This window comes from Cajanus cajan, chromosome 6 (assembly GCF_000230855.2).
Source record: "Cajanus cajan strain Asha chromosome 6, NIPB_CcT2T_4, whole genome shotgun sequence".
NCBI classification, from domain to species: Eukaryota; Viridiplantae; Streptophyta; class Magnoliopsida; order Fabales; family Fabaceae; genus Cajanus; species Cajanus cajan.
The window spans coordinates 55,201,361-55,273,449 of NC_138522.1; the positions used below are offsets into that span (position 1 = coordinate 55,201,361).

At 32.8% G+C, this 72,089-nt stretch overlaps 7 protein-coding genes across 7 annotated transcripts in view; 2 read left to right on the forward strand and 5 right to left on the reverse strand.

The window, feature by feature from the left end:
* Positions 1-12,606: 12,606 nt before the first annotated feature.
* Positions 12,607-13,173, reverse strand: LOC109813960 (uncharacterized protein At1g08160). Its single transcript, XM_083076318.1, has one exon. It carries the CDS (start codon positions 13,171-13,173, stop codon positions 12,607-12,609), a length of 567 nt encoding a protein of 188 aa, XP_082932444.1.
* Positions 13,174-17,702: 4,529 nt separating this feature from the next.
* On the reverse strand, positions 17,703-19,153 carry LOC109813956 (uncharacterized). The gene has a single exon (XM_020378260.3). It carries the CDS (start codon positions 18,963-18,965, stop codon positions 18,096-18,098), a length of 870 nt encoding a protein of 289 aa, XP_020233849.1. The 5' UTR covers positions 18,966-19,153; the 3' UTR covers positions 17,703-18,095.
* Positions 19,154-36,315: 17,162 nt separating this feature from the next.
* Positions 36,316-38,160, reverse strand: LOC109813966 (uncharacterized). The gene has a single exon (XM_020378274.2). The coding sequence runs from the start codon at positions 38,158-38,160 to the stop codon at positions 36,316-36,318; it is 1,845 nt and encodes a 614-aa protein (XP_020233863.2).
* Positions 38,161-39,358: 1,198 nt separating this feature from the next.
* On the reverse strand, positions 39,359-40,541 carry CTF7 (protein). The gene is made up of 3 exons (XM_020378273.3): positions 40,494-40,541; positions 40,082-40,407; positions 39,359-39,479 (listed from the first exon to the last, which is right to left on the reverse strand). Exons 1-3 carry the CDS (start codon positions 40,539-40,541, stop codon positions 39,359-39,361), a joined length of 495 nt encoding a protein of 164 aa, XP_020233862.3.
* A 183-nt stretch (positions 40,542-40,724) lies between these two features.
* LOC109813967 (mediator of RNA polymerase II transcription subunit) lies at positions 40,725-45,351 on the forward strand. Its single transcript, XM_083077673.1, has 7 exons — positions 40,725-41,583; positions 41,691-41,856; positions 42,431-42,878; positions 44,329-44,388; positions 44,484-44,552; positions 44,660-44,703; positions 44,783-45,351. Exons 1-7 carry the CDS (start codon positions 40,983-40,985, stop codon positions 44,955-44,957), a joined length of 1,563 nt encoding a protein of 520 aa, XP_082933799.1. The 5' UTR covers positions 40,725-40,982; the 3' UTR covers positions 44,958-45,351.
* A 7,555-nt stretch (positions 45,352-52,906) lies between these two features.
* LOC109813962 (receptor protein kinase TMK1) lies at positions 52,907-56,571 on the reverse strand. Its single transcript, XM_020378269.2, has 2 exons — positions 54,085-56,571; positions 52,907-53,679 (listed from the first exon to the last, which is right to left on the reverse strand). The coding sequence occupies exons 1-2, from the start codon at positions 56,417-56,419 to the stop codon at positions 53,171-53,173; spliced, it is 2,844 nt and encodes a 947-aa protein (XP_020233858.2). The 5' UTR covers positions 56,420-56,571; the 3' UTR covers positions 52,907-53,170.
* Positions 56,572-70,239: 13,668 nt separating this feature from the next.
* DGD1 (UDP-Glycosyltransferase superfamily protein) overlaps positions 70,240-72,089 on the forward strand; it is a 6,566-nt gene continuing 4,716 nt past the window's right edge. Inside the window, exons 1-2 of the mRNA XM_020378270.3 lie at positions 70,240-70,905; positions 71,384-71,416. Coding sequence (XP_020233859.1) covers positions 70,327-70,905; positions 71,384-71,416 — 612 coding nt within the window. The 5' untranslated portion in view covers positions 70,240-70,326. The remainder of the gene's footprint in view (positions 70,906-71,383; positions 71,417-72,089) is intronic.

Here is a 72,089-nt window from a genome sequence, read left to right on the forward strand (position 1 = left end):
GTAAAATACATAATTATGAAGAACAACAAATCTATTAGAACAATACAATAAAAAAAAACAATTACTTTTAGAATATTATAAAATATTAGTAGAAAAAAAAATAAAAAAAAATATATAGTAAGATTAGTTATTACCCTAAAAGCAAATTTTAAACTTGTATACAAGATCAAATATGTTAGAGTCTTACAAATAATATTTAGAACAATAGAGTTTAAAAGAAAATCTAAAAAAAATAGATAATATTATTTTTATAAGACTCATTTTGTCACCTCTTTATATAGTGCAAAAAAAAATCTATCTATTGACAAATAATTATTTCCGCACATTATATAAGTATAAATTGCATGTTAAGAAAATAAAACTCTAATTTATTTGCAATCAGCTCTACCGAAAGACGCTTTAGCATAGTATTTTAAAAAGTAAAAACTCATTATGTATTCATATATTTTTATTTTACCTTATATATATATATATATATATATATATATATATATATATATATATTCTTTCTTTTCTTATAAAAGAAAATTGTCGGTGGACAGTACAGTAGCACCTCTGGTTACAATTTTTCAATTTTGCATTATAATTTTGAAGGTCAAAGTTAAAGTTGGTAACTATACTCCAAAAAAAAACCAAGTATTTTTTTATCGGACATGTTATTTTTTGTGCATTTCACAATCACTGCATTTTTTAGATCTATTTGGCTTAATGTCAGAGAATAAGAATTGCCCATTCTTCAGGCAACTTTACAATATCCTATAGTTGCCATCATATATTATTATCTCTAACAACGCTTTACTTTGTCTTCTTTCATTAATGAATAGTGCTTCTTTCTTAAAAAATAACTATATCTGTGGGGTAGGTACACATATTGACAAGGGAAAGTTTTTTTGTTCAAACGAAATGCAGCAGCAGCACATGTCTAGGGAAATTTCAATTCAACTATAATCTAATTTAATTTTTCCAATTTAATTTTTCCAGGTTGATAATTTTATCAATCAATCTAAGAATTAGACAATATAATTAGTTAGTCTAATATATAAATATTATTAGTCAATCTTATCTTTTATCTCTTGTTCTTATAATGTATTTATCTAAATTTTTATTATTAACAGAATTTTTCTGAATATATTTTTTATAACTTTTACGTTTATTCTTATAAATTAATAAAAGATCATACATAAAAAATTCTTTATTGTTTTTTATAGACAGACGAGAAAAGGGAAAGAAACGTAAGAATAAAAATATGAAAATAATTATATTTAATATTTTTAAAATATAAAAAATTGAAAAATATACCCCAATTTAAATATATGTATACTAGTAGATATTAAAATCTATCTACATACCACTAAATGCTTAAAGGTATATTTAAAAATCAATTGAGTTTAACTCAATTGGGTTAAAAAAAAATTATATTCATAAGCTTTTGATTTTTTTCATTGAAAATTTGAAACACGATTTTTATTTTTTTGTCGAATATAATTCTAAACTGGAATTCAAAGATAAATTAAATGGTGAAAAATTATTTAGGTTTAAGTTGTTGTGACATATATATATTTTGTAATATATATATATATATATATATATATATATATATATATATATAATACTCTCTCCGTTTTTTATTCATAGTCGTTTTGTCAGAATTTGTCATTTTTTTTATTGTCATTTTATTAAAATCAATGACTTATTAATTTTTTTTTCTTCTTTTTATCCTTGATAATTAATGTATGTTTACTGAATAATGTATCTATTTATTTCTAATATCTACCTATTTTTTCTCTAATCACTTATGTAAAGTTAATGTTACATTTAAAAAAATAACATATTTCCAATGAAATACTATAAAAAAATAGAGTAAAATAGGAAAGTAAGTAATAAATATTTTTGAAAACTAAAATTTCAATCATTTTCTTAAGTCCCGTGCAAAACCTTAAACGATTATGAATAAAAAACGGAGAGTATAATATAATATAATATAATATAATATAATATAATATAATATAATAGCTGTACCAAAAAATATTAAAAATAATAGATATTAAAAGGTATGCGTTCATGCACTTGCACTGACATTGAGGATGTATTCTGAACTTTGACTTAAAAACGTCCCAACAAGATCTTTTTGGGACTTCTAAAATTCCTGAACTTAAGTGCCGGTTAACTAGTACATTTACTTTTTTTACTTTCTAAATTTGCAGACGAGAACGTTTAGTAATTGAGCGATACATTTCGAATAAAATGATCGAATCATCCTCTTCCGAATAAATAATAAAATGAAATTTGTCAAAAAATTTAAAATATAGTATTTATTATCCGTATAATGTTTAGATAAAATTTTCATGTACTAATCAATTTATTTAAAAGAAATACGTAATCACTTAAGCGCAGAAGAGGACTAAAATGCAAAACGACAAGGGCCACATATGCAAGAGAAGGTTTTCCTTATCTTGTGATTTTTGGGACATATTCTGACTTTGTTTAAACTTATTAGTTTGGTCGGCATATGATGTGAAAAAAGACATAAAACGGATAGAGAAGTCCAAACTTAAAGAAATGGATAATGAAAGAAATGAGGTGGTGGTTTTGTACATGGGAAGGCTCGTAAATCATTCATTTTCCTTCTTTTTTTCTTTTTAAATTCCTCTAAAGGCCAACTACTTTTATTTAGACAAATTATGGTGAGTAAGCAATCCCGTGAGAGCATCTTTACCCCCCTAAACAAGATACATACGTACACCACTCTAAATTTTTATCAAATATATTCAAACTATGTGGACCTAAACAAAATTATTAACTAAATAGAACTTCATCTTATTATATTATTCTCCCTCCTCACTATATTGAATATTCATATAAATTATGAAACAAAATTTCCTTTTAGTAACCATATTATTATCAAAGAAAACCCCTCGCTAAGCCAATTCCATTATGTTTTTTTCATATTCATTAAGATATTATATACAAATATAAAATTCACTAATTAAGACTAATTAATGATACGTAAGTCTTTTAAATTTAGGATTAGCTCTTCCATACTATGAAGTAAAGTAAAAAAAGTTATAATAATTGATTCTAAAATTGAATTTTAATTGAAAATTACTTAGAATATATAAAAGTATTTGTAATTGTCGTACAACTTGTGATATGATTAAAAATTATTATTTTAAAAAATAATTACTTCAAGTATTACATTTAAATGATTTTTAATTGGTAATCAGTGTAAAAACTATAGAATATCAAAATTAAATTATTACAAATAACGATTTAAATTTAACATATTATAATATGCATACATTTAACTATAATCTCAACTATTAATTTCATTTCAATTTTTCAAAAAAAAAACTATTAATTTCATTCAATCAAATGCAACTTAAGTTTTCTTTTTTATGATAAGCATAGTTTCTCTTGCATGACCATCAATCTTTTTTCTTTTTTATTTTTCCTTAACATACACTCTATAAAGATATCAGTACAATGACAATATACTAATTCAATATATATCAGTTATTTTGTGATTAATACCAACATTACTTGTTGCTCCTTGTTTTTTTTTATTTAAAAAAAATAAGAGAATAATACAATTTAAACATTTAAATATTTTTCATAAAAAAATATAATTAACCCACAAAAGTAATAATCTATTGATCCAACACCATGACTTTCCCAAGTCAATCTAATAATAGCCTATTGATCTATCCAATTATAAAAATTACGATCATTATATTATTGTGCATTTTTTCTCCACTGGTCCACTCCACATCATCAACATCTCATGTGAGGTGCGAAAACATTTTGCATGTAATTTGCATGTATAGTGGCAGTAGTTCATGGATATGCCTAAAAAGTGATGCAAGATTTAATTTGCAAATCTAGAACTCGAGATACTCAAACCCTCAGCTAAAGTAAACAAAACCAATCGGCACCATCGGTCGTCCATGTGCAGAATTTCACTCTAAGCAAAGTACCAAACTATCATGTGTAGTCTCGGATAACCAAATGAGTATTACTAACATATATATTTTTTTTAACATGATTTATTATTAGTTATTTTTTAAAATTACAAAATCAGAAGAAAAAAAATCATTAAATAAATATAGGACATACCAAAATTTAAGTTAATAATAAAAAAATATTTAAAAGAATGTGTTATATAGTGTACTAATTATTATATAGCATTTCTCTTAGCGTTAAACATTCCTGTCGGGCCACACGATTTAGTCAGGCTTTTCCCCTATCCCAGCCCTTCAAATAAGGCCCAATCTCATGATTATCTGAAGCTTGTGAGCCCCATGAGCAAAATTTTTCTATGTTCAGCCTAGTTGATCAAACAAACAAAATATCTGTAATCTTAGGCTACTTTCACCTGAAATACAAAATTAGGAAAAAAGCGGTATCCTTTACCCATGATTCCGTGAACATTGAGGTTATTATACTGAACATTTATGCTGTTTGGAGAGGGAGTAATCTCTGACCTACGCAAGCGCATTCATTCAAGCTTTTCCAGCCCATTACCAGATGGTTGATGCATCTGAAAAAAAATATATATCTGAGGAAATTTCAAGCAGATCGAAATGCACAGTTTATATCATCTGAACATTTATGAGAAATTAAGTTAAGTTGAATTCTTTTATTGAGTTAAATATTTTAATCTAATCCAACCTACAACATGTTAACAAGTTAGGTTGAGTTGATCCACCATCTCATTTAAAAATTATAATTCAATTTATTTTTATTTGTCTTAAATTTTCTTCAAATTTATGATCAAATATAATTAAAAAAGAAGAAGAAAATGTCATGATACTGATATCAAATTAAATGATCTAATGTTCAATGAGACATATTTAATAAGTTCATCACCAACGGTACAATTACAAATAAATTTTAATAAAAAAATAAATCATAAATAAAATATCATAAATTAATGTCAATAAACTAATAAAAGTCATAAGAAAAAATAGGTTAATTTGATGAGTTAGTCAAACTCAACTTGTTATTCAGCTTATTAGATTGACAAATTGTGTGAATTAAGCTATATAGATAAGTTGAATTCATTTTGACACATATAAATATAATTTATAAAAGAAAAATTATGCTTTGACTTTGTCCTTTAGATTTTGGTTTTGTCGCATATTTTTGAATCTAGTTATTTGACATTTTATCCAACACTCAAATCCTTTAAAAGATATTTCATCTTTTTTTATTTATTTATAAAACTTAATTTTATAATTCATCATGATATTAAAGAATTTATTTAATTAAGTCCAAAACATTAAATTTGTTTTAAATTTATTTCTTCAAAACTACCCCTAGTTAATATTAATGAAATACTTTTTTTTAAGGGAATTAATGAAATACTTAATTCACCAAATTTTTATTAAATTAAGATACTCCCTATAACCATAGTTTTTTATGTTTAAGATTTTTGTATATTTAATAAATATTTAGTCCTAGTATATTAAGTCTAAAATATTCACATTTAATATCTTTAACAAAAACAATTATAAAGAAGAAATAACAATTGTTAAATAGAAATATATGTAAAAAAATCAATTAATTTCCTCTTAATTTGGTCCTTTTATAATAAATAATTTATAATATAAAATACATTATCCCTTGTTTCTATATATAAAAAAAAAGAGTGGAGATAATACTACTTAGATTGTGTAAAATATAAAAAGAAAAAGAAAAAAGAAAACCTAATTAAAACATTAAAAAAAAAATTCATGGACTGAGTGGACTAAAAGAATTCATTGTATAATTTATTGTAAAATTACAATTTCTTAAAAATAATATACAATGGTTGTTGACGGACTAAAAAAATTTGGAGAAAGATTGAATGATAATCCGATCAATCAAAATCTATCCTATTTTGCATGAAAAAATTAACCTTAAACATTTAACAGATCCGAGTTATGTTTTGATTTATGACGGATGGACGCGTGTTAAGTGTATGATATGTTGGGAACAGCTGCCACCAGCTGCCAATGCCACTTTCGGTGGCTTTTAATTTAAAATTAAAAGCGGGTCCCACATGATAATAAAATAATATTAAAAGTTTAGGAGAAATTACGAAAATGCCATTGGGACTTTCCTATAAATAGGGAAGCTGAAAATCATAATTTTCATCCCAAATCTTCTTCTCTTCTCTCTTCCTCTCTTATACACCTTGAGATCTGTTCTCGGTAGTAGTAGTCTCCTAAGTCAAAAGGAGTAAGTTATAGAGAGAGAAGTGTTGTAATTTTCTCCCTTTCAGTAAATAATATTTTTACTGTGGTTATTTTCTCCCTTGTCTTTTTTTACTCATCTCTTGTTTTAGCTGTGAGTAACTATTAAGCCTACTCTGGACCTAACAGTGGTATCAGAGCCACTAGGTTGTTTATTATTCCGCTGTGGTGTACATTGGTATAGTGTCGGAGAAAATTTCTTAGTATGCTCTGTGGCTGCAGTATTGTCTGATCAGTCACATCAGAAAAGAATTATTCTTGTTACTGGATTTTATCATTGTTCCAGTAGGCGGTACTATTCTAGTGGAAGTTACTTAAGTCGGTTTAATAGAAGAAATTATGGCAGCAAAGTTTGAGATAGAGAAGTTCAACGGGAACAATTTTTCCCTGTGGAAATTGAAGATAAGAGCAATTTTGAGAAAAGACAACTGTCTTAAAGCAATTGAAGGCAGGCCATCAGATATTACTGATGAAAAGTGGAGAGAAATGGATGACAATGCTGTTGCCAATTTGCACTTAGCAATGGCTGATTCAGTTTTGTCGAGCATAGCAGAGAAGACAACTGCAAAGGAGATTTGGGACACGCTCGTAAAATTATACGAGGTCAAGTCACTTCACACCAGAATATTCTTAAAGAGGAAACTCTACACTCTTCGAATGAGTGAGTCCACAGCAGTGACGGACCACATCAACAATCTGAATACGCTATTTGCTCAGCTTTCAACAGCTGATTTCAACATAGTGGAAAATGAACGTGCGGAGCTTCTACTTCAGAGTTTACCAGATTCATATGATCAACTCATCATCAACATAACAAACAATAATGTTGTTGGTCGTCTATCCTTTGAGGATGTTGCCGGAGCTATTCTTGAAGAAGAGTCCAGGCGAAAGAATAAGGAAGACAGACTGGAAAGTTCAAAGCAAGCAGAAGCTTTGACGATGATGAGAGGAAGATCAATGGAACGTGGCTCCAGTGGGAGTCAAAATCATGGTAGATCTAAATCTCGAGGAAGGAAGAACCTCAAATGCTATAATTGTGGCATGAGAGGGCACATGAAGAAAGATTGTTGGCACAAGAAGAGTGGAGGAGGGAAGAATTCTGAAGCGTCAACCTCTCAAGGTTGTGTTGCTAGTACCCAAGAAGATGGAGAAATCTTGTACAGTGAAGCAATAAGTTCCAGAGGCGAAAAACAACTCCATGAATGTTGGATATTGGATTCAGGTGCAACCTGGCACATGACTCCAAATAGAGATTGGTTTTGCACTTATGAATCAATCTCAGGAGGATCCGTATTTATGGGAAATGATCATGCTTTGAAAATTGCTGGAGTTGGTACTATCAAATTAAAAATGTATGATGGTACTGTTCGTACAATTCAAGGGGTACGACATGTGAAGGGCTTGAAAAAGAATCTATTGTCCATTGGGCAACTAGATGATCTCAAGTGCAAGATCCACGTTGAAGGTGGAATCTTGAAGGTAGTTAAAGGCAATTTGGTGGTGATGAAAGCTGAGAAGATCACATCAAATCTATACTTGCTTTTGGGAGAAACGTTGCAAGAAGCAGATGCATCAGTTGCAGCAATAAGTCAAGAAGAGGCAACGATGATGTGGCATCGTAGACTAGGACATATGTCAGAGCGAGGCCTGAAAATTCTTGCGGAACGTAATCTCTTGTCAGGGCTTAAAATGGTAACCTTACCATTTTGTGAGCACTGTGTGACAAGCAAGCAACATAGATTACAATTTGCCAAAGTAACTACAAGGAGCAAACACATACTTGACTTGATCCATTCTGATGTCTGGGAATCACCAGAAATTTCCATGGGAGGAGCAAAATATTTTGTATCATTTATTGATGATTATTCCCGGAGATTGTGGGTGTACCCAATCAAGAAGAAGTCAGATGTGTTCCCAGTATTCAAGGAATTTAAAGCACAGGTGGAACTTGATACTGGAAAAAGGATTAAGTGCTTGAGGACAGATAATGGAGGAGAATATATAGATGGTGATTTTCTGGCATTCTGCAAGCAAGAGGGTATCAAGAGGCAATTTACAGTTGCTCATACACCTCAGCAGAATGGGGTAGCAGAGCGGATGAATCGAACTCTCCTAGAAAGGACAAGAGCTATGTTGAGAACTGCAGGATTAGCCAAGTCTTTCTGGGCAGAAGCAGTAAGAACTGCTTGTTATTTGATCAATCGCTCACCATCAACAGCAATTGGTTTAAAGACACCAATGGAGATGTGGAGTGGAAAACCATCTAATTATTCTTCATTACATGTGTTTGGATGTCCTGTGTACGTGATGTACAACTCCCAAGAAAGAACAAAGCTGGACCCAAAATCCAGGAAATGTATATTCTTGGGTTATGCTGACAATGTTAAGGGGTATCGCTTGTGGGATCCCACTGCCCGCAAGGTTGTTGTTAGCAGGGATGTAGTGTTTGCAGAAACTGAACTGCAAAAGGAGCAGGAAAATGACAGCACTATCAAAGACACCAGTATAGTGGAGATAGGAGGAAAATCTAAAGAAGATGACACCTCTGAAGCAGAACAAGAGCACGATGAACAAGAACCAAATGAGGACAATGATGGAGATGTTCGACGAACAACACGTCAGACGAAGAAACCATCTTGGCATTCAGACTATGTTATGGCAAGTCATGATGCGTACTGTCTCTTAACTGAAGAAGGAGAACCATCAACCTTTCAAGAGGCGTTGAGGAGTTCTGATGTTTCTCAGTGGATGGCAGCAATGCATGAAGAAATAGAGGCCTTACATAGAAATAAAACATGGGAACTTGTTGATCTTCCAAAAGGTCGAAAAGCCATTGGTTGCAAATGGGTCTATAAGATCAAACGTGATGGCAATGATCAAGTGGAGAGATATCGTGCAAGATTGGTGGTTAAGGGATATGCTCAGAAAGAGGGCATTGATTTTAACGAGATATTCTCGCCAGTTGTTCGATTAACCACAATCAGAGTTGTTCTGGCTATGTGTGCTGCATTTAATTTACATCTTGAGCAACTTGATGTAAAGACTGCTTTTCTTCATGGGGAACTCCAAGAAGAAATATATATGCTCCAACCAGAAGGCTTTAAAGAACAAGGAAAAGAAAACTTGGTTTGTAGGTTGACCAAATCTCTGTACGGTTTAAAACAGGCGCCAAGATGCTGGTACAAGAGATTTGATTCCTTCATAATTAGCCTTGGTTACAACAGACTGAGTTCAGACCATTGTACGTACTACAATAGGTTTGATGACAATGATTTCATCATCTTGCTGTTGTATGTGGATGACATGTTGGTGGTAGGCCCCAACAAAGATCAGATCCAAGAATTAAAGGCACAATTGGCTAGGGAGTTTGATATGAAGGACTTGGGACCAGCAAACAAGATTTTAGGGATGCAAATTCACCGAGATAAAAAGGATAGGAAGATTTGGCTTTCTCAGAAGAATTATTTATTGAAAGTCTTGCGGCGCTTCAACATGCAAGACTGTAAGCCAATTTCTACCCCACTTCCTGTCAATTACAAATTATCCTCAAGTATGAGTCCTAGCAATGAAGCAGAGAGGATGGAAATGTCTCGAGTGCCGTATGCATCAGCGGTGGGAAGCCTTATGTATGCCATGATTTGTACGAGACCAGACATTGCACAAGCAGTGGGAGCGGTCAGTAGGTTTATGGCAGATCCTGGTAGAGAGCATTGGAGTATTGTAAAGAGGATCCTTAGATATATCAAAGGAACCTCAGATGTTGCATTATGTTTTGAAGGATCGGAGTTTTTTGTCAAAGGCTATGTTGATTCAGATTTTGCAGGAGATCTGGATAAAAGAAAATCTACTACTGGTTATGTGTTTACACTTGCTGGAGGAGCAGTGAGCTGGTTGTCTAAGTTACAGACTGTTGTAGCTCTATCTACTACAGAAGCTGAATACATGGCAGCTACGCAAGCATGCAAGGAAGCAATCTGGATTCAAAGGTTACTGGAAGAACTCGGGCACAAGCAGGAGAAAATTACTGTGTATTGTGACAGTCAGAGTGCCTTGCACATTGCAAGGAATCCAGCCTTTCATTCCAGGACAAAGCACATAGGAATTCAATATCACTTTGTTCGTGAAGTAGTAGAAGAAGGAAAAGTGGATATGCAGAAGATCCATACAAAAGACAACATAGCAGACGTAATGACAAAGCCTGTCAACACTGACAAGTTTACATGGTGTCGATCCTTATTTGGCCTATTGAAGACATAAGCAACATGAAGTATCAATGGTGTGAAGATATGATTAACTTAATCATAATCTTCAAGTGGGAGAAATGTTGGGAACAGCTGCCACCAGCTGCCAATGCCACTTTCGGTGGCTTTTAATTTAAAATTAAAAGCGGGTCCCACATGATAATAAAATAATATTAAAAGTTTAGGAGAAATTACGAAAATGCCATTGGGACTTTCCTATAAATAGGGAAGCTGAAAATCATAATTTTCATCCCAAATCTTCTTCTCTTCTCTCTTCCTCTCTTATACACCTTGAGATCTGTTCTCGGTAGTAGTAGTCTCCTAAGTCAAAAGGAGTAAGTTATAGAGAGAGAAGTGTTGTAATTTTCTCCCTTTCAGTAAATAATATTTTTACTGTGGTTATTTTCTCCCTTGTCTTTTTTTACTCATCTCTTGTTTTAGCTGTGAGTAACTATTAAGCCTACTCTGGACCTAACATGATATATGTTATTTTATTGTTTGGTTTCGAAAAATAAGAATGAAATATAATGATTTTGATCCATATACTTTATTTTATCATTTCATCTATTATTTTTCTTCTGATTTAGACTGCACTTAGCAGAGTCAAAGTCTCTAAATTACGAAATAATTATTTTATCTTTATTAATTTGGTTTTAAAGATAGGATAAGCCTTTTCATATTGCGTGACACCTCCTATTTCTTTTTGTGTGTTTATTTATTTTTTTTATTTTCTATTCTCACGTTAATAGGCACCAACCTTCAAAATAATCTCGTTTAGTATCTTATTGTTCCGTCAATTTTCTTCATTTGTTTCTCCCGTGTTTGTTACACATTAATAATTACCGACTTATTTCTGTGTGTTTATTTTTATTTTTTGGTTTTTTTTCCTCTCACATTAACAGGCACCACCCTTCTCAATATTCTAGTATTCCATTGTTCGGTCAATTTTTTTTCATTTGTTTCCTTTTGTACGTGTTTGTTGCACATTAATAAGTATCGACCTATTAATACTTAAGTATCTTGTTTGTTCAATCAATTATTTTTTTGTGTGCTCATTTTCTTCCTTGTGTGTTTTAGTTTCTTCATTGCATGTTTTTTTATGGCTCATTAATAGGCAACGATCTTTTCGTGTGTAAATACTATGTTTGTGTTTCTAACATAAACATATATAGTATAAGATTTTGTGACACGATATTCATTCTAAGGTCGTATCATTCTAAGATTGTGTTTCTAACCACAGTATTTCAAAGACACACTTGTTCCTTGTTAATTTCTTCCTTGATGCTCCTCACTTGTCCTTTATCTTTTTCCACTGAATACAACAATTGTGTCCAATTCACCATCTTTGTCTCTCATAAGATTACTTGGGAAAGAAACAAATAATCTTACGTAACACATTTGTTCCTAGATGATTTCATAGACACACTAGTTCCTAGTTGACTTCTTCCTTCATGCTTTTCACTTGTCCTTGACATTTCACCACCGAATACAATATTTGAGTCGAATTGACCATCTTTTAATAAGATTACTTGGGGCAGGAAACAAATAATCTCAAGTGTGACACACTTGTTCCTAGTTGGTTTCGTATGCCAGCCACATTTGTTCCTAATAAGCTTTCTTTGCTTTCCTCACTTGTCCTTGATCGTTGCCCAGCAAATACAATACTCATGTCAGATTCACCATCTTTGCTTATGATAAGATTATTTGCGCAAGAAACAAATACTTTTACATGATACACTTATTCCTAGTTGATCTCCTCATCCAATCACTTGTCCCTGATTCACTTGATTTCCTCACCAAACACAATTTTTATATCAGATTCACCATGTTTCTCTCCGTTAAGATTACATGGAGAATAAACAGCAAGAAATTTTTAAAAAAATTGAATAACAAAAACTCCTAGTGTTAGAAACACCGAATGTTAAATTAAAGAACCCATGATTAACATTAAACATTGAGAAAGCATTAAGCAAGGCAAAGCATGCACCCATCGGAAATGTACAAATGATCTAATGAATCTAATACATGGAAACGGTGTTAAACAACTACATTAACTATATTTAACTCCCAAAGTTTATTCAAGAGTAACTTTTATCGATAAACATGGATGCACCCAGACACTGTGTGCATCACTAACAGAGGAAACTATTCAATAAAGCACCGGTTCCGTCTTGGGGCGAAAATGCAAACCTTAAAGCGTTACAGTTAGCCTTCAAGCGGTAATCACTCGACTGAAAGATACCGGCCCTGTAACTGATCAAAGCCCAAAACGCGAGCCCAAATTGGACCGATCCATTGGCCCGGTCCGACGCAAGGCCCGCGGCCAAGCCGGCATGAAGAAACTCGTTGACCACCGCGCAATGAATTTGAAGCGCGGTATCGGATCGGGATTTTTGTAAAAAGGGTTGGAGGAGAGTGCGGGCGAGAACGGCATCGTTTCCGTACATCACGCTGGCCGAAACGGCGTCGTAGGCGATGGCGAGATTGTGGTTAGGGTTTGTGATGACGAGGGTGACGTTCCACGTGGCGGTGAGGTAGGGTTCGGTGTTGTTGAGGTTGAGCACGGTGAGCGAGGCCGAGTCGACTCGGAACTCGGGGAGTTTGGGCTTGACGACGCTAAAAATGATGAAGAGCGTCATGACGACGATGCACGCGATGAAGGCAATGCAAGCGAGAATGCGGAACACGATGGGTTTCATGGTGTTGGTGTGTGTTGGCGGAATGAGGCGGCGAGTGGATTTTGCGGAAGCGCGTTGTTGGTTGCTGCTTTATGGTGGTCAAGAGTTGGCATGGGGTTACGTATAAAGCCATGAAAAGAGTGTGTGAAGTGTGAAGTGTGAAGTCAGGGAGAGTCTTTTGTCGTCAAGTGTTTTCATTGACGCGTTGCAACAAAATTTATAGCGCTGTTACAGGGATAAATGCATTTGATAAACAAGTTTGACTTTTAAATATTAATTAACTCACCTTCTCACTTTCTTACTTCCTACATATATTTCATAAATGCATTTCAATTCAGTAACGTCAACAATTCACATATATTACCTTGTGGTTGTGAAAGCCTGAGTAACATAAGTAGAATGAATTGAAATATCATATATTTGGACAAGACTGACTACTCACTCACACATATGTACATGAAGGAAAAGGTACCATTAGAGTTTTTATCTCAATAATATGAATAAATATATATTAACAAAGCTTACATTATATGCACTTATATAATTATATTAAAGTATAATTTTAATTAAAAAAGTAATATCAATTGAATCTAAGAAATTCTATTTAAATTTTTGTTCATATATAAATGTCTTTGTCAAATTTTATTATTATTTTTTAATTAACATATTACAAAAAAATACCGTATAAATGATGAGTTTTGGAATATTTTATACAAAATACTTCCGTGCATTTTATTTGATATTTTATAAAAATTGTTTCATTTTAATCATCATTTTGTTATAATAATTAAATATTTAATAATTTTTCCTAATATATATATATATATATATATATATATATATATATTATGAAATTGCATGAATTTTTTCATGAAATCTAAAATATTAATTTCATTTATTAATTTTTGAATAGGAATCTTAAACGTCAAACAAATAGAACCAAAACAGTAGTTTATTAAATTTAGGATTCTTTTAATTAAGTCCTTTTTATAAAGCAAAAGTTAAGAGTTTTTTTTTATTGCAATTATGATGGATAAAAAAATAATGAGAGTTTTAGTTGTCTTTAATTACTGTTAACGTCATTTGTATTTTTCTAAAAAATATCATTAATAAAGTTATTTATTTTTTTTTGCTTCGTCCCTGGAGTATCCACCACCGATAGCAGTGAGATAAGTGGTTCATTGAATTATTAAATTGGATTGAGAATTTTAATGAAGTAATTTAATTATTTGAAAAATAAAATAATTTGCTTGAATAGAAAATTTATAAAGAACTTTAAAATTAAAATATTTGTAATTTTTTTTATATTATAGAATTTTAAACTCTCTAAAATAAAAATAAGAATTTGAATTTTTTTCTTTTTTTTTTATTTTGCTCTTATCTCCTTTTTTTCTCTTTAAAATGACATGAAAAATATCAATAATTTTTTAATTATTTAATATTTAAAATTATTAAGTATTATCAAATATTATTTTAAAAATTATTAAATATTTAAAAATTGGTCAATATTTATTTTTATAAAATTTAATGTTGAAATTTTAATATATATGTGTGCATATATATGTGTTTAAAATCCCTTAAAAAAATATATGTATTTAAAATCAATTTTACCATGATTAAAATTATATTGTCTTATCCAAATTAAGGATTTAAAATTTTAAAAAATTAAATTGACTTGTGCAAATAAGATATTTAAGGAATGATGAAAATTGAAAGTAGAATACTTCATATTTTAATAATTTTAAATTTTTAAATTTTTTCATCTAAACACATTATAAAAGAAAAATTAAGAAGTTTCTTTTAAATGAGACTGTACAATTAAATAATATTTATTAATTTTCTTAATTTAGATATAGATTAGTTAATTTTACTTATGTTTGAGTATGTAAGAGTGTAATAACAGAATCAAAACCAATTAATGAAAGACTAACTCTTGTGATCAAATTAGGCTGGCTGTATTTTATTTTTTTCAATAAATCAAAATCATCAATATATGAGTTTTATGATTTATCGGATAAAGTGAAAAAAAATTGCATATATTATCTAAGATTTTATTTTTTAGACACTCAATATTTTTAAACACATTAGTCTTAATTACTCAATATATTTTTCTATCTCTTCTATTTTTCTTTTATCAAACAATTTTTATATCTACTCTATTTTCTTACACTTGTGTTCGACAAAAAGAAAAAGAAATATATGAGAAATGGGATGGACAGAAATAAAAAAAAAAAAAAAGAGAAATAAGAAATAGACAAGTAAAAATATGTAAGAAATAAGATAAAACTTTAATTTTTATTTAAAGGAAAATATGTGAGAAATAATATATATATATATATATATAAAAAGAGAAAAGATTGACTTCATTACCTTTTAATTTTTCAACTTTTAATTTTTTATGAACCAAACCTTTCAACTAATTTTCATTATCCTATTTTCCCTCTCTTTCCTATTTCTCACCGGCCCATTTCATATCTCAACCAAATCAACCCTACATTTTCTCACACTTTTATTATTTTCTTTTTTTTTTTCCTTATTATTTTCCTCTTTAGCAACCACAATACAAAGTATTTAAATATTTTTTCCATTATATATACTTACATATATTTTTAGTACTAACAAGCATTTTCCTTTAAGGAATTTATATTAGTTACTCTATAGCCTCTATAATAGGTTATTTGATTCCATGGCAAGTCTTTAAGAATTCTGCAAAACATTCACTCCATAGATCCCCCTTATAGATATAAGTCTCTGAGCAATCATGATTCAAAATCAACCAAGAACTAACGCTGACAAATATTCTCTTGTGTTTACTCGGTTTAATTACAATTATTAGCTCATTAGTTTCTCGCAATGAAAGTCCGATAAATTTAACATGGAATCTGTGAGCATAATAATGCGCATGCACTTGTAATTAAGAGAGTTTTTTTAACAGCAAAGAAGATATATATTAAAAAAAGGATAAAATATATAAGGGATATCCAACCGGTATAAACCAGGAACTATTTACAAATGAAATAAAGAGTAAATCCTCTTCCCCAATAAGTAATCTCTACTGCACTATAAATGAAAAACCAACAAATACCACTAGTAAATTAATCCAACTAAAACATATTATTAACAGGAACCCTCTAAGCACTAATTTCTTTTAACGAGGCAAAATCCTCGATTAGAGCACCATTATGAAAAAGAATAATTAAAATATCATTGCAATGTTGTGGCCAAGACTAAGAGGAGAAAAGGATATCTTTCAACAAAGTTTTTTCGTAAAATAACCCCTTTGAATATACATTGTTTCCTATGTCTCCAAATGCATCAAGTAGTAGCACATCAAACTACTCGCTAGCTCTACCTCCAAATTAGTGAGTATAGGACCTGGAATATAATTGAAGTGGTTATTTAGTGTATTGGGTTGGGGCAAGGGTGAGGGACAATTTATCCATGCAAGCCATTGTTTCCACACAAGATCTACCAAGTGACATGTAAAGAAAAGATGTGAAAAAGATTCAAGGAGGATTTTGCAGAAGAGACATAGGATATCTGTTGTGGATTCAGTGTCCAATTTCTCCTTACTAAATTAATTGTCTATTGTTATTCCTTTGTTGAACAACCTCCATACAAACACAAAAACCTTTGACGGGATTGGTAGGTTCCATATTTGTACAAACTTTTACTCCACTTGAATTTGTAGACATGAACCAGTCTCATTTTTCTATAAAATTGAGCTATCAAGAATCTGCTACATTATTGATTCTACTTGAATAAGCTTCGTTTAAAACCAAGTTCTACGCCACCTTAATGTCCAACCCTAGTTTAATTCATCAATCCGTTGGCCCATGTTAGCAATTGATTCACATTTCTGTTCAGAATTTAAGAACAATCTCGGGTGAGATACTATTAGACATTCCTCTCTGTTCCAATTGTTTGTCTAGAATTTAGTTTGCTTCCTTTTCCCTAATCTCCATCCCACCAATTTATCAAACTACCTTTCTTCATTGTCTCCGCCACACAGCTTTAGTAGGTCACGACACTATATGGAGGCTTTTTGTTCGCATTCCCAGAACACAAGTTAGGCCACCCAGCGTATTTTGATATAAACACTTTTGCCCACAATGAACCTATTGGTGGAATAAATTTCATTTCCATTTGTCCAACAAAGTTGCATTGAAGGTGACAATATTTTTTACCTTAAGACCCCCTTTTAATTTTAGTCTAGATATCTTTTCCCAACTAATCCATGAAATCTTCTCTTTCTCCTCTGAATAGTCCCATAAAAACCTCGTATGGATTGAAACAATCTATTTTGCCACTTTATTTGGTACTTCAAAGAAAGATAAAAAGAAGTTAGCACAAAATTAATTAGAAAAAAATCTCTTTTTTTTTTCTTTTTCTTTTCTTTCTTGAATTTATTTAATATAGACTAATATTTAAGAGTATTTGGAAGCTATGAACTTTTGCCTTTGGTGGGGATGGAACATGGAATCTGTATACCAAAAGATCAAGGCGACGGGGCAGCTGTCAAGACTACCTATCATAGAATCTACTTGGTGTTCTCTAAGGCGTTCTCATTATTTTTGGATCTGTAATTTGTTGTTGAATCTCATATTCTTACAAGCTTTAATTTCGACGGTAAGAACTTGACCAAAATACGATGATAACATTTCATGCAGTTTTGGATCTTTTAGAATACATAAATTACATTAATTGATATTTATGTACCCTGATAAATTAATTTCCAATTGAATTTGTTGTTTACGAGACCAGCTACAGAAGAATTCATTCTAACAAATTAGCGGAGAAAGATATCGGGATTAGGGAAAGTTAATAGTGTTCCTATTACCCTAAGAAAAACAAAACAAAAGATAACCATTAATTTGTTCCCCCACACATTATCCAAAAAAAAAAAGAAGCTTTGTTCCTCGGCATGCATTAAATTGCATTTTTCACATATAAAGTTGGCAAAGGATGGGGCTTCCCCCATTTTCCAAGGCGCCGGTGCCGGTGTTATTCTGAAACACAACCTTCAAACCGTCACAAAGGGCCAGCACCAACGATCCTCTGGTGGACATTGAGCTAGACTTGAAGGCGACCATGGAAGATATCCTCATCGTGAAAGTGATAGAGCCAGTGGCTTGTTCCTTCCCCAAATCACCCAAGTTCCACTCCGGGAACGACGTTCCTGTCGAGGAGGGCTTCACATCCACGTGTTTAACCTGTTTCTTGTCCAACACAAAATCGGGTACAAAACTCACCGCTACGACGTCGTTCTTGTGCAACAAATCCGCCTTAAATCCGGAAAACTCACCCGTTAGCTTATCGTTGATGTTCTGGATCATAAAGCTGGCGTTCCAATCACCGGCTAATGTGGAAGTGGTGTTGAAATTCAGGACGGAGAGGGAATTAACGGTGTAGAGAGGGAGTTGGGGGTGAAGGGCTAGCGCCATAACAAGGGTTGCAACGAAGAAAGCGGTGAATAAGATACACAAACACATTATGAAGCCGCGGATGAAGGCTTTTCCTCCACCACTCCTATGATAGGCGGGTGGAGGGTTGCGAAAGTATGGGCCTGCGGGGTAATGGTACACGTTGGCCTGAGCGTACTCGTTTGGATATGGGGTGTAGCCTGGAGGGTATCCTTGGTGAGGCATGTGTGCTGCTGGGCCTGGGTTGTAGCCCATTGGTGGAGGGTAATACATCATTTGTGGCGGTGCCGCCATTGGTGGTGGTGCTGGCGCCTCTCCATACCCATGTGAAGAGGGCTGCTGGGAGAATGAGTCTTTTCCGGGTCCTCTTCCAACATAGGCTGGGTCCATCAAGGTGGTTTAGTTTCTCTGATTCTCTCTCCCAATGGAGATCTTTAGAGAGAGAGACAGAGAGAGGGCACCGATGTGGTGTTGTGTGTTTTTATTTTTATTTTCTTTTAGATGAAGGTGGAGGTATAAAGAAAGACAAATATAGATTGACAGAAATGCGGTAAGATCGTGGGTGTTGTTTCTGTTTCTGTTTGATTATTGTATGCGTGAGTTATTATCATGGTATGTTGAATGTAATTTAGGAGTCATTGGCAAGGATTCATTACGTACCCTCATTCTAATTTTGTAAATTTCTTTTTTCTAGGAAATTAGCAGGATTATGAGATGACGACGAATTAGGATTTTAACTTCAACTTGAACACCTCTTCAACCTGCGTAACATCCTTTTTGGAGTGTACAAGAATTATTTTTCAAACGCCTATTCTTTTAACCATCTCATCAATACTTGTTATTTTTCTTTATTACTATTTTTTTTATCACATTATATCATGTATCATGCATAGACTTTTCTCTCTTATTGTATCTGATACCATATGCATGAAATTTTTTTACACCTAAAAAGTTATGATTCGAATAAATGATTAAAATAAGTTTGTTAAATTATAAATATTCTAAAAAGTATTTAAATATGTTACTTAAGAATTAATATTTTTTATATTAAATAAGCAAATAAAATAAGCATGATTTTTTTTATTATCAAAATAAAACTTTTTATTTAATATTTCCACCTATTCTTATGAAAATAATTTCATGAGAAACATAGGTAAAAAAATATTTTCAGAAATTAATAATGTCTCTTAAATGTTACTTTCTAATTATCATACAAATGTGAAAAATAAATTAACTTTTCCAACATGGGCTTCCTAGAAAGTAAAAACATTTATACCGAAAGCCTTCTAGAAAGGGTCATGCAATGAATTTGATCAACTAAATATGTAATTTTTTAAATAAAAGTTTAGATTAAAATACGACACGATTTTAGAGATAGTTACAAATATTTTTAAAGATTTTTAGTGAAATTACAAATTTTGTATTTCATTCTCATTCGTTTGAAAAAATATAAAACACACAGAAATTAAATTAAATTTTAAATTTCAAATTTTAACTAATAAAAACAAAAAATTTAACCAGTTAAATCACTCTTAAGAATAAACCAAATATGTTATTAATAACATGTAAGAATTAATGATATTAGAGATTTTTTCTTCTCCCTACTTCTAGACAAATATACTAAGTGCATGTTTGATTTATTTCCAATATGGTTTTTCAATAGAATTGAATGGAAAAACTTGTTATATTGATATTGTTTTAAAGACTCACAAGTATCTTTGATCTATTAGACTTGTCGTATTGATATGTGAAAACTATTTTGTCAAGATATATATTTTCCAAACAAAAATATATGACACTGAGAATGTCATAAATATATTTGCTATATCTAAATTATTCCCAAAAAATAACATAATTATAATAATAAAAAACTTTTCTCTCTCTCTTCTTTTGAAATCTAGGATTTCCATCCTCTTTCATAGAATTGTTTTAGTAGAAAACTTAATTACAAATGATTTATGGGAAAGTTACTTTACTTAATACTCCCTTCATATTAATCTTAGTTCTTCAAAAGAAGACGATCATTGATTATCTGAACGATTTTTATTTTTGTTAATCAGAGGAATATTTTTTGGGTCGTATCAAAGGAATATATTGAAAAGAGTACAAATTCCAAACTTTTTATAATGCAAAAGCATTATTTAAAAAAAAAGGGTTAATATATTTTAGTAATAGTACTTTGAGGATTGGCAAAAAAAATTTTTTTTTAAAAGTTAATATATACCAGTATGAAAACAAGAATTATCTTTCCCCTCGTAGACCCTTAAAACAATACCATGATCTATCTTTAATCAAGTCTAAGCGGATAAAAAGTCACATTTCACATCATTAAGCACTATCATTCCTCAACAACCATAGAGACCGTACAAAACTTAAGGAAATAGTGACTTAATTAATCATCAACCATGAATTTTGCAGTACTCAATTTATACAAAACTCTTAATCTCAGAGAGACAAACTACGTGGCTAGCTAGTAGCTAGACCATTAGCAGAAACCTCAATAAGAAGGCATATGGAACTAATTCAAAAGAAAGAGAATGGCTTCCAATGTAATGGAACCGAGAAGTTCCTATTAGGGTTAGCCAACCTTCCTGAATCCTTATCTGGCAGAAACTGAACCGTCAAGTCTTCACAATGAGGATTCATCTCCACATCCGAGACCCATGTTTCCCCATAGTAAATAGCCTGCACCTTCATTTCCATTCCAAAATTCAGAGTCCCATCTTTTGCCCTATCTTTTCCCATCTCCTCCACTAAGGGATCGTTATCCTCAAACCCCGCCCCACCAGCTGTGAACTTCAAATGCAATTTCACGTGCTCCCCTTTGTCCAAGTAAAAGGGGTACGAAGAGGCAAAAGAAAGAGCATCTTCTGGGTTTCGCTTATAGAACATGGAGAAATCAATGCTTCGGAAGTAAATGCACGACACATTGGTGTTTGTGACGGTAAACTTGGCGTCCCACGTGGCAACAAGTCCTCCAGTCCCCGCGGTGAAGTTGGAGAGATACATTGAATTGAGAACGAAAACGGGGGGAATAGGGTCTTGTTTTGGAGACCCTAAACGCTTGTATAAAGGTAAGAGAATTAGCATCATCAACAATGCCAGCCCTAACAGGTCTTGAATCATTTCGCACGTGCGTGCGCTAATGCTGAATATTTCTTCTGTGTAATAATATTCGGACCCAGACCTTGTGCCTGTGGAATCCACGGAAACTGACACGGGTTGTTCCTCATGATTCTCACGATGACGATGAATTTGGGTTTCGGATTGGGGCAGAGGGGTAAAACGGTAAACATGGCCTCTCTCGTTTTGGGGTTCAAGGGTTGCTGGTGAGGAGGCCATGGAGGAGAAAAGATGTTTGTGGAGAAGAATGGAATGGTTTGGTATTGTTGAGAAGAGAAGGAAGGGGGATTATATGAAATTTCAGGTTGGCGAAACGCGAGAACAAAAACTAAATTTCGTTGGCGATTTTTGCATGGGAATGACGATTGTTGTTGAATTTACTACAGCCTACGTCTTGGATTTTCTTCTTGTCAAATATAGATAAAAAAAAATAAACAAACAAACAAAAGGAAAATTGCCTTATAGAATGTGACAGACTGGTTCAGCTGCTAAATTTCATTTGAAAAAATATTGCATATCATATTTTGTACCGTAAAATATTTCCATAGTTCTGATTTTTGTATAAATACTTTACTAATATTTCTTTCTTTTTTTATCACATTTATTATTTTTATTTTATATTTTTCTTTGAATGGGTGTTTAATAAGATTAGAAATGAGTCGAGTTTGATTTAATTCGACTTGACTTGATACTATTTATTTATAATTACAGATTGATTCATATATAATTTTTTATATGAACTTTTTTTTTAACTCGAATTTAACTCAATTCAAGTTTATATGAACTTTTTTTTTTCAACTCGAATTTAACTCAATTCAAGTTTGATAATAGCTTGTTTCATTTTGTTAACTTGAATTATATGAATCAAGTATCAATTTATTTAAATCTTAAAATTTTAATTTAATAATAAATTTTAGATAAAATAATTGTTTAATTTTTTTAGAGATAACATATAATTTATTTTATTAACTTTGCAAAATTATACCGTACGAATCTAAAATATATTAACCCTTTTATACGCAATTAAATACAATTTTTCTTATTATTTTTCTTTATTTGAGACAACCAGCAATCAATTCAGAAGGGTTTGACTACATTTATTATTTGCCATAATTATAATTCAAGGTTTGTAAATTATCTATGTAAATATTATATTCAACAAAGGAATGAAAGTTGTGTTTTTTATCCATTAAAATTATACTAACTACACCAGAGTTCAAATTTAAAATTATATACATGCATGTTAGGTCAATCTTCATTAATAGACCAATTTTAATCGAGGTTGGGATCTGGCTTCGCAATGGGAAGGACACGCACAAAACAAAATGTTATGTGATAGATATACTGGACTTGTTTGCTTAAAAAATTAAAAAAAAAAATAATAAATAAACAATTTTCTATATTTTATGTGTTAATCTAAAATGTTTTTAAAGAAAAAACAGTTTTATGTTTTTTTAAAAAGCAAATTCTATTTGCTATTTAAAAAACAATTACTCTTTTTCTGAAACACTTTTTTTTTTAATTTCAAATAAAGTCACCCATTATTAGTGAAGATTTTAGTTAAATTAATTAAATTATGAAATAATATTTTTTTGTCATTGTTATGTACAAAATATTTCCTTATTTTGTTGATCACAACTCTTTGTTAAGAAACGTATTCATTAGTGTCATTTATTAGATCAAATATACTTTTCATTGTATAGATGTATCTTTTAAGTATCAAGTTACTTATAAATGCATTCTTAAATCAATATACATCCTTAACCGTAGGAAAAATGCTAACCAAACTTGCCAATTAGGGTTGGCCACAAGACAAATATAGTGTGTAAGAATACAAAATGTCGATAATGATAATTAAATGAAAATTAAGTGATTAGTTCGCTGGAGGACCCTTAGTGCTCACATCATAATCAGAATCATCTTGTTTCTTTCTATATCGTGACAATCCACATCTTGGACATTGATGCAACGTTTTTTGTGAAGCTCACCATGATATAACATACAGTCATCTGGGTACACATGTATCTTCTTATACTCCAAACCTATATAGGACACAACACCTTTTTTGCCTCGTAGTTACGATTAGGCAATGTGTTACCCTTTGAAAGCCTTTCTTTTAGTAGCTCTAACAATTCTGTGAAGCTTTTATCACTTCATCCATTTCTTGCCTTCAAATTGAACAATCTTAATATTGTTGAAAGTCTTGTGAATTTTGTACAGTTTGGATACAATGGCTTCTCCAAATCGTTGCACAGAGTTTCATACATATGTGCACGCTTGAATGATTCTGGACCCCCTTCACGAAGCATCTCCTCTAACCGATCATCCATATCTATCTCTTGTGTAGAAGTTTGAGTTTGAGTTTCGACTGATACACTTTGAATGTCAACATTTTAACCATGTCATATCCAACGTGTATAATTCTTAAGAAATCTATCACACAAAAGATGTTCTCTTATAACATCAAGTTCTAGGCAAGTCGCATTACAACAATTAACACAAGAATAAAAAATCTTCCATTCATATCATCATTATAGCATTTCGTATTATATATTCAATAAAATATTCTACTACAGTCTCATACTGATCACTTATACGTGATGCATGTATCCAACTTCGATTCAATAACCAACTTTTTTATCCATAACTTCTGTTCTTCATAAAAAAAAATAGACCATATATAAATGTTAATTTCACTATTTTAATCATTTGTATTAAATTTTAAATGAGAAACTAAGGTTCATTCAATGCATGCATAAATTTAACATTATATTAATTTATAAAAATCAAATAAAGCACCTAATTTTTTTAAACACTGAATTACTGAGACATTAATTATTAATAAAACACAAATATATAACACATATATACAAGATGTCTAATTTTCTAAGTTGGGTATCTAATTTGTATATATAAAGCAATGGTGAGTCAAAAAAGAAATTATAAAGGTGTCCAACTTGGAACGGACCGTTCCTAAACTGGAATAAGTCGTTCCAGATTTCTAAAAAGGCCTAAAACTGTAGTTTGGAATATGTCATTCTGATTGTAGAACACCCCGTTCTTTTTGCAGAACAGCTCGTTCCAGATTCAAAATTTACCCAGAATGCAACAACAACGAAACTAGACACATGAGAAGAGAATGAGGATGTTACCTTGATACAATAGTCTTGCAAAGAAAATGAGAAGCTAGAGACTTTAGATGAGAGCGTGAGAAAGTAAAGAAAAGAATGGAGGGAAAGATCAAAGAGAATGGACGGAAAGATAGAAAGTATAGGCATTGACATTTTTAAAATCGGTTATTAAAGAACCAATTTTGTATGTAATATACAAAATCGGTTCTTAAACAGCCGATTTTAAAAGTAGCATTTTTAAAATCGTTCGTTTAGGACCCGATTTTATATACTACATACAAAATCAGTTCTTCAATAACCGATTTTAAAAGTAGCATCAGAGACCTTTTAAAATCAGTTAAAACGTAGCCGATTTTAAAAGTGATTTTTGTACTAGTAAAAGTGATTAGCTCAAGTATTAGTCTTAAAATGAGTATAAGGTACAATAATCATATATCATATATAAAATACAAAACATGAATGTTGAAATCAATAATCAATGAGTTCAATGTATAATATTAAGAATATAAAATATAATATTTTTAAATATACACTAATAATTTAAATTAAAATAAAGAAGCATATCTATTTATCATCACTATAATATAAATCCGTTACTAACTAAAAAGCTTTGTGGATTTCCTAAAAATTTGGGCCAAGCACATACCAAAATTGAGTGAAATTAAGTCACATTAAATCAAGCTTATAATAACTAGTTCGAGAGAATAAATCCTCCGCAATCATACCCCTACATCGTCGACATTGATTAAGGAACCTTTCATCATAATAACGACTAATAACAATACTAGCTTAGTAAATAAAAAGTCACCATATCCCCCTAAGAACATCTAAGAAAAGAGCAAAGCACAACGAGACTTAGCTTTTAATAACTCCGTATTCAATAATTTGTGGATTTACTTTGAACCAGAACAATTGAACAAAAGGTACAGGTAAATTTTAATTAAATGATTATGAAAAAAATCTCTCCGTGATGACATGCATAATTTTAGCATTTGCTTGCATCAAAAGAGTAATGTTATGGAGAAAGCAAAACGTCAAATTAAACAAGTATATCATTATCTATTCCGTGTTTAGAACAGGTCCCCATTCAACATGACCTACACACTCTCTACGTTTACTATCGATCATTGTCGCCGCTTCACCTTGTTGATCTGCCGCTACAAACTTTACTTCCAAATTACTACATTTTGGAAACATAGTAAAAGTTTCGAAGAACCCATCACCCAAACCAACCTCCCCCACAACTCTCATATGCAGACTAAACCTCGTGACTCCTCGTTGCACATCTTCCGCAATAGCTTGAACGACACTGTCCTCCACAATGGGTTGGTTCTTCTCCCACCCCGTCGTACTCAACTTCAAATACATCTTCTTCGTCTCTTCCACATTCAACATGAAAACCTCATTTTGCAACGTGTATTGGGGCGCAACAACGCTGATCATAGCGACCGTTTTGTTTTCTTCGTATCTTATTTCTGCCTCAAACCTTACAATGTTGACGTAGGAGCAATTCATGACGTTGGAGATTGTTAAGGACACGTCCCACGTGGACGACAACTCTCCCTCGGAGACTTTAAGGTGAGGAATATTGAGCGAGTCGAGGAAGATCCTAGGAGGGATGGGATCGAACGTGGGTTGGTATGTTTTCCTTTGGCGAAGGGCAAGAGCAATGAGCAACATTCCAACCATGGCCAGACGTAGCACTATCACAAATGCCTCCATATCGAAATGTTCTTCGTATGGCTCTAACACGATGTGTCTGTCATTGACGTGAATTTGGTTCTGATTTTCAACGTCTTGGGTTAGAGGAGAGAACTGGATTTGTGATTCGACATGAGGCGTTGAAAATGACATGTTTGGATTATGATAGATTGAATTGAGATGGATGTTGATGATGTTGTGACTTTGGTGTCTTAATTATGTCACCATTAAATATTATCAACATTTGTGTAAAGGGATGAGGAAGAGGTCGAGTCTTCATCAGTTAATGTGACAATGTTACACCTAGAACATATTCGGGAGAGGTTAATTTTGGTGTGTGGTTGCAGGGAGTGCATATAGATGTAATGATTGCAATGATTTTGTAACTGATTATTATTGGTTGCATTCGGACATTTCCTTTAGGTGTCTATGACAATATTTTTGTTATTAAAAACTCTTCTCATAAGAATGAGTAGTTAGGTGGTTAAATTTTTGTTAAAGACTTCTGATTGACTTTATGAATTTGTGAAATAGTTAGGTGGCATAAAGATTCATTGGCTATTTCGTGTCAACCAAAAGAAATGTTTTAAAATATAAAATAATTATTTAAAAGATGAAAAATCGTACTTTCTGAAGAAAAAAAAATAGAAATCTCGTAAAATTATTATTTTATTTAAACAATTGGACACTAACCAACTACTTCGTTTGCTTGCATTTTTAAAACGGCCCAATTTGATAAGTTCAGCCCATAACTAATTAAAATTGACGGATCGGAGACCGGGCATTTATGCAGACCAACCTATATTTATATGGAATGGGACTATGATATATATGGTCAAAAATTCGTGGGGATAGAAAAGTAAAGAATACATCATTTTATTGAGACTGCATAAACTTAATCGTAAAAATACCTTGTTAGTATTTTTTGGAGTTACACAGTCTAAAAAAAACACGATTCTGTACCAATTTATGAAAAAATAATTAAATAAAATTTTATATACTATTTATAAGTTTTTGAATAAAGGTTGATCGCTTAAATAAGGCCTCTCACTTAATAAATTTATGTAATGTAGTTTTTAATAATTTTAACTAAATAGAAGTATTAGAAGGAGTATGTTATTAATAATTCTCATAGTCATAGGGATGAGAAATGTTAACGATACATCTTCTAACATGATTTTTTTACACATTTTTTTACTATATATTAATTAAATTTTATTAAATAAAAATTATAAAATTATGAAAGAAACAAACTAAATAAGAAATGAGACCAGAAAAATATAATAAATTGAAGCTAATATTAAAGAAAACTTTTAAAAGAATATATTGGAAATCCCAATTTGTTTGTGTATAGAGAGACCTTAGTTTGTGGGAGTTTATATGCACATGTATCGTATATAATGTTTAACGTGTTTTTTTCCCTCTTTAGTTCAATCAAATACACTACTTTTTTAATCTTAGTATAGTTTTATTCTTCTTTTTAAAAAAAAAAAAAAAAACACTATTTAAACCTGTTTAGAGCAGAAATGTCAGCGAGACAACTTTGCTCTTCCCATCCCCACAAAAGGTGATTCAAGTTCGGACTTAAAAGAGACAACATTGTATTAAAACTCATTCATATTCATATCCCAGTCAACATTTATTAGATTCGGGATAAATTTGATAAATTCATCACATATTTTTACATTTTTAATTTCCTTAATTATGTATTTTAAATAATGTATATATAAAGTTTTTTGTTTTTTAATTCAAACAATGTATAAAATTAATAAATAATAAAGAAATTAAAATAAAAATTTAATAATTAAATTGTACTTTAGTTAAATGTATAATTTTATGTTTTTATTTAATTATTACTATTATAATTAAAATTATTTAGCTATTAAAATAATTAATTAATATTTTTAATAATTATAAAAATGAAAATGTAAAAATAAAATTTTAACTCTAATTAATATATGTATCTGAATGTATACAGTTAAAAGTAAAATAAAATAAAATAAAAAATACAAAAGAACAAGTGGAGAAAACCCACATCGAAATCTGGTCAAAACAATTTTTTCTCATCAAAGTCAAATTAAGATAGAATAAGTTTGTGCATATTCAAATTTAGTTCTCACGCTTGATTTAGAGGTGTCTCAACTCATTTTATGAGAATGCATCTAAATTGTATCAATTTCACTTTTCTTCATTTAAATTTTATTATTTATGTTATGTTCTTGAAATCATTTTTGAACTTACAAAATGCAAACATAGACATGTCAGATCAACTTCTAACAAGGAAACAACCAGGAATAAAAGAAGGTAAAATGATGTTGTGTTCTAGTTTATCACTATGCCTCCTTTTGAAGAGTGAGCAAATCCAGTGAGGCACCATGGGTTCTATATTTCGCGCCTCAACGCACATACTATGCCCATCATCCACAGTTGCCATCTTTTAATTACTTTTGTTCCATAACATAAAGATGACTAAATTACTCAATTAATCTCTGAATAAATATATTTTAGGTACTTGTAAATATCGTTATCTTGTTTTACTTTTTGCAAAAAAAAAAAATGTAAATTTTAGATCTTGGCATTTTCCTTCTAATTTGTTTTTAATGTAGTTTGTATTGTTAACTCTATTTAGTTTAGTGCTAATTGGCTAAAAAAATAAAGAATATTAATTAAGATAATTAAAAAAAATTAAATTAAGATAATTAAAAAAAATATTATATACATAATTTAATTAAGTATTGTAAATATTATTTATATGAGTAAGATAATTACGTGTAATTTCTTTCATAAATTATAATTTATTTTTAAATTTTTAATAAACAATAATTTTTTTATTGTTTTTAATATTTTTCTCACTTTTCAATTTACTAATTTACTCTTAACATTGTATTTTAAAAAAAATATATAACTATTTTGGTGGATAGAAAAATTATAATTTACTTAAACACTTATAATTTACGTTTAATATATTAATTTTGTATTTGGAGACAAAAATCACCGCTTATTGTATATAAAAAATAAATTATATTATAATAAATCAAAATTAATGAATTGAAATACAAAAATAATATTAAAATTATGTTATAAGCTTCAAAGTAAATTATAATTATAATATATTTTAAAAAATTAAATTATAAAAAAATTAACAAATTAAAAAGTAAGAATAATATTAAATACAATTTAAATTACTATTTTTAATATATTAAAATTAAAATTAAATAATAAAAGCAAATCTATACTAACAATACACGGGAAACAAATTTTTTAGTGTCACATTTTTTTTTCTTTTTATCCTGATTAACTACCATCAAATTAATTATATCAATAAAAAATCATTAATTAATTGTAAAAAAACTAATAATCTCTCATAAACATATAATATCTTTTATCTTACTAGTTATACATAATTGCAATATTTATATAAAATAATAAATATATTAATTAAATTATATTTAAAAATATTTCATTATCTTAATTTAAAATATTCTTTGTTACTATATATAATTATCTTATTTACTCCCTTATTTCATGATAAGTGTGTCGTATTAAGTTATTTTATACATGCCAAGAAAGATTTTAATAAATAGATAAAATAAAATAATGATTTTACATATATAATATTATAATTAATATTATAATACAACACATAATACTATTAGGAGTATAAAAAGAAACAACAATTAACGAACAAAATTTTTCTTTTAATATAATTTTTTAATATGTGTAAAAATATAATATAGAATAAAAAGAGTAAAATTATTTAATTTTTAGTCATTTTAATATTAAACTATTTAGAGCTAGTGATATAGACTAAAACAGAAGATTAAAAATTTAAGAATATAAAAATGATAATATTTTGTAAGGATTAAAATAAGATAGCACAATATATATAAAGATTTAAAATATATTTAAGTCATTAATTTTTAAATAATTAAAAAAATTAAGTAAATCTTAACTTATTTTCAACTGAATCTCATTTATTTTTTTTAAATAACAAGTCTTAAAAATTACTTATTTTATGAAATCAATTAAGAAATAGTATGGATCGTACTTAATTTATAAAAAATAATTTAGAGACCAACTAAAAAGTTTAATCTTTCTTCATTAGCAAAAATTTTATAGTATTAATTTCTTATCATCACGTTTCATTAGATACAAGTACAAAATTGCAATAATAAAGACCGAAAAGTAGCAATTGGGAAAGAAAATATTAGAAAATAGAAAGAAAAATATAATTAGATGGAGAAACAGTTGTAACATCTCAATCATGATTGACGCCAATTCCTAATGTTGCCCTCAATTTGAGGTTGCAAATAGCAATGCTCTTCACGCATAGCAGCCCTTGCTGCCCTACACCCACCATTGCATTATTACAATTCACGACAAAAACCTTCTCCAATGTCCTAATCACCAAATCATAACACCCCTTTCTCCACGGGGTGCCCAAATCATTACCCTTCTCTACGTATCTTATAGTCACCTAATGGCTAATGCCTATACCTTTCAATTCCCTTTTAAAAAAAGAAAAAAGAAAAAGAAAAATCAAACCTGTCATCTACGCTAATATGCACAATGCCACATCACCAAATTAAAAAAAATATATATATGAGAGAGAGAAAGTGTAACGAATAGCATTAATGCATTATTACCCGGATCCCTTGACGGGTCGGGCAACCGGGCCAGCCGGTGATCGAAACCCTACCGTAACGGCGTCGTAAACGCACCAATGAAAACCGCCGTCAGTCCCCGTTAAACATTCCTCGCAGAAGGTGCCGCCAGCCAGGCCCATTCCCATACTCATAAGATACCGTTCCCTTTCCAAATGTAAATCCCTGACCCACTTCTCGTACTCGGCCCGGCCCAGAACCTGGCCCGCTACGGCGTCATTTCGGCGCAGGAGCACGACGTTCTCCAGCGCCACGCTGTTGTCGTTTCGGGAAGAGGCTTTCTTGCGCGACTTGTTTTTGCGACTCCGCGGGCGTTTGGATCGCTCGACGAAGAAGAAAGAGGAGTCGGCGTTGTCACGCGCCATGGTGGCGAAGTTGGATTTTCCGGTGATTGGGATTCTGTGGTTGGTGCCGAGGGTGGCGAGGTAGACGGAAAACTTGTGCGGGGAGATTCCGATCTTCTGGCTGAGGAAGGAGAGGAAGTTGTTGAAATTGAAAGAGGGATGGACGGTGACGTCGCCCACGTTGGTCTCCGTGTGGCCGTCGAAGTAGACGACGGAGAAGGGCACGCCTCCGCCGTCATCCATGTTGTTCCGGCTAGGGGATTAGAGGGTTTTTATGCGTGTACATATATTATAATAATAAGTACAATTTAATTAAAATAAACGGAGGACATGAAGAACGTGTAAGCGGGTTTTAATTTAGGGGTAGCGTGGGGAATACGAAAGGCGGTGATGGGTATTACTGGAATAGGAACTTCCACGAAACTCTCCGTCTCCCCCCGTTGTTTAAATATATTTTTAAAATATAAATAGTACTAAGATAGAAACTAAAATCCAGATAATTAAATTATTTTAATTTTTAAGTACACAATTTAATTAAGTTACATAATTATTATTTATATAAATTAAATAACTACATTTAATTTGTTTTTTATTTTTTAATATACTGTGATCAATGACTGTTATTAATTTTAATATTGTTTTTATTTTTTAATTTACTAAATTATTTTTAACATCATACTTCTTTTAAAAACATATAATTTACTTAAAATTTTATAGTATACTTTTAATAAAATAAATTATCTTCGAAAAGAAAACCATTATTTGTGATATATTGAAAAACAAATTTATATCACAATAAGTCAATATTAGTGAGTTGAAATGTAAAAATAACATTGAAAATAATATATTAAAATAAATTATAAATATTTAAGTAAATTATAATATTTTAAATGAATTAAATATTAAAAGTAAATTAATAAATAGAAAAGTAGAAACAACATTAAAATAACAAAAATATCTCTGTTCATAACATTAAAATTTAAAATACAAACAAATTTCTGTCAAAAAAAATTTAAAATAAATTTTATGCAGTTATCTTATTTTATATAAAATAATAAATATATTACATAATTAAATCATTCACTTAAAAATAATCTAATTATATTATTTTTGGATAAAGGTAAAAGATTGGATTAATTCAAGAAGACAACTTTTGACCACAAGATATGATTAAATTAGCCGAAGCAAATAATGTATTTATTTTTAATTTAAAATATTATTTATTATTTTAATATTATTCATTTTATTAATCATATTAACATTAAACTAACTATAACTAATAGTATGAATTAAGAAATATTAAAAATATCAAATATCTTAAACTAACATTTTTTTTATAAGACCGAAGCGAGACAGATTTATATTTACATGCAGTTGAACCATATGAAAGTCTTATTAATATTAAAGTTACTAAATCAATTATTTATGGAATAAGATTATTTACTTTATTCTTATCCTTCGGATGTCAAATCAAAACATGATAACTAATTGGTAGGTCACATATCGATTTTTCCAACTGCTAAACGAAGTACACTGCAGGATCCATTTGGCATTGCAATTGAAATGGATGAAGAATGATGGATTTCATCAGTCTTTCCAATTTTGGGTATTATATTAGTTTCTACTTTCTATTATAATACTCTAAACGTGGAAAATTCTTCTTGATTGAGACAAAAGGGTTGGTACCTTTAACACCCGCAGGTCGCCACCGTGATTGGAGCTACAGCTGTTCTATCCTTTCATGGTGACGCAAAAATGAAGTCCTTGTTTGGTGGGAAGAGTCAGGAAAGGGCACTTCCATTACCATTCAATGTATCAATTTATAGAGTAAGTAATGGTTGGATGTAAATCAATTGACAAACCTAAATGGTGCTTTGCTTCCACCGTTTGCGACCCTATTGTTTCTCCCTCTAATCCTCACATTGTACACTATCCTCCTCATGCCCAAGATTTGCTAACAATCATATAAATGATATGATATTTTTAATTTTCTAAATTTTAGAATTTATAATAGTTATAAAAGTTGGAGATTAAATAAATATTTAATCATGGTGTGCCACTGAATGTAATGAACGTAGATAAACAATGAAACAACAAGGAAATAATATGAGAGGACACTATGTATTTTAATACTGACTGTGAAATTTCATATTATGAGGAATTGATGAAGTAACAAGCTGCTCATAATTTCAAAAGAAGAGAATAGAAGCTGCAGAATTAACAGAATTGGCAGAGAATATCCCAAAAGGGCCAAGAGAGAGAAAAAGACAATTCATACAATCCACCCCTTTTCTCATTTAGCAATTTCCCTTTTATAATCACGTGGTCCCCCATACGAAATCCTTTAGTGCAGAATTGGCTATTCTTTTCCTTCCACTTTTGCGGTTGCATTTGTTTTCCTCCCTCTTTGCCAGGTGTCCACTATATCCAATGTTCCCCACATGCTCACTGCCCGCACCATTCATAACATTGCTTCCCCCATGGACAACAACCTTGTCCTCAAGGTTGAAGTTAGGATACTCACTTTGCAAGGTGAGTGCATCTTCCCAAGTAGCTTGAGAGATATCCAACCCTTCCCATTGGACAAGTACTTGAGGTATATGTTGATTCTCTCGCAAAATGACTCTAAATTGTAACACCTTGAGCGGTTGAATAACAGGGCCAAATTCATTTGTGAGAAATGGCAGAGGCATATATTGTTGTTGATGTTCTCCTTTGCATGGTTTCAATAGAGAAACATGGAAAACTGGGTGGATCTTCGCTGTAGGTGGCAATGCTAATTTGTAAGCAACAGGTCCAATCCTTTGCATCACTGGAAAAGGACCAAAATAACGAAGGCCAAGCTTCTGGTTTTTGCGAAGTGCAACTGAATGTTGTCGATACGGTTGGAGTTTGACAAACACAAGGTCTCCCACTTGGAACTCTACATGAACTCGTTTCTGATCTGCATATTTTTTCATCAAATTCTGGGCTTTCATCAAATTTTGCTTGAGACACAAAATTGTCTGATCACGATGCAATAACATTTCGTGTAAGGAAGGGGGTTCAGTGTCATCTTTCACATATTTAGGAAGAGTAGGAGGGTCTCTCCCATAAACTGCTTTGAATGGTGTCATGCCAATACTGGTGTGGAAGGAAGTATTATACCAGTATTCTGCCCATGGTAGCATCTTACTCCAGCTTTTTGGATCATCAACCGTGAAGCATCGTAAATACATTTCTAAGCATCTATTAAGAGCTTCGGACTGACCATCAGATTGTGGATGGTAGGCGGTACTCATAGCTAAGGTAGTGTCACTTAGTTTACAGAGTTGTTGCCAGAAATTACTTGTAAAAACTCTGTCACGATCTGAAACTATGGACTTTGGTATCCCGTGCAACCTTACAATGGACTTCATAAATACCTCCGCTACTTGCTTGCTGGAATAATCTGCCTTCAGCTGGCAAAAATGCGCATACTTAGAGAGACGATCAATGACAACCATAATCACGGTGAAGCCATACGATGGGGGAAGGCCAACAATAAAATCCATTGCCAAGTCATCCCAAATTTGTTGAGGTATAGGTAAGGGTTGTAACAGTCCCGCGGGCAAAGTAGTAGATGATTTGGCTTGTTGGCATATCAAACATTGTTGGACATAAGATTTAATATCTTGGTGCATACCCGGCCAGTAAAACTGAGAAGAAACCCTTGCCAATGTGCGCGCAATACCTGAGTGGCCACCGATTGGAGAGCTATGCAGCTCCTGCATGATAGTTTGGATCAAGGGATGCTGCGCTGGTACCACAAGTCTTTGCTTCCAGAACAACAACTTATTGTGAATGGTATAATGAGGACTTGGGGGAGTGCCTACGTTGCATAGTCGTATAATATCTGAGAGTTTCGCATCAGACGCAACAGCATCACGCAGGTTTGCGATGAAGTCCCATTGAGGCTGAGAAAAAGCCATGAAATAGGATCGGGACAGAGCATCTGCAGCGAGGTTCTCTTTGCCAGGCTTATACTCAATGGTAAAATCGTACCCCAAGAACTTGTGCAGCCAAGCTTGCTGTTCGGGAGTATGAATGGCTTGTTCCATAAGACATTTTAAGCTTTTTTGATCAGTTCTTATCACAAATTTATGGCCAATTAAGTAGTGACGAAATTTGGCAATAGCCGTGGTTATTGCATGGAATTCTCTTGTATATGCAGATTGCTTCTGCATTTGTGGTGACAATTTCTTTGAAAAGAAAGCAAGTGGATGTTGTGATTGGCTAAGAACTACACCGATGCCTATCCCTGATGCATCAGTTTCCAAAATGAATGGTTTGGAGAAATCCAGTAGTGCCAAAACAGGGGCCTCAGTGAGAGCTTTCTTGAGGTTATCAAAAGCAAGAGTGGCTTGAGAATCCCAATGAAAATTAGCCTTTTTAAGCAAATTGGTTAAGGGAGCAGCTATGGAAGCATAACCCTTAATGAATCGACGATAATACCCGGTCAATCCCAAAAATCCGCGCAATTGCTTCACTGTTGTTGGGATTTTCCAATCCAATACTGCCTTCACCTTGTTGTGGTCCATCGAGACACCCTTACCCGAGACAATATGACCAAGGTATTCCACCTCCTGCATCCCAAAGTGGCACTTGGATAATTTAGCAAATAGATGGTGTTGTTCTAAAATCCGAAGCACAACTTCCAAGTGATGTAAATGAAGTGACCAAGAGGGACTATAGATCAGTATATCATCAAAAAATACTAACACTGATTTTCTCAATAACCCTTGAAAAACAGAATTCATCAAGCTTTGAAAAGTAGCCGGGGCATTTGTGAGTCCAAAGGGCATAACGAGCCATTCGTAATGGCCTTGATGAGTTCGAAAAGCTGTTTTGAAGCGATCCTCCGGTGCCACCAAAATTTGATGATATCCGGAGCGAAGATCAAGTTTGGAGAAGAGAATGGACTATTGCTAGGAGAAATAATGCCGTCTTTCAACATCTCAGCAACCATGTTCTCGATTTGCTCTTTTTGGCTGTGCGGATAACGGTATGGCCGAACTTTCACAGGATTAGTACGTGCTAAATCAGGGTGTAAGTCAGCAGGTAAGTCAGCCCATTGATCCTGTGGCACTTCAGGAAATTGAAGCTGTAATGTATAACATTCCGCAATAGCATGTGTGTGAGACATTCTCCGAATATGATGGAATTGCGCTGGGGTGGGAAGCTTCGAGTTATCACCATGGAGAGTAATAAATTCACCATTCAAATAAAATTTCAAAGTTAATGCACTATAATCAGAAATATGGGGGCCCAAAGTAGCCAGCCATGATGCGCCCAACACCAAATCTGCGCCAGAAACTGGTAATAAATACACCGGGAGAGTGAGTGTATGACCCTGTACTGAAACCTTGAGTTCTTGTATCAGTCCTTCAACCGTCAAAGAATTTCCATTGCCCACCATAACTTGAAAACTAGAAATGGGTTCAACCGGTAATTTCAAGTAATTTGCAAGTCGAGGTTGCAGAAAATTATCAGAACTGCCACTGTCTAACAAAATCTGAACGGAGACACCTTGAATAGAGCCTTGGAATCGCATTGTACCCACTCCATTAGAGCCTTTGAGGGCGTTAAAAGAGAGATGATGGTCCAAAATGGGGTCAGGGTTGGGGTGAGTAAGGTGTTCAGATGAGTGGGGTTTATCGGGGGGTTCCTCGGTCTCCTCATATTGTAGTAATAGGTACTGTTTATTAGGACATCTATGGTTTGGGGTGAATTTGTCATCACAAGTATAGCACAACCCTTTCTCTCTACGGATTTGCATTTCAGCAGGGGTGATGTTTTTGACATTGGATGGTTTGAAAGGTTGGGTAAATGGTTTCAAGTTTGGGGTAGGTAACAGGGGTGGTAAGGCATTTGTTTTGGATTGTGGGCTGTTCTGTGGTTTTGTGGTTGAGGTTTTGGGATAGCTAGATGAAAAGTAAGGTTTCGGGTTAGGAGTGTATTTCTCTTCAAAAAGTTTGGCTAAGGACACAGCTTTAAGGACAGAGTTTGGTGATTGAGCTAACACCTCTCGTCTAATTTCAAGTTTAAGGCCACTCAAAAAGCAATCCAATATGGCATCGACGGTAAGCCCCGTAACACGATTAGCCAAAGCAGTGAACTCGACATAATAATCATGGACAGAGCCCAATTGTGAGAGTTTAAACAGAGCAGATCGTGGGCATTCATAAGGAGAAGGACCGAATTCGAGTTCTAATGCCTTAGTAAAACCTTCCCAGGATTGGAAGGGGTTGTTCTTTTGCATCATCTGAAACCAAGGTACAACATCCTTCTCCAAATGGATCGCAACAATAGTAAGGCGTTGGAGCTCAGGAGTGGAGTAATATCCAAAAAATTGTTCAGCCTTGAAGATCCATTGCAGAACATTGGTTCCGTCAAATTTAGGAAAATCAAGCTTAATATTCCGTACCTGAAACGGCAGGTTGGTTTGTGAGTTCGAACCACCAGGTTGCTGCTTGGAAACGTCATGGAGCGCCAACTCCAGCTGCGCAAAGCGTTCGTTATAACAGAGATCACGTTTCTCCATGAGATCGAGGATTTTCTTCACGTTGGCGTCAAGCTCCTTGAGGCGTGTGTTTTCAGCCATGGTGGGAATGAAAGCACCAAAATGTAACGAGCATAAGGCTAAGGAGGGGAACCATCCCTCAAAAGCCGGCCCAAGAGGTTGGAGAACCTCCCGCCTTATAAGGCCTCCTTGGTAAGGAGACCTCCCCGATGTGGGACTTGTTACATTACCATCCCCTTCGAAAGCCAGCGTCCTCGATGGCTGCACTCCACGGTACTTTACTCACCGATACTTCACTCGACCCTTGCCGGTCAGAACCCTCCGGTGGTCAGAACCCTCCGTGGGTAGCCCTTCTCGATTTGGCTGGCTCTCAACGAAAGCACCATTGTAACGAGCATAAGGCTAAGGAGGGGAACCATCCCTCAAAAGCCGGCCCAAGAGGTTGGAGAACCTCCCGCCTTATAAGGCCTCCTTGGTAAGGAGACCTCCCCGATGTGGGACTTGTTACACTGAATTGATGAGAAACAGGAAATAATGAAGATGTCTGCACTCTGCATAATAGTATTAGTATGACACCAAGCGACTAATTTAATTCTTTAAACCATCTGAACTCGCTCATCATCTTGAGTTAAAGATGGTACAGTTCAACACTCAATCATCCAAATCATTATATTACATTTTTTGCCTTAAAAATATCGCTGTATAAAAGTATCCAAGGAATAGTACCATCAACAGTCATTGTGTTCTTATCTGCCCTAGTGTTTGATCGAACATTTGTAAAGTTAATTTTGGACGATCTTAATTTTATAAATTGTTTAAAGTTAAATTTGACATAAAATTATTTATGTTTAAAAACTCGTTTCAAAGTCAAAAAGTTTGCAGTTAAAACTAATATAAATTTTTCATCCCAACACAAACGCTACATGTTTTTTTTTCACTTATACTCGAACTACTTTTTAGGATCATACTTAATCTTGATTGAACATAACCAAACATACTAACATGTCTTAATCAATTGTAGTCTTCAAACAAGTGTTTCCCCAAACACGCTGCAACTCTGATACTCATGAATCTAATGGGAAAAAATCAACTCAACGACAAAAGCCATGCAGCAATAAGAAACAAAGAGATCACGGATACATAGCCTACATACAAAAGTTATACTGTACAAGAATAATAGTTTAGTTTTGTGTATAATCACAGTCAACAGAAGTAATCACTAATCAAAACTTGGCTTGATGTGTCAGAGCATAATCACTAATGAATTGTTTTGTTGGCTTTAATACGCCAAAAATGATCCAGTGCCAGTGTAACTTGTTACTAATGCCTTTCCAGCTGAGGTTGGCTGAGAGAATGCTAATTGAGAAGGTTCAAGCTCAAGACCCGTGCAGAAACTCTTCCTGCGACCAATTTAACACAGACCAAAAACAAATCAATAATTGTTTGGGTGAGAATTTGCAAAATTGATATTCATTTTATAAAATTTTGGTTTTGATATTGATTATGTCCAGATGTTTTTATCGTGACAAGAAGTTTGATGCAATACTTAATGTAAATTTTCAACCTATTACATTTTATCACTTCTAACCATGTAAAAACCAATTTTACTTGACAATAATAAAATATCTATATATTTACTAAAATCACATTTCACATGAAGCAAAAAATCAATTCTAATACTTCCCGATGTAAAACCAAACACACACACTAATGACTAACCAATCAGAGATGTGATATTACCTAGAACCATCTACCGTTGCCTATATAATAGTTGAATCTATGCATCATTCTTTTTGCATAAGATAACACACATTTGAATCTATGATTTCTTTCAAACTATTCAAGTTCCTCACCATTAAGCAAATCTTAATCTATTTATACACACGGGGCTTGTGGTTATATAAAAAAAAATGATCTTTCCATGATAAAGTAATGATGAATTAGGCTTTAGTCGCCAGTGAGAAATGATAATGAAAGCAAAACTTAATTGAATTCACTTTACCTCACGGCATCAAGCAAGTGGGTTGCAATGCCTTTTCTTCTGTTAGAGGGAGTTACCCAAATGGCTCTAATTCCACAAGCAGCAGCGGTTGGTTTGGTATCACAGAAGATGGCCCCCTCCATCCTTTCGGAATCACTCACGGAAGCAACTTTTTTCTCAACCTCCCTTTGGAAAATAACATTCCCAAACTGAAGAGTGGTGGAACGTGGCTTCACTCTCCTTTTCTTCACGCTATCAACAGAAGGAGACACAACTTTGAATGCTTCTTTGATTGGCTCTGCAACGAGGCACCCAACAACCCTTTGGGCAGAAACAAAGAGATACACCTGAAACACAACATTGTAACGCCAATAAGTATCATTCAATAATAAGCTAATAAAAACCTAACATGAGTTTTTTTTAATCTATTCACCTTACAGAGATCGTGAAGTATCCATTCGCTTCCAAGTTCAATTTCCATCATTCTGATGACCTCTTCAGCTTTTTTTCTGTGAGAAGACGGGTCGGTTTCTGCCACCAATATGATTCGACCCGATTCTACGCTGGGGAGAGGGATAAGCGTTTCTTTGGACCAACCCTGCAGAAGAATAGGGATAAGATAATAAGATAAATTGGGCATAAAGAAAGGGGTATGGAGAGAAGAAGCGGAGAAATTACTCTGAATAGGATTCCGTGCGTGAAGGATTTGTGAAATTCGTTGTGGGATTTATCGTCGTGTGGGTCGCCGGGAGTGAACTTTATGCCGCAGGTGGGACAGGCGCGTAAGAGGAAATCGGATTGGCCGAAATCGAGGTGGAATTGGGCGTAGCTTCTCTTGTTTTTGACGAGCGTTGAGGTCCGTTCTGTTTTGGAAGGCGAAGTAACGGCGTTAGGGTTGGGACGGGTTCGGGTGTAGGTGTTGATGATGTGGTGTTGCTGGTTCTCCCAGTCGTCGTCATTGCGGAGAGTAGTGGAAGCGGAGGTAGATTTGAAGAAAGCGCTGATCTTGGACTGCATTTGCGATTCAGCGGATGTTCTTTCCCTCTGCTGCCACGTTATGGTAATAGATTTCAACACTCATCAGAAGAATTGGTGTTGGCAGGCCGTTCTTGATTTATGGGCCCTTATGGTTTTATGGGCCTTTACTGGTGCGGGATGGCCCAATCTGAGTTGTACGAAAGTACTAACTGAGACCGAACCCACTTTCTTCACTGGCGTGCAAATGCAAACGCAAATGCAACAAACGCAGCACCAGGCCACGGCGGCTCCGTTCTCAACCTCCACTCCTCCTCCCTCCTCCGGTGGCTCCGCGTCCGAGGCACCGCCGAAGCAGGTGGCTCAAGCAATGGACAAGCTCGGACAGGCCGGGCGAATCATTGCCGACATCAGAATTGGCGCCGACCGCCTCCTCGAAGCTCTCTTCGTCGCGGCGGCGCAGCCTCACCAGGGCAACAAGCCTCTCCAGTTATTCGTCAAGGAAGACGCCTGCATGCGCCAGTATCTTCAAGACCTTCGATCCCTCGGTGAGCGTGCCGTTCCACTCGTTCGCGTTCTCTTTCGTTCCACCGATTAGGGTTTTGGGCTCTGCGGCGTCGTTTTGTGATTATTTCTGCGTGGTCTTGGTTTGTAGGTAAGGAGCTGGAAGAGTCTGGAGTTCTCAGTGAATCGGTTCGGTCGAGGAAAGATTTTTGGGGCTTGCATATGCCGTTGGTTTGTCCAGATGGTGCTGTGGTTGCGTATGCGTGGAAACGACAGCTTGCGGGACAAGCTGGTGCTTCTGCCGTTGACAGGACTAGGTTCGTTTCGTTCAATTTGATTCCTTTTCAGCTCTGTTTTGATATTCAGATTTATGTGTTAGTTCATTTGGATAAATGAAATGGGAAGGGAAATAAAGAATTCCAATTCAACCGTCTTTTGTTTTACTTGGAGGTTATGTTATGCTACTGATAGGGAAGACAGTGAAGAGAATGATGGCATTTGGCATTCCTAGACCAGATATTTTTATGATGATGATTTTTGTGCATATTCAAGTGGATATGTTAATCTTCGTGTTTTGCTATTACCTCCCAAGTATAATGCGCACAGGAGTAATACATGATATTATCCTTAGCCCAGTTATGCCGTGAGGTAGCTGCTGTCTTTTGGCTCGCTCTCATGAAGTTTGCCTCCAAAATTTTAATTGAAGCTTTTATACTTGCCAACGATATTTTGTACGACATTTAGTTGCTCCACGTTCTTCAGTACAATGGACAAAGAAAATGCTCGTCAGCTTGCATTTTTATTTTGTTTTTCATGGGTACATTTTGGGTTATAGTGTGCTGCTGATTCGTGATACTTAAGCTGCTCACATAGGCTTTTGAATGATATCAGGTTAGCTCTAAAAGCCTTCACTGATCAGAAAAGGCGTTTTTTCCCCCATCTTGATGATGGACTTGAAGGTAGTGAATCAGCTTCAAAGAAACGTTGTGGATCTGAAGAAATTGCTGTGGATCCCAAGGAAGAAATTAGTTTTCTGAAGACACTACCGGATGTTCTAAAGTCATTGGAGAAGGAAGTGCCAAATCTGAAAATTTTAACTTTTGAACGATTGGACTGGTTAAAAAGAGCTGTCACACTTACCTCATCAACAAATGAGAGTTTTCTGGAACATAACTATCATGGTTCTGGTAAGCTAAGACTAGGATCAGTGGGAACAGTTGCTGCAGAGAAGGTTGCAGTGATAGAATTGTTAGTCCCATCTGTCTTCAGAGCTGTTATATCCTTTCATCATGCTGGTTCCATGGATCCAGATGCTGTAGCTTTCTTTTCTCCAGATGAGGTATAGCTGCAATATTATTGTGAGATTTATTGCTGTTTCTCTTTCCTAATATTCATTGGCGTGAAATGTTTGGTTATCAGCATGCTATGGACATTCTAGATGATCTCTTAACATCGGTTATGTGATAGTTACTAGTATAGATGTGGTTTTCATTTTCCCATTTCCTGAATCCCTAGTTTCAGTAAATCAAGCTTGTATTATTTTTTTTTTTTATCCATAGGAAAGATTATAAAAATGGCAATGAAGATCGAACTTAGGTTGTCATGCATCTACTCTACCCCAATTCCTTCTCTCCCTCCAACCACTAGGTTAACTCTTGCAGTCCAAGCTTGCATTATTTATAGCATATATTACATTTAGTAGCTATAAACTTAATTTTCAGATTGCACTGTGAGCTAGCGTCTACAAGATTCCACTGCTTTTTTGAAGGTGGTTTTTCTATTCATTTCTTGATATATTTTCATAATAATCAAGTTGGTCTTACAGTGACTCCCATCGATGCTAGTTAGGCATTGTTAGCTAAGAGCTGACCTGATAGGCAAGGTGTTAAGACTAGTAAATTAGTTGTCTAAAGACAGATGGACAAAGGAAAGTCAGTTACCTGGTCAGTTACATTTTTTTTTTTGGAGGGGGGGGGGGGGCTGGTTCTCACATTCCTGGGAAAAAAACCATTGCATATCATTTTTTCCCTTCTTAATCCCCCATATATTCAACTCTTGTTCTTCTCATTGATCTAGAGTTCGGGGAGGATATTTATTAAATTTTCTTACTTTTTTGTTAATATCTGTATTCTGAATAGTATGTATTACTTGCCAGTACTCAAATAGGATAATGTGAATATATATTTATTGGTCCTACACATCTATTTTGTTAAATATTTATGTCATGTGCAGCTCAAGTTTGTAAACATGGCCCATTTTATTTTACATTGTAAGTTGGCTACTTTCTTTTGGAATAAGCTGTTTGTTTGATGGGCAGGATGGACATTGAGTTTACCTGATTACATTGTAGTTTTTCTCAATTTGTTTTAAATGTTTTGAAACTAGGAAGTTGGATATTTTTTGTCATATCCAGTCTTTTCTCATTGCTTGGAGCCTAAACATTCAGTGATTCCTTTCCACTGGTAGCTTTGTGTTGGGAATCTTGTGATGATGGTAGCTTTGGTGCCCAGCCCATGGCTGTTTCAAGGGAGTTTCTATTTCTGATTTAATAGAGACAAATGCTGTTCTCATACTTTTTAACTTGATTTTGGAGAATGTCTTATTCCCTAGTTGTTCTTCACTTATTTTCTCTCGAATGTGTATATGACTTGTTTTTTAATGATAATAATAAAGAGACTTAAATTTGTTATTTGTTAATAAATTTTCTTGAACTTTACTTTTACATATTCCAGTTTTATAGTTCCTTAATACATCTGGCTCAGTGTATTTAACTGTGCACTACTTAACAGAGCGGAAGCTACGTGCATGCAAGGGGTTTTTCTGTTCATCATGTGTTTAAACATATCACGGTAACAGTCTCTGTTGCTTATTATTTTTCATTTGATTCTTTTAGTTACTCTTTAAAGTCTTTCTCATTATAGATCCTTTTTGTTTTACATTGCAGGAGTATGCAGCGACAGCTCTGCAGTATTTTCTTGGGAACCAAACTGAAACGTGTCTGTATTCTCTTTTGGTACTGTAATTTTCTTTCTTTTTTCAAATCGTGGCACTTCTTTTGATTAGAAGGTATTAATTCTAGATGTACACTAGGTTTTCTTAGATTTTTGCCTTTTTCTGTAGCACTGGATTTGCAGCTACGAGACTCTGTTTTCAAAATCATGCAGGTTCATTTTGCAGCTTCTAGAACTTTAGATTTTCTTATCCTTTGGTCAAATTACTAAACTCAATTTGTTGGTGGTGCAGCAAATGTTCACGGCTACTTGCCATGGATAAACAATCAACTTTACTGTTACCTCCAGTTCATCGTCCTTATTGGCAGTTTTCCTTTTCAAAAATTTTGTTAAACATATCCTCAAAGGACCAGAATTCTGATTCTACTCAGGCCTATCATATTGGCTGTTTCTCTGAGGAAGTATAGTTGCATCGACCAACAATTCAGGCGAGCCAAGTGCCCAATTTTATGCGGAACTCTACCTGGAGCAAGAATTTCCATTTCATTGCTGTATGTATATTACCTTTTATATGTATAGGTTGGAAGGCAGGGGTAGGTTAAGTGATTTGCTTATCATTGGTCTATATTTTCATCTCTTAAATTGGATCTTCAGGGAATTGATTAGTGGTTCTGTTGTGTAAGCTTCGTGTTCATTGATAGATTTTTTTTGGATACCAGAAACAGGAAGTTTTCCTCACTGATCATTGCTAGATTTTCATCTCTTAAAGGGATTTATTTAGATGCGGAACTCAGCATGTGAATACATTATAATGTCAGTCTGCAATATTTTAATGATTAAAAAGTGATGCTGAGTACATAACTACGTTCGCCGTATGTACTAGGTCTTCATCCAAATATACTGATAGTGGAAAATGGTTCGAGGGGCAAACTAAGAATCTGAGATTGAGCCACAGGTATAAAGGTGTTGAAAGTTGCTATCGTGGTTCTATGACTATAAGTGTTCACATGCTCATAGCAAAACATTTCTCTGTACAAACAGCTAAAAAAAATCGATTTTGTTGATTAGTCGTTTCATTGCAGGAGTTGTCGCGGTTGTAATTGCTAATTAGTGAAACCTTTTCAAGTGAAAAGGATACTACGGTTGCCTCTGTACTTTATTCTGTTTATTGTAACCTGCGCTATTCATAATTCAAATAAATTTATTTTTGTGCAGAATTGTTAAAATATGTTTGGGCTGGCGGGCGTCGAAAATTTTGGCGATATTGGAGTTGTACAATGAAATAATTTTGTTGAAAGTGCATGTTTCAATTCGATTATTTTGAAAGAAAAATTACCTTTATTTTAAAAGAAAAATAATTTTCCATTTTTTGAGAAGCGATTACATTTTTAAATGTTAAAATATGCTCTGTAGACATTAGTTTTGATTTTTTTTTTAAATTTTTCGTGAAACAATATTAAATGAGCTATGATCAACTTTCTATGATCAATCTGATTAAGCTTAAATTTTTACTAAACATCAACAGATTTAGTTTAGTAAGTTCAACATGGAAATCATGATTTATTGCCCGTGGTCCGTGGAGTGGGATTTTGAGTTAAGCTTTTATTGTTGTGTGCTTTACCACATTTTTTTTCTATTAAAAGTTTTATTGATTTGATTAAATTGGTAGTTTGCGCAACTTCGCTCGCTTGATAATATCGTTTATATATTTATTTAATCATAATGGAGCTTAACTTATTGGTGTCGAAAATATTTTTTAAATTCTTAAATTTGAAGTTTTTTTTTTTTTTAAATCTTAATGACTTTTGTTGCTAGTGTTATTTATTTTGACATATGTTCCTAATAAGCTCTTGCCACTATTAAGTCATTGTCAATAATCATGTGTTGCAATCGAAACAGGATTGACAAAAATAAATTAAAAAATAAGGAGTCATCACCAATGTTCTTTTTATGAAAAAAATATTAGAAAAATTATAAAATAGAAAATAATTTATAAAATCCAGATTTTTGAGTTCGGGAGTCGATTACGTGTGAAGAAAGTATTAGCACCTCACAACGTTCATCCTAAAACCATTACCTTTAATTAATTAAACAAATTATATAAAATATTTATCTCACTAAAATGATCAAATATCTATTTAACTAATTTAACTAATGTATTAAAAAAGGTTAATATTATTATCGTTATATAAAAAAGAAGATAATATATTTTTATTTTTTTGGCTCAACAAGATCTATTTCTTGCTCCTACGTATCTCCATGTGTAATGAAAAATCAGAGTCACGTAGTTCTTTGGTAGAAAATATTTGTGTGTTGATATTTTTTAATTAAATTTTATTTTTTGTTAAATATAGGATTCTTGAACTGTCTCAGCTCATTCACCCTAAAAATATAAAATTGGCTAAAGTGTACACCAAAATCAATTCAATAAAATTTTAATTATAATTATTGCTATATATATTATTATCTTAAAAGATTTTTTGGTTGGACATTTGTTTTTGGAGAAAAAATTTAAAGATATAAGTTGTCACAACTTGTATTTTAAATTCAAAGGTTAAAAAGATGTCACATCTAATTAACCATTCCTCCAATAAAATTTTTGATACAATACTTCAAATATTTATATTGAATATTGTAATACTAAATTTTAATCATATTTTGAATTTCAATAAGACTTTAAGATGACAAATAATCCTTTTTAAAATGACAGATATTACTAATAAAAAAATAAATAATAAATAAATAAATAAATAAAAAGAAGTCAGTTCAATATACTTACTATTTTTCGCTCAATAAGTGGTAACTTGTTGGTCTCTTCCTCTGGGTTCCCTCTAGTTTTCAGAGAGTGTAAAAGAGAAAGAAGAAGTCCAAAGTGGAGATGTGTGTGTGGCTTTGGGTAGGCCAATGTGCTGCTATTTATAGACTTTCAGGAGTGACCGGAATGACCCGTTCTGAATCCAAAACGACCGTTCTAAGGTTGCATCTTTACTCACAATGGCCATTTCTGGAACGGCCCGTTCCAGTTTGGGAACGGCCCGTGCTGAATTTATAGGCATTTTGGTAGTTTGGAAATGACCCGTTCTAGGCTAGAATTTATAGTTCTTTTTAGTAGATTGGAACGGCCCGTTCCAGTTTGGGAACAACCGTTCCGGGATAGAATTTATAGGTCTTTTTGGAAGGTTGGAACTTCCCGTTTCAGTTTTGAAATGACCCATTCCGAGTTAGAAATTTTAGGTCTGTTTGGAAGGTTGGAACGGCCCGTTCCAGTTTGGAAACAGCCCGTTCCGGTCTAGAAATTATAGGTCCTTTTTATAGCTTGGAACGACCTGTTCCAGTTTAGAAACGACACGTTCTGGGCTACTAAAATCATATGAAAATGACTAAATTACCCTCCACGAAAGTATGAAAATTGAGTTGTTACATTTGGCTTCTATATTTTTATCTTTTTTATTATTTCTTGTATATACCTTTTTTGCTATTTTTTTAAGAACAAAATTAATATTTTCTGGACTAAATTGAGTTACTACATCATGTACCCCAAATTATTGTACATTATAAATGCATTTTTAAATTTAAATAAGCTTTAAAATAAAAATACATAAAAGATGATAATATCATCATTATTAAACAATGATAAAATTAAGTATCTTAAAAAAAGAAGAAGAAAATATAATAGGTGTCATCATTGTTAATAATGAGAATGCAATATTATTAAATATGAATAACTTAAAGAAATAAGATTTTTATTTTGAGGATGAAGTTATAAAAGAAATCTTTATACTTATTAATTTTGATATGATATCAAAATTTAAATTTAATTGCATTTTTGGTATCATAGTATCAACAAAAGTATCTACTAGTTTTGTTGAGAACTAATCTCCTTCAAAATCTTAACTATATTAATATTATCTTACTCAACATCGTTTTTGTTAAACTTAAGATTCATAGTGAAGATCTTGAAATTTGAAGATCAATCATAATATCAATTGGATCGATGTATGTTGGTATTTAATTTCAATTTTAAGATGAAAAATTGAAGTAATAATATTCTAAAAATATAAAAATATAAGGCCTTCAGTATAAAAAAAAATGGCACTTATTGAAAAGAATAAATTTTAAAATTCTCACATTTCAAAATAAATGTTTAACTTTATAATATAAAATAAATTAAGTTATGATATATTTAGATCTAAAGTCAGTTCTTTGAAGGTATTTTCATAAATAAATAAAAATGGTAATGTTGTGCATAATTTATGTCAACATCCCGAACAATGTGCTCAAGAAAAAAACATGGACCCAAATGGTAATTAACATATACAGACAAGAAGAGAGAGAGAAAAAATAATATGATGTGATATTTGTTCAAAAATTTATTTTGGTTCCTTATAATAATTGTTTGTTTCAGTTTAGTCCTATTTTTATTTTTGGTCTCAATTTGGTCCCTAATAAATTAATTAGTTGCAATATCGGACTTCCGTCCAAATTATTTAAACGGAGTTAACTTTTGATCACGTGGATGTCACGTAGATGCATAGGTGGATATCCCGTGGATGCCAAATCGCTTGAAAACACCTGGAACCAGAACGGGTCATTCTGGGTGCACTCTTAGTGTGTTAATTTTGCATCTGAAACGGGCCGTTCCAGATGCAAAATTAACACACTACCAGTACATCAGAACGGCCCGTTCCAGAACGCCATGTTAAGTGAGAACAATAGAATATTCTATATTAATTTTATTAAAAAATATAATAATTTTGAAAAATATTTTTTTATGGTAAAAATTTTAAAATTACTTATTTTTATAAAATACAATTGTCTTATAAATAGAGTGATAACTTTTCCTTTTTCTCTTTCTGTCTGAAGAAATATTTAAGTATCACTTTATAATTTTTTGCAACTTATTTAAAATTATAGGAATAAAATGATAAAAATTAATAGGATAAACATAATAAAATTATTAATTTGTTTTTTTTAGTGTCCTCTAAATTTTTACACTCATTTAAAACAAAAATATTTTATATGTTAATTTGAATTAATTTAACGAAATATCATATGATTTTTAATTTTTTAAAATATTTTATAAATTTGATCTATACATGAAAAGTTTTTTATTTTAACAATTAAATTTTTAAAAATTTGATATAGAACATTAATTATTAAGTAGAATAAATCTATCAAGACTTACTCTTGAAGTAAGTAAATTTTTTCTTCATTAAAAATGAAGATAATTTTACCACAAAATAAAAAACAATCAAACAACAAAATAAAATAAAAAAATATTAATATATTTATTATATTAGATATAACAACATAATTAAAATATAATTAATAATATATATTTTATAAAATTATTAATATTTTATATATAAAAAAATGAAAAAAAAATTAGTGGAGGACTTGCCCCCACTATGATTAACTTAGATCCGTCCCTACATGTGGTTTGTGTGGTGAAATGTTAGTCCTGTGTATCCTCTTTCTTTACTTCAAGTTCTACCTCTTCAAGAACAGGTTGTTGTTGTTGGGGTACATCGTTAATGACTTCAAGGAAAAATATCATGTCATTTCATCCTTTACTGTATAGTGTCAATTTGGTAGTAAGTGGTTCACTCCAGTTTGACTAACAATGAAATAAAATCTGCTACCATTGTCTTTAGTGATACACTGCATTGTCCTTAATGATACACTGTATAGCCTAACTGTTTAGCAATTGAAGTTATCAATTTTCATTAACAATATTACAAAATCCAGTGTTTGAAATGCTTTGTACTTTGGGTCTTTTTCCTTCCACGATTCACAACCGTGAACTATAATCATTGACCGTTTGTGTTTAGCAGTCTGGAACCAGAACGGTCCGTTCTGGTTGCACTCTTAATGTGTTAATTTTGTACCTGGAACGGGCTGTTCTAGATACAAAATTAACATACCAAGAGTGCACCCAGAACGGTCCTTTCTGGTTTCAAAACGGACCGTTCTGGTTCCAGGTATTTTCAAAAAATTTGGCATCCACGTGACATCTACCTATGCACCTATGTGGTATCCATGGCCAACAGTTAACTCCATTTAAATAATTTGGACGGAAGTCCGACATTGCAATTAATTAATTTATTAGGAACTAAATTGAGATCAAAAATAAAAATAGAACTAAATTAAAACAAATAATTATTATAAGAACGAAAATACTATTTTAACCAAAAGTATTAATAAAATATTTGATAGAAGTATCTGTATATATCATCGCTCATCCATAGATTTGCAGTAGAGTCAAATGTCAAGAATGTTTACCATGATTAGAAACACTTTCAGATAATAAAAAATGATAATTAGATTGGGACTCTTGATCAATAAGTCAATGAAAACATAGGCGTAGCTGGTAGCTAGAAAAATATCAAGTGAACTAAGCAAATAACTAAGTCACTCTTCATGTTCCAATCCACAGTAAGAATATAATAATTAATAATATAATTGCATTGATTGGTGTGTGAGTCTATCACATGGCCAATAGAATTTGTCATGAGGGTAGATGTGCCAGCTGCCAGCACGAGTAGCTACGTGCGAGTGAAATGGTGGGTCAGTGAAGTTATGAGCAATTTTGGTGAAGTACGACTTCAAATGGAAATTGGCACTTGGCAATTGGCTGATTCACAAATCATAGGGTCGTGTTTTTTCCAATTAAAAACGAACAACCTCTGTACCATACCACATTCCCACACCTGTCTATGTTTTTCGAAGGTGTGCCAACTGCATGGCAGATAATAATTTGAATGTTCTCTTGACATGTGAGATACATCAGTGATCCACGTCAAACTACAACATCAGAGGCTCCACTCATCACTAATTGGGCAATCAGTGAGAGAAAATCATGTGTGTCCAACGTAGTCAGGATTCCGTTACGTGACCCAAAAATAATTTGGATTTTTTTTAAGTGGAATTTCATTATTTCAAGTCTCAAATCAAAAGGATAAGTATTGGAAATAAAGGAAACTCAGTAGTATTCTAGTTTTCATAAAAAGGACGTGGCACATGGCTTTTTGTCTTTCAGCTTATTCAAAAGTTGCTACAAAACAAAATTGAAAATTTTGAAATTGTAGAAGAATAGACAAAGAAGGATAGGAGTTTGTGTGGAAGATATTTAATGGATTAATTTCCGCGCATTTACTGCTAGTTCACCTAAAATAATTGTCGACATTAGGGGCTGCTTTCAGAACCAATTACACTACAAAGTACAAACAAAAGCCACACTCACCTTTCATTTGCAAAACTGAGAGGAGCACAGCATCAGGATGGGGACTAACCAAGAGATACAACAAAAGGGTTTGACTCTTAACCGGTTACGTTTTAAATTAGTTGCATATATAACCATTACTTATTAAATTAGTTCGAGTCCCGTGTCCTTTTTGCAGTTCTAAGCATTTTATAATGGACTCTGTCAAGAGTCAAACTCCGATCTTCAGCGCTGACCTGCTTTCAAATTCTTCATAATCTTTTTCACAATATGCAACAAGCTGTAGTACCAATTGCCAAGACCTTTGATAGTGCAGTCATAATCAAAATCTTTGACAGAAAAAGGTTGCACCCTTACAAGAAACCCAAAAACAATACTGTCTGATTGAGAATCACCACCTCCTCATGGAAGAATTGAATGATCATTTAGGAAGGCAGCAGAACAACATAAATGAAAGAAAACACATCATAAAGATTAATAAAGAGGCAAGAGAACGACATACGGAAGCAAAATCCTAGTCAGCAATATAAAAGCTCGCCAACTATTATTAAATAGGTTATTTATTATTTTAAAAACAAATAAAAAAATAAGAGGAGGCAAGAATCCACCATTCAAGTTTACTGAACCAAAATTGGCATGAAAATAACCAAGATAAAAAAGCTTGACAATAGTAAATGCGTCACTCAACACAACAACTAGGAGTGGTCCTTTTTTTCCCGATTAACATTAAAATGTAGTAAATAAAGAGAATACAGATTGCAAATAAAATGAGTTCATTGAATAGCTTGATAGCTTATCATTCCCTACTGCCAGCTCCAATATTTTCAATAGTGAATTCATTGTCCGAAACTTCCTAGTCATGGATGAGGATAAAGGGGTTCTCCAATAACACTTCCGATTTGACCATAGTACCTTCCATTTATAAACTACCTTTTCAATAAGGAGGACCACTTGACAAAATATCTCCCTCACAAATTTCACAAAGTGTTGATTTTTGCAAATTTGAAATTCATATATTTCCGGTTAAAAGGGCCACTATACTCGTACAAAATATTTTCCACACAAATCTCTGTCCTACATTAATACATTTATAATGTCAATGGAATTCGGTTTGTGTTGCATCAATGCACCAGAAAAGGTGCATATTGAAAGTCTCCCCCAAACAACCTTGACTAAAGATCGGTGAAACGTAAATGAATGATCAAGAAACAAGCATTCTCATTGATGATTGATCGTGGCTTACTATCTACAACCATTAACACTTAAATGTCAAAGTGGAAAATACAAAGCATACAAATGAGATTTCAAGAGCATATGAAATCTCTTGCTCAAACACTATTATACCACTGGTACTAGACACTTTGCCAAGACATTTTAGGACAGACAGAAAGAAAAGAGCAAGCTATCTACATCTAGTGAAAAATCAAAAAGGAAAAAAGATACAACAGACAATTTATTTCACCGACCATCAGCTGAAGTAAAAGAATCTGCAAATCCAGTAGGCCTTGCAGGGATACTACTCTTACTGTCTTCTAGGTCCATATAGCTCAAGTCCTTTCCTTCTGCCTCTTGCCACCCCTTCACCATCTGGTTAAGGGGAAGGCTATAATCTATGCCAGAGTACTCCTCAGTGTCATCATCAAAGGGTTTCCATTTTTCGACAAGCGGTGCCAACACATTCACAGCATGACCCATATCTGGCCGTTGGCTTGGTTCTCTGGCAGTGCAGTGCCCTGCTAGCTCGGCAATGATGGAGATGCTCTCAAATGTTTCTTCCTTTACATCAAGGGCCTGGTCAATAGCAGCCATAAGTTTCTTTTTATCTGATTTTATATGCCAGAACCATGCTGCTAAGTATTGGCTTTCCTCTGGCCTATCCTCATCAAGTGCCATTAATCCAGTCAAAAGCTCCATTAGCACAACCCCAAAACTGAAAACATCTGCTTTGGTGGTGATTTTTCCTGTCACTGAAATATGAATAAACTCAGGATTAGTATAACATTTGAGCAAACCAAACAATTTAGGACAAAAATTATTGTAATATTTGATAGAAGACATAATGCAGAAACGAAAAGTTTGCTAATAGTTAGTTTACTAAATTATACATTCAAGTAAATTAAAGTTCTTCCCTTAGAAATAGTTACTCTACTAACAGGCTGACAGCCATAAATCCAATGCTACAAAATATGTTGTTAATGGCTACCAATTCTGATAAAGTTCTCCACCAGGAAAATCCACATTCCACACCATACTTGTAGAAACCATATATATTAATATTTCAGTAGTTATGATAAAGCAAATAATTAAATAATAAAATAGTGAGTGATCAAGTAAAAATATATGTAACTTTAAGAACTAATAAAAAAAAATACCTGCATATTCTGGTGCCAAATATCCAAAAGTCCCAGCAAGCTTGGTCACTACAGATTTTTTTTCGCCTTCAGGAGCAAGTTTTACCAATCCAAAATCTGAGACTTTCGCTCTGAAATCATCAGCAAGCAAGATATTGGATGGCTTAAGATCTCTGTGAATGAAACTCTGGTGAGCCAGAGTATGAAGATACTCCATCCCTCTAGCAACATCCAAGGCAATATTGAGCCTCCTCTTCCAAGAGAGAGGCTCCAGTTCATGGCTCTTCCAATGGAAAAGATGCTTACTAAGAGCCCCTTGTGGCATATACTCATAAACTAGAATCCTTTCATTACCTTCTATAGAATAACCCAAAAGAGACACCAGATGCCGGTGCCGGACTTTTGATAGAACCGCAATCTCAGCCTGGAATTCATCCAAGGCCTTGCTACTAATCACACCGGCTTCCATTCTTTTCACCGCAATTTTAGTCCCATCATCCAACTCTCCCTTGTAGACAACACCAAATCCCCCACGGCCAAGCTCATTCTCGGGCGCAAAATTCTTGGTCACATTCCTCAGAACCTGAACTGATATCCTAAGATTTCCAGCTTCGATGACATGAGACTCCCCAATTCCACTGCTGTTCCTACTCCCAGAGCCACTCCCTGTCAAAGTGGAAATGCTTCCATTGGTATTATTAGCAACAGCAATCTTGACAGCACTGTCCGAATCAGATGGATCCCTAGGGTGAATCACCAGTGAAGTTGGAGCCTGCAAGTCCCCCTTTCTCCTCCTGAAACAATAGGCATAGAGTGGAATGAGTAGAAAAGCCGCAGCAGCCACACCCACAATGGGAGCCACAATTGAAACCAACCCTTTCCTTTTGGACCTCTTCGTTTCATGAGATTCACCTGAACCCGAATTCGAGTTAGCCGGTGCAGGGTCAACATTCCCAGATCCATTTGAGGAGTTACTGCTCCCTGAGGAAGGACTTTGGTTACCATTGAACAGAGGATTCCCCACAACAACAGGTTTCAACCCATTCTTAAACACTGGCAGTGGAGGAGAAATGTTATTCCCACTCAGATCCAACAATTTCATAGACATCAAACTAGTCCAATTACCAGGCACCACACCACTGATATCATTCCCCTCCAACCTAATCTGAACGAGAGAACCCAAATTGGCCACAGAAGGACTCAAACTACCACTAAGATTAAAATTAGGCAAATTTATCATATTGACCTTCCCATCAGCACCACACTTTATCCCCAACCAATGCCCCTCACAAGGGTCATTCCCCGTCCACGAATCAACCAAATTCTGAGGATAATTCAACTCACCAAGAAACCCCAACAAAGCCATCACCTCAAAAGCGCAAGGAACCCCCGGTTTACTCACACAAAAATTATTAAACTCATAAGACACTTTAGCCGCCTTAAAATCCGGAATCGGACCCATTAAGTGATTATTATTCAAATCGAGGTTGTCGAGTTTGATATCAGCCAAACCACTAGGAAGCAACCCAACGAGGTTGTTCCCGTTGAGATCAAGATCCTTCAAGGAACTCAAGTCCCCAATTTTCTCCGGAATGGGGCCTGTGAAGGCGTTCCCATGAAGCCAGAGGCTGGTAAGGGAAACCATAGTAGCCACAACGTCGATTCTGCCACTAAGACCCTGACCCTGCTGGTTATTCAGCCACAGAACCTGCAAAGCGGAACCGTTAAGAGTCGGTGGAATCTCGCCGGTGAGGTTGTTGTTGGAGAGCTTGAGAAACGAGAGGGAGTTCATGGAGCCCAGAAAAGGGGGTAATGGGCCGGCGAGGTTGCAGCTCATGCAAGAGAGGTTGGTCAACTGCGTAGAGCGCTGGAGAGTGGAAGGTAAGGTCCAGCCGCGAGTGGTGGCGTTGAGGTTATTATGGTCCAAAGCCAATACTTCGAGACTGTCAAGGCCGTCGAAGAAATCGGAGGGGATGGAGTCGAAGTTGTTGTTATCCAGAAAAGCATATTTGAGGCTTGACAGGCCGCGGAAGGAGGGTAATGGGCCGTTGAGCCTGTTGTTCTGCAGGCCCACGTTCACCAGATTCCTCAGCTCGTTCAGATTCTGCGGCAGGGGACCCGTCAGGTTCAGTCCTTTCGCTTGAATCTGCTTCACTCGTTTCTCGTTGCTGTCGCAGAAAATGTACTTCCACCCGCATGGCTCGTCGCCGCTGTCTGGCCACGGCAGCAGCTCCGGCTTCTCCAGGCCGTCTCGGAATTGCCGGAGGATTTTCGCCTCGTTGGGGTCGCCGCCTGTGGGGCGGAAGAGGAGGAGGACGACGACGGTGGAGAGCAGTCTTAGGGAAGAGCGGAGCATGGCGGCGCGTCGAGGAGTGGTTCATTTGAAGCGGCGCATGATGTTTGATGTGTGATGAGTAAAATTAAGGTTTGGTGTGGGTTTTCAGGATTTAGCGATTCCCGTTATCCATGTTTTTCGAAGCCATTACTTGGCCCCACACACCTCCACTGGAAACCCCAACTTCCCTACTTATTTTCTTTTAGATTACATTGAGGTGCCCATGATTCGCATATTTTATTTTAATCTAAACTTATTAAAAATAAACTTTTAAAATTTTATTTTTAACTTTTGAACAAAACTTTTAATAATTTTAGTTCATCAATTTTTATCCATTTTTAGTTTTGGTTGTTAATTTGTTTTTCTCGTTGATATTTTAATTCGCCTACATTTTTTTGTTAAAAGGAAAAGATTTTAGAGATCATAATTTTTTTTTATTACAAAAGTTCATGTATTAAAAACATATTTAATTAATTACTTTAATCCTAAATTTATTGCAGACTTTCTAATTTAGTACTACTAATAATTTATAAAATAAAATAAATAATATTTTGAAAAAATAAATAATTATTTATAAGATCAATTCAACTAATAATTGTCAAATTTAGAAACTAAGATTAATTATATTTGAATGGATAGAAAGAAGTACAATAAGTCAATATAAGAGAGTGAGATAAAAAAAAATCACATTATAATGCATCATTAAAGGTATGGAATAACTACAGCGAGTCTTTCAACTTAAATATGTAATTATATTAAATATTTAAAGGATAAATTTTGTCATTCATAAAAACTATCTACTGTAAAGAATATCAATGGGTATGTAAAAAAAATTAGTATCTTTCTGTTTAAAATATGAGAAAAAAATTATGTTAACTAAAAGGATATTTAATATATTTTATTATCCCTGGAGTATCTACTGCTGATAACAGTGACTAATTTTCTCATTACGTTGAAGGTACCTCAAAAAGTGAGATAGCTGATCCCAAAATTTAACACAAATGCATACATAAGACAGAATTCGAACCCTTAACCTAATATTTAATATTATTTAATTATACTAATATCATTTAAATAATAAATTAATGTCTAAAATTTCTCTTCCATAGAACTTTGTATCGAGAATAAAAAGGATTATTAGAAAAATAATCTGGATATTTTGGATATAATAATATTGAATAGAGTTAAATTAGTTGAGATTTACTTATAATTAAGATAAATAATTATAATTTTTCTTTTTTATTTATTTTTGTTTATATTTATAATTAAATGGAGTACATTCTATGATTTTGCATATTGTTGCGTTTAAAGTAGGGTTGCAGTGGGATTCAATACGGAGAATTTGAAGCAAGTGTTGAAATATATTTTGACGTTAGTAAAATAATGATACGTAGAATATAATAAACAATTAAAAATTAAAGATTATTAGTAATATCATCTTTGATATTTTTTTTAAGGATCCGTCTTAGTCATCACACTTACAAAATTACTTCACAATAAGCCATAAAAACTACTTTAGTATTCATAATTAATATATTTACGTTGCCGAGATATATGCACAAATATATGTGTATAAATTAACTAACTATTCAAAATCATATATATATATAATAATTCATAATTGTAAAAATAAAAATTCAAAGTTATCAATTAAGTGATATCTATACGGGTTAACAAAACAACGTGATTACACAACATCTTTACGAGTTCACTTCAATTAATCTTATCCTACTTCGCTCCGATAAAAATCATGATCATTATAATTCAAATCACGTGAAAAATACAAAGGTAAGTTAGATTTCAAAAACAAAACAAGTATAGGAATAAGCATTTATAGTCAACACCATCATGCAAATCAAACAAGTACACTACAACATTCGCACCCACAACAATCACCATGTTTGAAAGCTAAAATATCAAAGCAACTCAAACATTCACCACAATCATATCATACAACAAGGTATTCACGTCATGCATATGAACATAATCAACTCACACCATCATATGTAAACATCACATCTAATGCATCATCATACATTCACCTACGAAGATTTATTAATACACTTGAGTAGTTTAGATCCTATCAAACCATCTCGGTCATTTTCACGCCCCATATGCCCGATAATTTCACAATTAAAATGGGATATCAATCCCTCCTCTAATTACTCAGGTGTCATTACTTACATTAAGAAAATTTAGCTCCACCACTAGGACTAATATAGTTGAGTATAAACGTACCACAACCTTGACATGTATTATCAAGTCACTTATGAAGTTAGTCTACTAATTATTCTCAAGGATTCACACAACCTTTCCAATAGTCAATTAATGATAGTAGCCATCGACTTCATACTTTACTATGTATCATCATTCATATAAACATCATCATATATCATCATTCATATAGACATTTCATCACACTTTAACATGTAGACAACTTAGAACATCGTACTTCATTTCAACATATCACACTCAATGCACTCTTTGTGCGTCTGACACTATTGAGACAAAGGGGATTTTTGTCTCATCCATGCTTGACGTCAATCCATCTGCATCCAATGTGGATGAGGCATAGAACCTGAGTTTCTCGCGTTTCGTGTGGAAAAATCTACACCCAACCTCACTTAAACCAAGAGTTTTTACCTAACTCATGCTTTGCGCCACTCAACTTGTGTCTAACGTCATTTAGGCAGATATTTACTTGATCATGCTTGGCACCACACCTCTTGACACGATGTCACCAAGTTAGAGAATTCTCAAGTTCTCACGCCCAACACCACTCATTTCACGTCTAACATGACTAAGTCAAAGGACTTTTCATTGATCCATGTCCAACGCTATAAATCTTGTGCTCAACGTTATTAAGGCAAAGAGTTCCTTAACTCGAGTCACATCCAATGTAATGAAGGTGTACCCAACATAATGCTCGTTTATGCACATAGCATAATCACCAAATGTCTCAAAACCTGTAATCCAACCAACCAAGACAACATGCAAACTAACATACAACATATATACACTATAAATAACACCAAACCAACTCAAAGCAACACATGCAAGCATCCAAAATCAAAATCACTAAAGTTACTCAAGAACATCATTTCAAGAGTGTTGATCAAGCTCAAGATGAAGATATAGTCTTGGTTGATTTTGAAGATTACAAATTAGCCTCTTGAAAAATAAGAGTGCAACTTTTATTTTGTTTTGTATTTTGAGCCTCTTGCGAGAAAAAAGTGCAAGTTATATCTTGCTTGTGTTTTTAAAACTTTGTTGCTTGTGTGTTTTGTGTTTGGTAAGTAACTTAGCTATAGATCTCTATCTAGATGGCGATTGATGAAAGAAATAAGTTTTAAAATTGATTTGTAAAGAGAAATGGTATGAAAAATCAAGATATTAAGTTTACACTTAAAATAATTGATTATCTTAAGTAATAATCGATTATTTGTTTAGTTTTTTAGTAACTCGAGGAGCAATTGTTGCAATAATCAATTATTCAATAAAATAATCAATTAAATTATTTTTGGTTGATTTTCATATCTTCTAAGAACAAAATAATCAACTATCCATGTAAATAATCAATTATTTCAACTAGAAAACTTATATATATCCTTTTTATATTCAAAATAGAAGGACTTAAATCTTTGTGATATATATTTTTTCCTAACTCTTTGAGAAACGATTTTATTTGCAATAAGAGGTTCTTTAACCTTTGTAGTAACCTTAAGAAATATTTCAAGAATTAAATTGATCATTATATTTATGGAGTAAAAGGATAAACTACTTTGGTTAATTCACCTACTTTGATTTGTTATGTACATTAGGTGAATTCGTTTCTTAATTTATGTATTGTGTTTTTCTTAAGTATGTTTCTTAAGAAAGGAAAATCTAGTAGTGGGGTGCTACAAGTAAATGTTTCTTGGAGTGCAAAAAGTGATTTCTTTAATATTGTAAAAGTGTATTGCATGTGATATTGTGATTGTAAAACTTCGATTATTAAAGATTAATAAAAAAATCTCAATCAAGTTGATTGAAGATTAGATGTAAGTCACAAGTGGATGTGATTGAGATAATATAAATTGGTTGTACATTTTTCTTTCTCCCTGCACCTGACTTCACATTCTTGCAATAAGCTTGTTTTTATGTGTTGTGAGACATAATCATTACATATAGAATTGAGTGAATTTAGACTTGCATTAAATCTAAACTAAGTATTCTATATAAAACTATAGATTAATATATCTATTAGTTAAATCTTATAATTATAGTAAAACAAGTTTCTACTACTAGCCATGGTGATTTCATTTAATGTGACCTCCAGGATAGGTCGTTAAAAGGAATATGAGATTATTGTGAACAATGTGAGACTTTTGGTTGAGAAGAAAACAAGGTGAGACTTGAACATTTTTTTAACAAATCACTTACTTTTAGATTGAGTTTCATCAAGATAAAGATGAATTTTGGTTTTCATGCTACGGACAACAATTGTAGATCTATTATCAAGTTTTCTAATGATACTAAGAACACTTTAAATGGATATAATTATAACTAGAGCTGTCAAAATGGACTCAGCCCGGTGAGCCAACCCAGCCCACCACGGGTTCGAGCCGGGTTGGGCAAAAAAAAAATTAAAAATTTCAATACGGGCCAATTTTGAACCTGACTCACTAACAACCTGGCTCACCTGGGTTGAACCCGTGGTGAGCCGGGCTGACCCACCAACCCGTTAAAAAAAAAAAAAAACTTATGCTTCAGCTTTCATTTTATTGGCCCAATTGCCCAAATGAGCATTAGAGTTTGAATTATATTTGAATTATTGGGCCCAAAAGAGTATTTAAGATGATTTTGAATTATATTTATTTACATGAGATTATTTGATTGTATTTAGAATTATCATTTAATTGTGATTTTGGACTTTAGTTTTATATTAAAAAAATTACATTTTTTTTAAATTAGGTGAGTCAACCCGTTTAACAAACCAACCTGTGATGGGCCGAGTCGGGTTCAATTTTTTTAAGCTCACTAATAAATGAGCCGGGTTGGGTTGGCCCACCAAATGCTCAACCCGTGATGGGTCGGGCCGAGTTACCCGTTTTGACAACTCTAATTATAACAAAAGATGCATATGATATTGTGAACTTATGTTGTTTAACATAAAAAGTTAAAAAAAAAATCTCTTTTCTAAGTTATTTAAATAAAAACGTGTATATATTTCACTTGTTATTTTATCTATTTTAATTATTTTTTTTAACTTTTTTTTTATTTACATCTTGTATTTTATTTAATTATATATATTTTTAAAACTTTTATATTATTATTATTATTTTCTTTCAAATTTTATTTTTCGGATGGGATACTACAAAATAAAATAACTTGTTTGACAAACAAAGCTAAAGAAAAATGTAAGTGTTAATTAACGCTAGATTGTGGAGCACGAGGGATTTACAATTATTATGCTTATTACATTACATATATTAATGTTTTAGTAATTCTGTGTACAAGTCATTATTATGCTTTCTTTTGCCGATACGATACTGTTTTGTTTTTAAGAAAATAATTATTTAATTTAAAGTATACTATCTGGTCAGACTTTAGTGGTAAGTTGAAACATTGAACGGATACGGTGAATGATTTTCATTTCTCACACCGTCACACCTATACTTTTTAACTCACATTATAAATAAATTATATTTAATCCCCATTCCCCGCCATCATCTTCGTCAATAATGCATCTCTTTACACTAAATAACAAAACTAGAAAACAAATCAAACCTATATTCACATCGCCGTAAGTTACGCACATTCATTTTAGCGGACTAATACTATCACCTTTTCTTTTATTATTTTTTTTATTTTTATTTTTATAATAATCTTATACCTTTCGACTAATGAGTAATTTATTTTTTAAATAGGATTACTTTTGCCGCCCTCTCTACTTCAGTGGGTTCTTACCAAAATACTGAGAGGAAAAGTTGTTATATTCATAATACTTTCACGTTTAGTTCATATATTCACAATCTAAATATATGACAAATCACCATCTTGACCCACCAAATTTACCACCCTATTAATTAGAGTACTATACCATGAATTATGCTTATAACATCCATCATTCAAGATTTTAATAGCTAGTAAAGAATCAAACTCTACTACCACCTCCTTATCGTACCTTCATCAAACATCTCCTTAAGTCTATAGAAAATTGTCCAAAGTTCAACTTATATCACAAAATAAATTATTAGATTGATAAAAAAAAACGCACAAATTTGTTAAAATGATTCCTTGATAACATCACACATGAAGACACCCCCTCCTCTGACAACACCATCACAATTGAGGTTGTAGTTTGTTTCAAATTAATGACAATTGCGTGCACGTAGTTTGTTTTACATCGTTAATTTAATAGTTCATTACACCTTCATCTATTATTTCATTATTTGCTTGGTACGTCGTTTGTTGGAGTTGGTAACACGTCAAGAAGGTATACCGTGCTACTAGTAACATAATACTACGCTCATTTTATACCTACTGATGTTTTAGATTAATATAAATAAATAAGCATTTAATATATATAAAATATTGTTATACTTAGTCTTTAGCATACTTATTTAATATTCATTATTTATAATAAATTAAAATTATAGTAATTTTAAAAAGAAATAATAATTTAAGTAAATAATGAGACATTTTTAATTTGTGAAACGTTAATAATAAGTTGTAGGTGTTAACCCTAAGCTCTAGCTAACCTGATAGGCTTTAGCCGCCGGCAGCCACAATCGTATGTTATTAATCGAGAGAGATGTATGCATAAAATCTTATGTTTAATGGGGAACAAACATATGATAAATAATTTTAAATATTTCTAATTTACTCAGTTGACTATGTTGCACGAGTTGAAATTTGTTTAGATAAATTTTTATAAAATACTTTTAAAAGAAAAATAAAAAAATTAATGAAATAAATTATAAACTTTCTTCTTCTTATTCTTTTTCTCTAAAAACCGCTTTGAAAAAATCTACCCAAATAGATATAGTTGTAAATATGATATCAACTATGAGTGGATGAAAAAGAAGAAGAAAAAAAAAACTTCATCTGGAGGAAAATGGGTTCACCACCTGTCCACCTCCATTTTCGTGCATGCATAAAAATGGAATGCCTATTACTCTATTTCATCGTTATCGTAAACCATCTCATCATCTTAGGCGTAATCCTTTTGATCCTTTAATTAATTAACACGTATGTAGGTATCGACATTGTTTATAGAGTCTACATCAGCTCAAAGTAAAAAAAAGAAGTTGAATTTTCAGTATTTGTCAATACTAAAGATGTATGAATATAGATTTAACATAATAAAACAAAGTACGTGTAATTTATGTGTTGATTTAAATTATATGACGATTCAGTTGTTAGATTATTTTATGTTTGTTCTTTTGTTTTCTCCGATATGAATTAAACTGAACAAATTTAAATAATTTAAGACTAATTATATTGAATACATATATAATAATTCAAATCAATCTCAAAATTTCGACAACCAAGTAAGGATTATAAGTAACTAAGTATACCTTCTTTCTTTCTTTTTCACGGTCATCCTCATCAGTCACACAGAACTATGCTAATTAATTAGGAATAAACAATCATACAGCTTTATCTATTTTTTTTTTAATAATTGAGCTTATAATGATACAAATAAGCTCCAGCTTTGTTCTACATTTTATTTGGATACAAATTTTAAAACTCTACTTCCAATTTAAATACAAGTTAAAAGTATTTTTGAGAATTTTTTATTAAAAATAATTATTTATTTTCAGTGAAATTTTGTTGAAAAGCACTTCTAAGTTCTAACTCCGTATTAATCAAACAAGCTACTAACCTGCTATATTTGGTATTTTGGTAACAGCATAACAGCATTTAGTAGTGTTTTATGAGTATTGGGAGCAGCATAACTGGTTAGATGATCTAATAATCAACATCCTAAAGAGCCATAAGTAGTTGAGTACTTGAGTTGGTATATTAATGAGATGCATATCCTTGCATTGAAGGACATGTTTAACCAATCATTAGTGTTCAACAAACATACCAGCAAGGGTGGGGTCTGTGTATCCATCCCCTTTAATTTGTTCATAATTTAGGGTACTTTTGTTGCGATTTCTTTTCTAATGTGGGGCAAGGCACAATGCTCGATCAATAATGATTCCAAGAAATGGAGAGAGTACTGAGTGGCTGCAGTGCCGGTGCAAAGTTGGTCCATATAGCGTGCAGTACCACGCTTATGCTTATGTTTCTAGTTTGGAGTTTTTGGCGAGTGAATGAGATCACCTTTTTTAGGACCAAAGGGTCAAAAGTTGGAGGCCCATCTTTCTTTTCATTATGCTATTTTATTCACACTAATTCAACATTATCCTTACTCTAATCTAATATATTGTCTTTATATATCTTTCCATTTTCATCAATTTCAGTTATCATGTACGTTCCTCATTTAACATTTACAAACTAATTACAACCCCCGAATATCAAATGAAATTACAAAGTTTCACTATTTTTTACCCATAATTGAGTGAGATATCCCTACACCAGAAAGTTATGACACTAATATTTTAAAAGGTATTATTACTGTCTCACCTTAATTCTTTGTTTGGTTCAATAGAAATTTAGAGAACAAAAAATAAGAAGAGAGAATTAGGAGGAGGTTTTTTTTTAATGTTATTTGGTTAAAAAAATGAAACAGAGAAGAGAAAAAAAATATTTGTATAGGATTCACTCTGAAGAAAACCTCCTCTACAATGAGAAGGAAAGACAGAAACAAAGTTAAAAAGTGTGTAGGGCCATACAAAAATTACAATCCTAATATAATTTTTTCTGAAAAAAATTTTGGACACCCAAAATGCTCAACTTCACTCGGAAAGAGAAAAACAAAATAGTAGAAAAAAGTGATAGATTTATAGTTACGTGAAGAGAGATAGAAAAAAGTTGTGGAGTGTCAATCAAGTGTTTGAAATAGTTGAGTGTTTAAATATTATTACCCTTTTTCTTTACCTCATAAGTTAAAGACAAATATATATTTTCAAGAAAAACACATCTTTCTTTCTGTCTTTTTTTTTTCCAACTAAATGAGTAAAGATAAAATCCAATATATTTTTATTTCCTACTTCTTTCTATTATACTTCTTTGTTTTCCTTATTTTTTTAAATCTAAATAAAGCATAAATGTCACGTGGAGTCACTAGTACTTTGTTATAAGAAATTATTTTTCTTTTTATGTAATGTTACTTAATGTAAAACATTTCTTGGACACCCATATGTAATCCACAGTTTTTTTTTTTTGAAAAAAAAGAAAGAAAGAAAGAGAGACCATGTAATAGACATATAATGTGATTTAGAAAGAGTGTGTTAATGCTTAAAGTATTTGGAACATCTCAATTAATTTTTTAAACATCCAATCAATACTATTTTTATTTTTATTTTTTATTACATGATATCATTTATTACACTTATATATATATACATATATCTTAACAATCGTCAAACAAGACACTTGAGTGTCTAATTTTTTTTTAATTATATTTCGTTGCAGGCTAAAAGCCCCGCACCGGAAGTCCGGAACACATGAAATTCAAAAGCGATTTTTCTAGACACCTTCATAACACTTCTATTAAGATAAAGAGTGATGAAACTTTTTCATGAACTGCTATTCAGCATAAAAGCCCACTTCTATTATAAATTTTATCGATTCATACATGTTAAACACACACACCCCAAAAAAAAAAAAATCAGGTCAAACAGAGGGAAAATTAAGAATTATGAATAAAAACTAATTTTTAACTATTATTATCTACTATGAATTGATAAAATTCTTTTAAAATAGTTTCAAATTCTCACTTTTAGTATACGGCAGTGTTATATATTATACATAAAAATAAATTCAATGACTCAAAGAAAAAAAAATACATTCTTCATATAAAATTTTGATCATCACAAAATTCAATTGAAAAATATTCACATATAAGATAAAAAAACATTGACATATAAGATAATAAAGATATCTAAATGTTATTAATAGGGATAATAATTTAAACTTAGACTAATAATAGACCATGTATAAAGTAATTTTTACATAAAAATAGGAGTATTTTCAAAATAAAAATATTCTCCTAAAAAAAAAAGACCCATCATTTCCTAAATCCAAAAAAGTAACCAACAACTTCTTTACATTATAAGAAACTTACGAGACTATATTCTATTTTATTAATCGATTTTACTACTAATTTTTAAAATAATGAAGAATATATAAAAGATTAAATATAGTTCAATTTATCTGTTGCTCTTTCAATCATGCACATGTCATCATAGTATTCTGAAAAAGCTTTGATCATTGAGTTAGTAATTTAATAAAAAATCTAAAATGTCTTATCATATTATTATTCATTCAAACTATTTTCCCAACTAAATTAGTTAAAAAGTTAGTTTTTTCATAAAATTGTATGAAAAATTAATTTGTGTCTTTACTTTTAATCCTTTGTACGGGCAAAATGGTGATATTTTACGTCTTTGAGAATCAAGAGACTAGTTTAGTAATAAGTTAAAATTTATAAATATTACTAAATATAACCTTTTGATCATTGAACAATTTATTTAATAATAACAAAAAATTGAAAATACTACTAATACGAAAACATTTGAATATACGAAAGGTGAGGTGGTGGCGGCAGTTGTTTCTTTTACATGTGGATTATTGAATGGTCTCCACTTACTTTGAAAATGTGTTCGGCCCAAACTTTAATGCCACATTATATGCGTCCACCTGTCATACCATAATTCACTACTATTCTGTTTTATAACTCAAAAGCAGACCAATTCAGGATCAACTCGCCCTAGCTAGATACTTTTACCTCCTCCTTCTGCCTCTCAGGTTATCTACAATTTAATTTCTTCCAAACAAAACATTTTTGCCTTACCATCATATATATCTACAATTGTACACATGCAAAAATTTTTAACCAACATAAACTAATGGGGCTTCTCACCATTCTCATCCCACTCTCGCATCTGTAAGTACCAAAGTGGAGACGCCAGTGTCATATTTTGGATTATCAATTCAACCTATAAATTTTTGGATTCATTTTCAATCATGTTTTCTATTCAGAAACTGTATTTCAGTCACTTTTTAATAATATTTTTATGATGAAAAGAAATAACAAAAAAAAAATGAGATAAAATAATCAATATGATGAGAAGATTTGAAAGATAAAGTAAAAATCATATATATATATATATATATATATATATATATATATATATTTTATTGAATGACAGTCTAAAATGTCGGTGCATAACTTCTTACTCTTAAAAAAAAACTTGATATTTCAACGTATGTATTTATTTTTTGTCATCTAGTTTTAGCAGAGGTTATCAAACGCACTTATTTCTTCAGAATATTGGTTTATTTAAGTTGGATTCAGGCTTTTTGATTTTAGGTCTGATTTGTTGAAATAAATAAGTTTCTGATTCGTTTTACTGAACGTGAAAAATAAACAAATCTGGCTCCGTAAAAATGCAAGCTTGTAACCGCTGAAAATTGAAAATAGAGCGAGCGAGCGAGCGTACGCAAGTTTTCTCTTTTGGGGTCCAAATCCAGGCTACCAAGGAAGGTGATTTGGGTTATTGACTTGGGCCTAACTCACACTCCAGTAAAGGTTTTCACCTTGGCCCAGGATTCAAAGACAGTACTGAATATTTTATTTTTTTATGATATATTTGAGAGTGTTTCATTTTGGAAACAAAGGTAAGAAGGGTGTTTTTTTTTTTTTTAAATAGAGTTGTGTCGTGTTTATAAATTTTCAAAAAAATTAAGACATTAAATTTATGCTGGTCTATTATCTTTTTTGTTTTAAATTGTCAAAATAAAATAAAAAACTGTCTTCCTTTTCTCAAGGTAGTGTTTGTTAAAATAGGATATATTCATTAGAAATAAAAAGAATAATACAAACTTTTGTCTTCCTTTTCATTATAATAGTATTTAAATGCAGTGAACGGATAGTCTATATATTTCAATAAATACTTTTGATTTCTTGAAGGAAAAGTTAAAATGTTTTATTCTTAATATAATAAATGCATATTTTCGATTCTTTAACTAAGTTTAAGGACATTGGAGGTTAGTAAATTCCTGCTTATTTTTTGATTAGTTATATTTTTTATTAGTAAATTCCTGCTTATTTAACGTTAACATTTTTTTATCAATCAAAATTATAATGACAGCAATGAGATTCAAATCAAAGATTGTGTGCATACGATTCCAAACTCTAGGCCAACTTTAGTGATTCTGCAACATTTTATTCACTAGTATTTAGTAATCTATTTTTTGTTGTTGTGATTTTTGTAATGTGCAGCTGTCTTCTGTTAGACTGTTATTATTTATTTGGATCATCTGATTTTTTATTTATATTTTATAAATAAAAGGGCCTAAAGGCCTAACAGCAAGGAGAAAGGACTGATAGAGTTAGTTTTTATTGCCTTTTGTTTTTGTCATGCTAATGGGTAGAAATGTTGGTGTCACATTTTACTGATGTGCATCTGGCCCAATTGTTTGATAACCTAAATGGCCCAAAAAATCTGCTAAGACACGGATACGTATTACAATAGCTTTGAGTTGAGAAACCCAAAATCACTATTCCATTCTCATTTCATTCACAGACTCCCATCATGGCATGTCATTTTCGCATGGAGCTTCTTTATATTAATATTGCAACTCTCAAACAGTAGGATTTAGATAGAGAAATTGAAAGAGTATAACGTGAGACGCGTGTGGCGTGATTGAATGGAAGCTGCTCCAAACGGAAAAAATAAGAAACACAATGGGACAAAATATAGTGGGTTCACATTCCTAGTAGTCCACAGAACCATGATGGGGGAGCAGCAAAACCACACGATGATGTGTGATGTAAAGTCATGGTAATGGGTTGTAGTACCTTACAAACGAGTCAAATTAAGAATATGAATTTTACCTTGAAGCATCCAAGCATTGCCAGAAAATTGGTCCCTCCCCCAAATATCTTCATTGGATGTTATGAATAGTTGAAATGGTGAATAATTGTTTTCTCACCACCTAGACAGAGAGTCGTGCATACATGGTTCTTTTGTTCTATACTTTCACACCGTTGCTGTTGGTGTCAATTGCTTGTCAACCACATAGCTTCAACCAGATCATCACTTGTTTGTACCCTGCTTTGATTATGAGTTTTAACTTTTAAGGTATTACATTCCAAGAATAATTATTAATTTTTGAATCCAGTTAACCGTATTTGGCAAAATAAGTGTTACTGTTTTCAATAATATTTTTACTTTTATTTACTTATTATTATTGCAACTTACCCACATCATTAAATTTTACTAGGTTGAAGAATAAGAAAAAGAAAAATAACAAATAATTTATTTAATAATAACATATTTTTTTCTTCTTTTATTCGTACATCTAAAAGAAATGTGTGTATGTTAAGCTTTTTCCTTCCAAAAAACACTTGCATGATGCATCATCTACTTTCTTTATTTGACATTTTCTTCCATAAACCCGGGACTCAAAGCTAAAGTCCAAAAAATACTACCATCCTTAATTAATTAATATACTAGTACTTTAAGCATATATCCTTTAGGCAGCACGAATATTCCTCCCTCCTTCCATAATCCATAATCACTGCAAATCAACGTGGTCCAACAGGATGTTGCCATATCACCACAGCACGTGACCCTTCCACGTCAGCGCATGTATTCTCGTCGACATCCTACGTGGCACAACACAGCTTCGAGAAAGTTTCCGAAATCTCCGAAAATCTTAACCGTTAAAACTGCGTGGCTCCCTCCACACACAATCCGCGTTGCAAAACAACACACACTGCGAAAACAAACCAAACACTCGCAAAGCGGCGTTGAGGTTGAGCCATGGCGACACAGCCTCCGACCTCTTCGAACGCCTTCTCGTTCCTCTCAAAGGGCTGGCGCGAGGTGCGTGACTCGGCGGACGCGGATCTCCGCCTCATGCGGGACAGGGCGAACTCGTTCAAGGACCTAGCGACGTCGTTTGACCGCGAGCTCGAGAACTTCTTCAATTCAGCGGCGCCGCCGTTCGCGGTGCCTGCCATGCGCTCTCCGCCGCCGAGGGAGATCGAATTCGTGAAGAGTCTGCGGCCGAAGTTGTCGGAGATTCGGAGAGCGTACTCGTCCCCCGATTTCAGCAAGAAGGTTCTGGAGAAATGGCGCCCTAGGACGCGAATTCGAATCGACCTTTCCGCTATAAAGAACGCTATCGTGTCAGAGGAGGATGAGGGAATTGTGGATTTCGGGAAGAGGGGGAAGAGGTTGAGTTTCTGGGAAGAGTGGAAAGGCGAGGGCGAGGGCGAATCAAGGGATTGGGAACCGATTCGAGCCTTGAAGGCACGGCTCAAGGAGTTTGAGAAGCGTGGTTCGTCTTTTGATGCTTTCAAGAACAGTGAATTTCTGGAGAAAGTCAAGTCTAGTTTGGTTTGTGCTTCTTCCTTAAATTAGCAGTTTACTTGGTTTCAACTGAATTATAGGGTTTCCGTGTGTGTTTTTGCTTTATGTGTCTGGTTTTGCAAGAAAAATTTTAGGTGCGGTTTTTTATTGTGGCTTAAGAGTTAAGTCATTCTTTCTTCCGAGGAAGAGTTTTCTTGGATGAATCAATGTGTTTGTCAAAGAAAATATTCTGTACAGTTGGATTTTTCGGGTTACAATTTGAACTTGGAAGGAAGATTGTTCTCTGTTAAAAAACCCTTTCTTGTTATGATAGTTGAAAAATTACCGGTAGAGCTTGGGTGATAAGTGATAACTGTTACTTGTATTTGGTTGCTGTTGAATCGTTGATTGTGTTTTTAACTGGTTTTGTTATTGGTAATATATGCCTTTTGGTGCAATTGAGCATAAATTTGACAAGTGCCTTTATTCTGAGAATTTACATGCTCGTTTCTTGACTTTCTTGCAGAAATCAATGTGCAAGGAACCTGAGGAGTCAAAGGTTTGTGTGTAATATGTTTAGTTTCTTTTGTTCATATGAACGTGCCTGATCAAATATTTTTCACTTTTATGTTAAGGAAAAAAAAAAACCTGTATGTGACTGGTCATTGGAAGGCTTCTTAGAATTTGGGTTTGAGTATAACTCAACTTCAAAAGTCAACTCAAAAGATGAAGATTGTCCATCATTTATATACATTAATTTGGACATATCATTAGTCAATGTAGGGTCTTTAGCGCATCTGCTTAATAGACTATATATCATAAGTGTAAAATTTGCAAGATTAGATATTTTGATAATGGGTGGTTCAATAGGTGATTCAACGACAATTGTTAGGACATACTTTGATATTATCTTAGAATTTAGATTTGGGCTTAACCCAACCCCAAAAGCTAGCATAAGAGGTAAGGATTACCCCTGTCATCCTTATATACACTATATTGGCTATATTGATCTCTAATTAGGTTCAAACTTTCACTATGCAGACATATTATACCTTGTTGAATAGAATCAGTACACCTGTCCTTAGGCTGCCCCTCTGGGTATAAAACCCCACTGCCCTTTAGATTTTATTTTGCTGGATATTAAAAAATATCTCCTTAAGTTAGTTGGCATAGTTTTTTTTTTTTATTTGCCATTTTCACATATAACATTAATGTTTTAATTTAGACATTTG

Coding starts and splice junctions, on each gene's coding strand:
- LOC109813956 (XM_020378260.3), bottom strand. CDS start 18,965: ATGGACCCAGCCTATGTTGGAAGAGGACCCGGAAAAGACTCATTCTCC.
- LOC109813960 (XM_083076318.1), bottom strand. CDS start 13,173: ATGAAACCCATCGTGTTCCGCATTCTCGCTTGCATTGCCTTCATCGCG.
- LOC109813966 (XM_020378274.2), bottom strand. CDS start 38,160: ATGGCTGAAAACACACGCCTCAAGGAGCTTGACGCCAACGTGAAGAAA.
- CTF7 (XM_020378273.3), bottom strand. CDS start 40,541: ATGGAAATTGAACTTGGAAGCGAATGGATACTTCACGATCTCTGTAAG. Junction 40,408..40,493: donor TACTTCACGATCTCTGTAAG/GTGAATAGATTA, acceptor GTTGTGTTTCAG/GTGTATCTCTTTGTTTCTGC. Junction 39,480..40,081: donor CACTTGCTTGATGCCGTGAG/GTAAAGTGAATT, acceptor AATTGGTCGCAG/GAAGAGTTTCTGCACGGGTC.
- LOC109813967 (XM_083077673.1), top strand. CDS start 40,983: ATGATGTGGTGTTGCTGGTTCTCCCAGTCGTCGTCATTGCGGAGAGTA. Junction 42,879..44,328: donor CTTTCTTTTCTCCAGATGAG/GTATAGCTGCAA, acceptor ACTACTTAACAG/AGCGGAAGCTACGTGCATGC. Junction 44,389..44,483: donor ATGTGTTTAAACATATCACG/GTAACAGTCTCT, acceptor TTTACATTGCAG/GAGTATGCAGCGACAGCTCT.
- LOC109813962 (XM_020378269.2), bottom strand. CDS start 56,419: ATGCTCCGCTCTTCCCTAAGACTGCTCTCCACCGTCGTCGTCCTCCTC. Junction 53,680..54,084: donor TTTGGCACCAGAATATGCAG/GTATTTTTTTTT, acceptor TTCATATTTCAG/TGACAGGAAAAATCACCACC.